This window comes from Rhinatrema bivittatum, chromosome 6 (assembly GCF_901001135.1).
Source record: "Rhinatrema bivittatum chromosome 6, aRhiBiv1.1, whole genome shotgun sequence".
In the NCBI taxonomy this organism is placed as follows: Eukaryota; Metazoa; Chordata; class Amphibia; order Gymnophiona; family Rhinatrematidae; genus Rhinatrema; species Rhinatrema bivittatum.
Window position 1 is genome coordinate 244,586,644 of NC_042620.1, and position 72,089 is coordinate 244,658,732.

At 44.4% G+C, this 72,089-nt stretch overlaps 1 protein-coding gene across 2 annotated transcripts; it reads right to left on the minus strand.

Moving 5' to 3' along the window:
- Nucleotides 1–12,038: 12,038 nt before the first annotated feature.
- LOC115094052 (protein FAM162A-like) lies at nt 12,039–43,951 on the minus strand. 2 transcript variants are annotated; one of them, XM_029606703.1, is made up of 5 exons: nt 43,751–43,951; nt 37,314–37,412; nt 24,715–24,820; nt 15,256–15,364; nt 12,039–13,981 (listed from the first exon to the last, which is right to left on the minus strand). In XM_029606703.1, exons 1-5 carry the CDS (start codon nt 43,881–43,883, stop codon nt 13,874–13,876), a joined length of 555 nt encoding a protein of 184 aa, XP_029462563.1. In that variant the 5' UTR covers nt 43,884–43,951; the 3' UTR covers nt 12,039–13,873. The 2 variants fall into 2 exon arrangements, with proteins under 2 accessions (XP_029462563.1, XP_029462564.1); XM_029606704.1 differs by lacking the exons at nt 37,314–37,412; nt 43,751–43,951 and adding an exon at nt 33,018–33,403.
- Between the last annotated feature and the right edge of the window lie 28,138 nt (nt 43,952–72,089).

The window sequence follows — 72,089 nt, forward strand, 5'->3', positions numbered from 1 at the left end:
ACCTGCTTTAGACATTTCTCTTGCCCTTAGTGTCTTATCTGAAGCACTGCATTGAAGTAGGAACACTCCTTCACAAATAACATATCTGTTTTTTTCCCTACTTTTCATTACTTTGCAGCTTCGGCCCGTATGCCTCCTTTCCTAGGATAGTATGCCAAGGGTAGGGGGACAGAAAAAGGGCTGCTCATCTGCCTCATGTCTCATAGAGGCATCCTCAGGCTTCAGCAGTCATCAAGGCTTATGCACTAAATATTAATGGCACTAGCTCCCTTATATCCTTTACGTTCCTTCAATAATCTCATAACTGGCTGGCTGGGCTCACCTCCGGGCTGTTTTGCCGAGTGTTTTTTTTTTCATAATAGGAAACCTTGAGAGACCCCCTGGGTATCACCTGGGCTCAGGGCAAGAGGAATCCTGAAGCTGGGGGGCCCAGGGTAAGGAGGACCTGCCCCTCTGCAACCTCTTCAGGGACCAGAAGCATGGTGGTGACCTGATTCCAGTTCAGGGTTGTTAGAACCCAGGAGGAAGATTTCTGCTGCCCCTTCCTGCCTGGAGAGGAACATTGAAAGCTGCAGGTTCCTGAGAGGGTCCCTCCCATTGTGGGATTCAGGAAAAGAAAAACAACTAGAGAGAAACTCTGCTAACAGTGAGTAAATTCATCTTGAGCTTGTTTGAGGACCCCCAATTGGAATTTTCGGCCCCCTGGGGAGCGAGGCTTTTTAGCTCTCTGTGCAGAGACTGTGTTTCACCCTTTTCACCAAGTTTGGAGGGGTTTTCCTGCCCACACAAGGAATATCCTGTGCACCTGGGAGCCTCATTACCTCCAAGCCCTGGAACGCGAGGGCCTCTCAGTGCTGATAGTAGAGACCCGTGCACAGACTGTGGAAAACAGACTGTAACCTGAGATTTGCTGTGGTGCTGAGGACTGTGTTAATTGTGCCATTGTTTCAGCTGATTACCCTTCAGTAAAGGATTTATTTTTGGACACTGAACCAAGCCTCCAGTGCTTTTGTTGGCATTTACAGCACCCACAGTGTGAAAGAATGTGTTACCTCTCCCCTGGGAAAGAGAGCACAAAGGTAACCAGTCACTCCGAGCCTTGAGAGGAAATTCCTTCCCCCCCCCCCCCCCCCACCCAACAAAGGACTCAGGCTCTGAGGAAAGAGACAGTAAAGAGCAAGCTTGAGTGATCCAGCCCCAAGAAGAAAAATAACTTTTATGGCCCCATCAGAGATGGGGTTACATCAGTATCCCACGTTAGTAGCCAGTCTTCCCATCTCCCAGCCAGCATTCCCTTTCATCTCCCAGCAATTTTTTTTAGCACCCCCCACCTCACCCCCTCATAGTTTCTCTGTCCCTCTTTCCTTTTTTCCAATACTTCTATCATCAGTCCTCCCCATCTCCACTGCCCCTCAGGGTAGATCAAAAGCAGGAAACCTGTCTGTCCTACACTGTTGCTGCTCTCTAGTCCTCCTACAACCCATTGGTCAGACATTCCACAGCCAGCCAATAGTCTGCAGAGGAAGGCTGGAGCAGTAGCAGCAAGACAGAAACACTTTCTTCCTGCTCTCCCTTCTGGTCCTGCAGCATGAAGCTGTCACCTCCTTATCCACCGAAATGCAGAAGACAATATTGGGGGTGCTCAAGCGCCCACAGACCTTGAACCTGTGGCTCTACAAATAGGGAGGTAACTTTCAAATTGATACACTTTGTAACATTCACATCGATGCATAGCCAGATATGCGGCCAGTTTATAAATTAGGAAGAGAATGGCAAAAAAAAACCAATGGATGTCATTAGAGATGTGCATTTGTTTTTGCCAAATTGGACAATGTCAACGAAATTGTCCAATTTGGCATGTTTCGGGGAGCCCGAAAAACGATCTGAATTTTCCATTTTTTCACGAAAAATTGTTTTTTGGGTTAGCGCGCACTAACAAAAACTAACAAAATCTAACAGGTTTTGTTAGTGCACACTAATGGGAGTTAGCACGCACTAACTCCCGTTAGTGTGCACTAACCCAAAAAATGATTTTTCACGGACATGACATGTAAAGAAAAAGTGGTCAACGCTCAACTGTCAACTTACCTCGAAACCCACAACATACTTGCACCCAGTCAATTCGGATTCCGAAAATTCCTGAGCAGAGAAACCCTACAGCTTTCCCTTACCGATACCTTGCTAAAAGGAAGGGACCATGGCCATTCTTACATCCTAGTCCTACTTGACATCTCTGCTGCCTTTGATACCATCAACCACGACACCCTAATAAGACGCCTTTCTGAAATTGGTATCACTGGCTCAGCCCTCCTTTGGTTTACCTCCTACCTTAAAGATAGGCGCTACGTGGTCAAAATTGAAAACTCCGAATCCACACTCACCCTACTCACCCAAGGGGTCCCTCAAGGCTCCACACTCTCATCCACACTGTTTAACATCTACTTCCTCCCCCTCTGCCAACTACTTACCGACCTAGGGCTCCCATATTTCCTCTATGCGGACGATGTCCAAATTCTCATTCCTGTCCAAGAATCACTAGACAAAGCCATCAAAACATGGGAGAACTGCCTCAGCTCAATAAACCACCTCCTTACCAACCTACACCTTGTTCTGAACACTGCTAAAACAGAACTCATCCTCATTTCGCAGCATAACACCAGCAAGTACTTAACAGACAGGAATCAGCATGCACCCACAATTTCCCTCCAACCACAAGCTCATAGCCTCAGAGTCACCATTGACGCCATGATAAAAGATTCATTCTTCAAACTCCACACCCTTAAGAAACTTAAACCCCTCCTACACCTCAATGATTTTTGCACCGTCCTACAAACTACCATCCTTTTGAAAATTGGCTACTGCAATGCAATCCTCCTAGGACTAAATGCTTCTTACATTAAACCCCTACAAATACTCCAAAATGCTGCAGCCAGAATACTAACTAACACGCATAGAACTGACCACATAACTCCAATCCTTAAAGATCTGCATTGGCTGCCAGTTTCCGCCCGCATCCTCTACAAGAACTTACTTATTATACACAAATCCATTCACACCAACATTAACTGGACTAGCAACCGCATTCATCTATATGCCTCTGAACGCCCCACCAGAGCAATCCACAGAGGCACCCTCCGCATCCCACCTCACAAGACCTATCGTCTAACTTCCACTAAAATGCGTGCCTTCTCTATAGCAGGTGCCACATTCTGGAACTCCAAGCCATCAGACCTTCGACTGGAAACAAGCACGCAAAAATTAAAAAAAAAAGCTTAAGACTTGACTTTTTAGAAAAGCCTTCCCGGATTAACCCCATTTATTCATCCCTCCACCTTTCCCTCCCTGTCCCCCCCCCCCCCCCCCCATGAATCTTATCTGCCCAATCTAATGGTAAATAACTCCAATGTCATGGCTTATTCCTTATTTATGTTATGCAATGTTTTACTCTAACAAAATTTGGTAACTACTCGTTAACTAACTAATTGTAAATACCAACTGCAATGTTATGGCTTTTTCCTGATTTAAGATATGCAATGTTTGACTCTAACAAAGTTGGTTAACTTTCATCTATACACCCTGCCAAGTTCAGCATTCATCCTGTTGTTTAATGTATTTCCCTGCTGTTACACGTTACATGTAAACCGATATGATGTTTCGACGAATACCGGTATAAAAAAACTTTAAATAAATAAATAAATGCACACATCTCTAGATGTCATAATGCCTCTGTATCGCTCCAGGGTGAGACTGCATCTTGAATGCTGTGTGCAATCCTGGTCACTGCATCTAAAAAAAGATATAGTTGCACTGGAGAAAGTGCAGAGAAGGGCATCCAAAATGATACGGGGCATGGAACGGCTCCCTTATGAGGAAAAGACTTGGTTAAAATAAATAGGATATTTACTCTCTCAGATAACAGAAGGACTAAGGCGCACTCAATGAACTTAGCAGGTAGCTCATTTAAAACAAATCAAAGAAAATTAGTTTTCACTCACCGCATAGTTAAGCTCTGGAATTCATTGCCAGAGGATGTGGTTACAGCAGTTATGTAACTGGGTTTTAAAAAGGTTTGGATTAGTTCCTAGAGGAAAAAATCCATAAACTGTTATTAATTAATAAGCAATATTAGCTTGAGATTTATTTAATGTTTGAGTACTTGCCAGGTACTTGCCAGGTACTTGCCAGGTACTTGTGACTTGGATTGGCCACTGTTGGAAACAGGATACTGGGCTTGATGGACCCTTGATTTGACCCGTATGGCATATCTTATGTTCTTATGTTATAAAATAGCTTGGCAGTGCACACATGTGTGCCTAATTTTAAACGGGCACAGAAATCCCGCTCCTACCATGTAAGTTGGGAATTTTAAAAGAGGTGCACCCATACTATTTCCAGTTTCACCAGTTCTTCCACTATTTTGCCCAGTTAAGAGCTAGGCCCTTCAAACCCCCCTACTTTAATAGTCTTCACTCCCTCAGTTAGCCAAGAACCTTAAAACCCCTCAGATATAGCTACCTTTCTTTTTTTTAAACTTAAACCTCCTCCATAGCAGAAGTAAACTTATACAGCCCTAGAACTGGGCGTGCACCCAGGCGCATAAGTATTTGCATGAACATCACTTGGTCCTGTTCCGGAATGCCCATTTCCCACCCAGATTCCACCCAGGCCACGCCTCTTCTTCAGAGTGAAATGTGTGAGCAGCGGGCGATACGTGTGTATTTCGACATTTTAAAATTGGTGCGAGCAAGCCCAATTTCTCTGCACATCCCCTAATTGATGCACTTTTAATGTCATAGATGAATTCTCCTTAAAATGAAGCAGGTTTCTTTAATTGTATAACCATGAATAAAGCAACTGAAACTCATAAAAATAATCAGCATTGATATCAAGAATCCTGTTTTTTATGTGGAGTTGCAAGTGATACATACTAAAGCATCAGTAGAGAAATCACAGTGCACTTTGGCGTTCTCTTGTCTTTTAATCAAGGTAAGCAAGTTCTTTGCCACCCACGGTGGGGAATTTTATGCGGTGTAGTTGACAGTTTGTTGGATTAATTTGCTTGCTGGGCAGGTCCATGCTACATCTAATTTTCCTTTATAGTCATAAATCTGTGTTGCAATATGTTCACCATCAACTTTGTCTTCTACTGAAAATATAATTAGCAATGTGGCAACAGTAAATTACTCTACAAACGTGTGAATGGTACATGAGGACTTTCCTGGTTCAGCACTGTGTGCTTGAATCTAAAATATCTCACCCTGCTTCCACTCTGGTTTTCTAGTTAAAATGCATATTTTATTTTGATGCTCCATGTCTATTCTACTTTTCTGAAAAAAGTCACATCTGATGAAAAACCCGTTGCATAGATTTGAAGAATTATGCAACACCTCTTTATACTGGCGCAATAAAATGCACCGCACGACTTTTTTCACGTACCACCAAAAACAGAAAATAGTTACTTTTGATACTTTTATCAACTGCATTCATCCTGGAGAGAATCAAATTTGTTGAAGTTGTGAAATCTGTTATTGCTTCAGCCTAAGAACTGTGCAAAGATGATATATTTGTATAGGTCCCTCTGAGACCACATATGGTCTCTTTAATAAGGATCTTCCTTGTTCCTACCAGGAAAGAGCAAGCAGCTAGATTTCCATCTGTATTAGCGCAGTTCTGTGTAAGAACATGCTCTGCAATTTTATGCTGCAACTGAACCTTAATTGCTAGTGTTGTACACAACTCTCTTCTACCTGCCTAGTGCCTCTCCAGCTGTCTCTCAGATTCAGCTGCATGGGGCAAACAGGTTTATGAGATAGCTACAGCAGTACCAGACAGAGAAAAGCTTCCGCAGCCCGTCTGATTTTTAAGTCTCCAGTTCGGGAGCATATAACTTTTATATTACAGCTATTATACAACGCTTAAAGTTTAAAGTTCTGACATTAATGTATAAATCGCTACAAAATGATGCTCCCAGGGATCTTTCAGAACATTTTCATTGTCATATCCCAGCTAGATCTTTACGATCTTCGGATTCTAATGTTCTTGAAGTTCTTGTTTTTAAAGTGGCATGCCTACAGCTAATTCGCAAAAGTGCTTTGTCTGTAATTGGTGCTTTACTTTGGAATATACTTCCAGAGGAATTAAGGTTTATGCAGGATTTTAAAGCTTTCAGGAAAAAGTTTAAAAGTGTCCTGTTTTGTAAGGCTTTTTCTATTTAAGATATTGCATTTTATAGTTGTATAACACAGATTTTATGTGTTTTATTTATGTTACTATTTATTAGGGATGTGAATCGTTTTCCATATCGTCTTAACGATAGAAATCGTGTGGCAGGGCAAGAAAATCGTCTTAGGCACGATTTTTTAGTTAAAAAATCGTTAAAAATCGTTTTTTCCGATTAGTGCGCACTAACTGGGAGTTAGTGCGCACTAACTGAAAATGATACAATTTGACACTTTTCAGGTCAGTTAAGGTCAGTTTAGGAATGAATATGTATTCCTATTGGCTGCCCTCTTATTTATTCATGTTACCAAGTTTCCTACTGACAGTATATGGGGGATGGGAAATGGAAACAGTTGGTAGCTTGACAAAACAAGTAATGTGATCAGTCAATGTGACTAGAACTTGTGCCCTAACCCTGATACCAGGGGTATTGTGATCTTCCTGCACACAGTGCCCTATCCCTATTAATACCAGGAGTGTTGTGATCTTCCTGCACACAGTGCCCTATCCCTAATACCAGGGGTGTTGTGATCTTCCTGCACACAGTGCCCTATTCCTGATACTGGGGTTGTTGTGATCTTCCTGCACACAGTGCCCTATTCCTGATACCGGGGGTGTTGTGATCTTCTTGCACACATCCCGATATCAGGGATAGGGCACTGCATGCAGGAAGATCACAACACTCCTGGTATTAATAGGGATAGGGCACTGCATGCAGGAAGATCACAACACTCCTGGTATTAATAGGGATAGGGCACTGCATGCAGGAAGATCACAACACCCCTGGTATCAGGGATAGGGCACTGTGTGCAGGAAGATCACAATACCCCGGAGGAGTGAGGGTCAGGCAGCTCCCCCCTGTCTGTGAAGCCAGCCTCTCACTAGTAATGCAGGGAGGGAGCTGTCTCAGACTTCACCATCCTCCCCCCCCCCTTACCCACACACCATTCACTAGCTGGGACATGGGGGAAGTCAGGAGTGAGGGTCAGGCAGCTCCCCCTGTCTGTGAAGCCAGCCTCTCACTAGTAATGCAGGGAGGGAGCTGTCTCAGACTTCACCATCCACCCCCCCCCCCTCACCCACACACCATTCACTAGCTGGGACATGGGGGAAGTCAGGAGTGAGGGACAGGCAGCTCCCCCCTGTCTGTGAAGCCAGCCTCTCACTAGTAATGCAGGGAGGGAGCTGTCTCAGACTTCACCATCCTCCCCCCCCCCCCCCTCACCCACACACCAATCACTAGCTGGGACATGGGGGAAGTCAGGAGTGAGGGTCAGGCAGCTCCCCCCTGTCTGCGAAGCCAGCCTCTCACTAGTAATGCAGGGAGGGAGCTGTCTCAGACTTCACCATCCTCCCCCCCCCCCTCACCCACACACCATTCACTAGCTGGGACATGGGGGAAGTCAGGAGTGAGGGTCAGGCAGCTCCCCCCTGTCTGTGAAGCCAGCCTCTCACTAGTAATGCAGGGAGGGAGCTGTCTCAGACTTCACCATCCTCCCCCCCCCCCTCACCCACACACCATTCACTAGCTGGGACATGGGGGAAGTCAGGAGTGAGGGTCAGGCAGCTCCCCCCTGTCTGTGAAGCCAGCCTCTCACTAGTAATGCAGGGAGGGAGCTGTCTCAGACTTCACCATCCTCCCCCCCCCCCTCACCCACACACCATTCACTAGCTGGGACATGGGGGAAGTCAGGAGTGAGGGTCAGGCAGCTCCCCCCTGTCTGTGAAGCCAGCCTCTCACTAGTAATGCAGGGAGGGAGCTGTCTCAGACTTCACCATCCTCCCCCCCCCCCTCACCCACACACCATTCACTAGCTGGGACATGGGGGAAGTCAGGAGTGAGGGTCAGGCAGCTCCCCCCTGTCTGTGAAGCCAGCCTCTCACTAGTAATGCAGGGAGGGAGCTGTCTCAGACTTCACCATCCTCCCCCCCCCCTCACCCACACACCATTCACTAGCTGGGACATGGGGGAAGTCAGGAGTGAGGGTCAGGCAGCTCCCCCCTGTCTGTGAAGCCAGCCTCTCACTAGTAATGCAGGGAGGGAGCTGTCTCAGACTTCACCATCCTCCCCCCCCCCCCTCACCCACACACCATTCACCAGCTGGGACATGGGGGAAGTCAGGAGTGAGGGTCAGGCAGCTCCCCCCTGTCTGTGAAGCCAGCCTCTCACTAGTAATGCAGGGAGGGAGCTGTCTCAGACTTCACCATCCACCCCCCCCCCCCCTCACCCACACACCATTCACTAGCTGGGACGTGGGGGAAGTCAGGAGTGAGGGACAGGCAGCTCCCCCCTGTCTGTGAAGCCAGCCTCTCACTAGTAATGCAGGGAGGGAGCTGTCTCAGACTGGTATCAGGGTTAGGGCACTGTGTGCAGGAAGATCACAACACTCCTGGTATTAATAGGGATAGGGCACTGTAAGAGATGACTGTAGTAGATTGAATAAAGATCTGATGTTTCTGCTCTCCTCACACCAAGCAAAAACAACACACAAGCAGAGAAGCCCTTCTTACAAAGCTGAGCTAGTCAGTTAAGTAGGAGGAAAAGTAAACATACTGGTGCCAGTGTGGCTACTTAAAAAATACACTTACCAACAATCAATTACATATATTTGAACTGTGTACAGTTCCAGCCAGGACCACCTTTCTAAAATGCACAGTGATTGGCAAATTCAACATGCACTAGCATTTCAGGTGCCTGCTAACAAAAATAATAAACAAACAAGTTCTAGTCACGTGAGTGCTGATCATTACATTACTTTTTTTGTCAAGCTTCCAACTGTTTCCATTTCACATCCCCCCAACCATATTGGTAACATCAATAGATAAGAGCACAGCCAGCCAATAGGAATACATACATACATATTCATTCCTAAGTGACCTTTACTGACCTGGGAAGTGTGAACACTTTGTTTCATTTTCTGTTGGTGTTCGTTAGTTTCCAGTTCCATTTCCCATCCCCCCAACCATCACCTCAGTGGTAACCTTGGTAATATCAATAGATAAGAGGGCAGCCAGCCAATAGGAACACATATTCATTCCTAACTGACCTTCAGTGACCTGGAAAGTGTTTATTTGTATCATTTTCAGTTAGTGCGCACTAAATCGAGTTAGTGCGCACTAACGGGGAGTTAGTGCGCACTAACTCGAGTTAGTGCGCACTAACACGATTTAACGATTTTTAACGATAAATCGTTAGAATTTCTATTGTATCGTGTTCTATAACGATTTAAGACGATATAAACATTATCGGACGATAATTTTAATCGTTGAAAAACGATTCACATCCCTACTATTTATATTGTTTTACTTTGTTGTACTTTGCCTAGTATGATTGTGTTATTGTAGGTGACCATAAATATTTTTAAAGAAAGAAAGAAAGTGCTTGGAGATCCCCCACAGATTTTACCAGGAACATTGGACCAGGTGCCCAGCCCAGACATAATGCAGTCTGCAAAAATGTTGAAGGGGCATCAGAGATCCAAGCTGTAGGTCTTTTGGAGGATGGGTTCAGAGTCCTTTCCTCTGGCAGACTCTGATGGATTGGCTGCAGCTCCTCTGGAGGAGTGGTTTGTAGGTCTTTCATCTCTATGGACTATGGTGGAAGCTGTGCCATCAGAAGCTAGTGACTGGGGTGTTTCCAGATCCTTGTACTCAGAGGATTAATCAGCCCTTGCTGTCGGCAGTGGCAGTGCTGATTTTGGTGGGAAGGGAGTGCTTGTTTGTTTGAGGAGATTCCTGTGCTGCGGACCCTGTACTCAAGAGATGCTGATATTAATCAACATAAAGTGAGATCCCTCCCTGCTTTCCAAGATGGAGTGACTGGTATGGGGCAACACAGCACCTCAAGACAGCTGAAACAGTGAGATGCCTGGATATTGAGGCTGGGAAGAAATCTGAGAACTTTTTTCTTCCGAGATTCTCAGGATATGCTCAGAAAGCACTTTGGTTAGTGATTGTTAAATTTGAGCAAACAGTAACAGTATGGTTGGATGACCAGAATAATACTAGTAGGAAGGAGCTGGAAACCCAGGTACTATTAATTAATTCTGAAATTAAGGAGGTCATTAACAAGACAGAGATCTGTGAAAACAAATGGTGAGTCATCACGTTTCAACGGATACCTTAATTATGAACAATATTGTTCTGCATAGACAATTGGAAACCCTGAAAAATGGTCTGAAGTTAAAAATATCAGAATGGTAAATGTTCTGAAGCTTCCAAATTATTCAGGATTTAATTGATATAAAGCCCCAGGGCACAGGAGGCTGAACAATCTCAGGCACTGTCTTGAGACTCCTGTCTGCTTGGGAGTGTGGGTTCAGATCCCACCGCTGCCGAGGTCTCTGCTTTTCGCTGGGGATTTGTACTGGGCAGGAAATATGAAACACAGTAGAATCACAGGCCCATACTTCAGAAATAGAAGCAACGTTTATGGCATCCTGCAAAAAACTTTAGATTTAAAAGAAATTCTTAGAAATGTAAAGGAAAACTGCAAGAACAGCATTGAAACAACTTGTTAGTTGTTTTGTAATGATTTACTTTTCTGAAAGCAAGGGTTTGTTTTTTTTACAGCTAGTATAACATAATTTAACAATTTAATGTAGGCTACATGACCAAAAAATGTAAAATTCCAGTTTATATTTTTTTCAGGTTTGGATTGAAAACGTCCATATTCGAAAGCATTTAGCTGGCTAACTCAGAAGTTAGCCGGCTAAATTAATATTTGGACACACATCTGGCTAAATTCTAGCCGGCTAATAAGTTAGGTGACTAGAATTAAGCCAGAGAGGCGTTCTGGATGGCATAACTGTTTATTGCGCATTAGAGCACTAGTGCAGCTTAATGAAACACTCAGTAAGTCTGGTCAGGCTAATTTTAACATGGCTGGTTATATTCAACAGTGCAGCTGCACTTTGAATTTGGTCTTTTAAGCTTATTGTAAAGAACGTTTTGCTTGAATCCAGCACTCTTATACACTACTAGTAACAAATGTCTTTGCAGTACATTTTAGTTATATGCTTTTGACTTCTGACATGGCCAACTCAGTATATTTCAGCTATGACCAAAGTACTGCCCTCAAACATCCTTCGTTTAGCCTATAAAAGGAAAGAGTATACCAGTATGCAGTGGCGATATCACCTCCGCTGGCCCATGGGAGGAGGTGACATCTGCAGGCCAGCAGAACTGATGTCACCACTACAGACCAAGGGCCTCATTTTCCAATATCACAGTGGTAACGCATGAGGGGGCGTGTCCTATGCAAATAAGGCATTTTTCGTGCAGTGGGGAAACATCGCCGCACGCGATGTTTGCGCCATTCGTGGAAACATCGTGCACCGCGATAAAACAACCAATGAATCACCACAGTACATGAAAGTGTCCAGCCAGGAGTATCACGGTCCACGATATTCCCAGACAGCCCGTTTTAGTATGAGAGAGAGAGAGAGAGAGAGAGAGAGAGAGAGAGAGAGAGAGAGAGAGAGAGAGAGAGAGAGAGAGAGAGAGAGGAGAGAGAGAGAGAGAGAGAGAGAGAGAGAGAGAGAGAGAGAGAGAGAGAGAGAGAGAGAGAGAGAGAGAGAGAGAGAGAGCCTTCCTATAATGCCTATGCCCTAGACAGGTATTTGTATCCCTATGGGAGGGCCACCTAGTAACTCGAGGTGGGGATTAGGTATGAGCGTAGGGGGTTGTGGGCCACTTTCACATTCAACATGAGACCTACGGAAAGAACAGTGGTCTCTAGTGAAGATTTGCTGGCCGTCGGAGTGAGGACACTCACTCCAAGAAGAGATTTGGGCAACGTTCTCTCAACCTAGCTTGATGGACACTCTACCTGGGCAACAACAAGCTAGGTTGAGTTACTAGGTGGCCCTCCCATAGGGATACAAATACCTGTCTAGGGCATAGGCATTATAGGAAGTCTCTCTCTCTCTCTCTCTCTGCAATATGCCTGTAGCACACAACGTATTGTGAATGAAAGGGTTGTAGCTATTGGCCGTGCTACCACTGTGGCTGTTTCGCCGCACATGATAATTTTACATAAACTCCACCCCCTGAATACTAAATTAAGAATTTGCATTCGCAAATCGCGTTAACTACTTGGAAAATGAGGCCCCAAGTCTCCCTTCCAATGTATGACTGGAGCTCCTTGGGGGACCTGCCTCACTCACTCTTATACTGTATAGAACACTGGTTCCCAACCTCTTTATGCCTTGGCACACTCAACATTGGGTTTGCTTTATCGAGGTACACCATTACCTTCCCTCCCTCACCTACCCTCTGACATCATCTTCCCTTTCATCCTGCCCTTTGGCATCATTACCATCCCATCCCATCTCACTCCTGGCATCATCATCTTCGCTGCCTCCCTGGCATCACCTTTCCTTCCTTTCTTCTGCCCCAGGCATTAAGTCCTTCCCTTTGTTTGCACCCCTTGGCACCACTGCTATCCCATCCCACTTCCTGGCATCATCATCTTCCCTCCTCCCAGACCCCGGTATCACCTTTCCTTCCCTCCATTTCACCACCATGGCATCACCACCTTCCCTTCCGTCTCCCCACAGCAACACCACCTGGCTTCACACGCTTCTCTTCACCCTAAGGAATCACCTCTATCACTTCCTTCTCTCCCATCTCCTGGCATCACCACTTTCCCTTACCTCCCCCACCCCCTAGCACTTCTTTCTTTCCCCCTTCACCTCCATGGCATCAGCACCTTACCTTCCATCCCCTATCCCTTGACATCACAACCATCACTCCCCTCCCTTCCTTATCCCGCTGGCATCTCCACCATTTTTCCCATCCTTTCCTTCCCCACCCCAGGGCAACATCACTTTTCTTCCCTTTCACCTCCCTGACATTGCCATCTTCCCTTCCTCATGCAGGATCATCTCTGTCTGGCGTGAGGAATTGAGCAAGTGGTGCTCCTCACCTGCTTCTGCTGCTGCCTCCTCCTTTGCTGGCTTCCTGCTGCTATCAAAACCATGCAGGACCCTATAGTCTCATGAGACCTAATTGCTCCACCCCGTTCCAACTTCAAAAGGAAGGCAGCAAAGGAGGCAGCAGCAGCAGGTTTACTTTTTAAGCAGTGCTGCTTGCTGACATCTACCAGCAAGAGGCCATTCTGTAGGGGATGCGGGGGGAGAGAGAGGAAGACTGCTGCCAGCAGCATTGGTTGCTGTGACCCGCTCTTGTCTTCTCTCCTCAGGGGGCTACGTTTTTGCAGCCCCACCACTGAGGTTGATTCTCCAGCCCACTAGTTGTACGGCAGCACTCCAGTTTGGAATCCCTGCATAGAACAACAATAAATCGGACATTGCGCTACTCTCCTGCCTGTTTACAAGGTTCATGCTCACACTTGCAGTGAACATTAAAGAATCCTAATGAACATTTCTCCCTTTCTAAAACATTGTCTCTTTCTCTAACTCAAACTGCTCACACAGCACAGTTTAGAACAGATGTTTGTTTGTCTTAAAATAATCATATGCAAACATCTCTCTAACTGAGCTCTAAAAAGCCTCTAATGCTTAACAGCTTCTCCATCAGAAGACCTACATAAATTCTAATTTTGAAATAAAGAAGAATTTTGAAGAATCTAGATTGGCATGTATAGGTAAATATTCTTCCTAGCTCCTTGTTGCAGCATGAAAGTTCTTCTTTACTGTTGCTTTAGAGCAACTGAGTCATCCTCTTTCCCTGCTTCAGTTTTCCATTTGGCCTTCTTTTCCATATTCATCTTCAGTAAATTGTCATCTCTTCTAGCGGCCTATGAAATGAAATGATAGAAGTAATTTTAGAGCAAAATTTGTAGACACATTGAGACAGATATTCGGTGCTACTTAGCTGGATAAGCAGCAACTTATTTGGCTAAGTGGCAGCCACTGAATATCCAGCTATCTTCAGCTGTTGTCATTTAGCCAGATACGTACTTATCCAAGTAAGTAGATAGCCAGATATCTAATGGGCAGGCAATGAGCATATCGGGAGGAGCTACTTATTCATCTATCAGAGCTGGATAAGTGCAGATATTTTGACTTATCCACCTACGGCTGGCTCAATAGAAGGTCTAAACTTAATTGGATATGAGTTATTTGGCTAAGTGGCGATTTCTATAGGGATATTCAGTAGCATAACTATGCTGATGAATATCCCTTGTAAGTTAGCTGGGTAATTCTTATCCAGCTAATTTACATAGCCGTTCAACTTTGAATATTGAATTCATTTCTTTTTTAATGAGTTTCCTCCTGCTTCTTTGGAATTCCAACTCTTTCAGAACCAACCTATCTTGGCCTATGGTGCCATGAGCCTTCATTCACACCTATCTGGGATTCCCCCCCCCCCCATTTTTATATTCCTCTCCCAACTCAGCCCAACCATCAGAGTGATAGCCAGAAGCCAACAATCGTGTCTCCCTCTGGAACCTGGCTAACATTGACCCGAAGTCTGGAATTTGTCGCCAGAGGATGTGGTTAGTGCAGTTAGTGTAGCAGTGTTTAAAAAAGGATTGGATAAGATCTTGGAGGAGAAGTCCATTACCTGCTATTAATTAAGTTGACTTAGAAAACAGCCATTGCTTTTACTAGCAACAGTATCATGGAACAGACTTAGTTTTTGAGTACTTGCCAGGTTCTTATTACCTGGATTGGCCACTGTTGGAAACAGGATGCTGGGCTTGATGGACCCTTGGTCTGACCCAGTATGGCATGTTCCTATGTTCTTAAGTCCAGCCACTAGGTGCCTTCCTCCTATGAGCTATGAATAGAAACCTGAGGAGCAGAAGACCTGACTCAGAAGTCTTCCACATAGAAGTGCACACAGTACTTGCCACTCAGCCATCAGGCTGGCCCTTTCTACTGAACTCCAATTGATTTTATTGTTATATTTGGGGGAACTACATAATGACAAACTATTTACTTATCTCACTGGATCATCTTCATTAATGACTGCTTTATACTTTTTAATGCTCCTTATTGTTGCCTCTTCTTTCATGCCCTAGCACTTGCACAGTTGTCTTTTTTCCAATAGGTATAAATTACTTACGTTTTTGCCTGCAATCACCATGGCCACACAACCCAGCAAAGTGATTGCTATCATCACATAACAAATCTTTATCCTCACTTTATTTGTGGCTGCATTAATGACCTCAAGTCTATAAAAGAAAAACATTAAAATTGCAGAGATGACAATAAAAAACAAAATTTCAGTTCTAACTTCCCCCATCCTCAAATTTTAAGGAAATAAATGGTTGCATTTGGAGTAGTGTGAGATATCTCCATATCTGTAGGTTCTTACAACTTGTCAGTATCAGTGCCATTGAATAAATACAATTTACAACCCAGTGATAAGGCTGTAGCACTGGGAATAAACTTCTGTTTAGAAGAGGTTGCAATTTGCTTTGACTTAAGAGGGTCTCATACTAGTGTCCCATTTTTTTAAATTAAAGTCATGGTGTGCTGAACAGGCAGGCTGCATGTGCAGATTTACTGCAAAAATCAAGAAGCCAATGTATTAAAGTGCAGCAAAATTCATAGCCAACTTCCCATGCTAAAAGCATGTGTTACAGGATAATGCACGCTATTGTCCCATTTAGCACACATGGACGGTAACTTTCAAAGAGGCACGCAGGCACCCATTGACACGTGTGCATCAGTGTGTGCCCAGAGACATGGCAATTTTATAACATAGGGACACATATGTGCGAATGTGTAAAATTGCCTGTGTGTGTACGTATGTGTGTGTGTAGGTGAGCCCAATTTTGCAAGTGGGCGGGCACAGCCATGTAAAGTTGGGTATGAGCCGTGCAAGAGGGAAAAATTTATAACCGGAGCTCGTCCACACCATGACCAGTTTCACCAGTTCATCCACTACTCTAGCACTAGGTCCTTCAAACCCTCCTTGTTCTTTAGCCTGCAGTCCCACCAGGTTACCCCAGACCCTTTAAACTACTCAGAGATGCCTGTTTTTTTTGTTTTTGTTTTTTTTTAACTTACACCTCCTCCACAGCAGACGGAAAGTTATGCGGCACTGGACTTGGGTGCGCGCCCAGGCGTGTAGGTACTTGTGCACACTTTTCTTGCGCCTGTTCTTGAATGCCCACATCCTGCCTGCACCATGCCCCTTTTTTTTCCAATGCGAGATGCACGTGCATCGGCTCATGAGTATGCATCACCCCACTTTATAAAATCGGGTGGACACACGCACATCCTACATGCGTGTGCATCTCCCAATTTTGGCCTGAGCCCGGCTTTTAAAATTCACCTCAAAGTTGTATTCTTTTCTTTCAAAGAGCTATTTTAGCATGATTAGATTTTCTCTTGCCCATGCAATCGGAATTTATTTTATGAATGCATTTATTTAAAACCATTTCTTACAGCCTACCCAGCCAATGCAGTCTGCCCAGAGCAATATACAACAAAATTGCATATCTAACAATACAAATAAAAAAAATCTCAGGTAAAAAAAAGAAACCTACAAAAAAGTGCTAAGGAGTGACTGTGATGCAAAATTATGCAAAGCAGCTCATTAACTATGAAAGTGGAGAAAAACTAAACATGGTACATGCAATTTTGCAAAAAAAGTTAACTACATCCAATGAGGTATTGTTAAAGTTAAAGTTTATGTGATAAGGTTTGTAGAAGAACTACAAATGGAATTTTGCTACTGGATTCATTAGCATATACTTCCTGATAGCAAAATAGTTTGAGCTAAAAACCAAACAGCATACAATCTTTTCCATGCTTTGGGATATTAGCCTCAAAACTTGTAAACACCCTCAACTCTAAAAAAAGATTTTTGTTGTGTTTTCCAAAGTTAGGAGGTTTGCTTACGCAGCTCCCTTTATCAGGGTACTCCCTGCAGAAAGCAAAGGGCTACTTTCCAGTACTGTAGAGAGAATGAAAACTGGCTGCACCCCAAATCAGGATTATCTAGTGAGGGATATCTAAAGCTCTAAGACCCAAGGAGTTCACTCACACAGTATCTCAAGAAACAAAGCCCAGACAATGAGTATTGTTCCAAAACCAAATTGCTTTTACTGGAGATAAAAATAAATTCTGCATTACAAAAATAGAAGCAGCAGCTTGAAGAGTTAAATCCAGCAATGCAAAGAAACAGCTTCTCATACATTTGGGGTAACTGGATAGAAAGTGGAATCCCTTCTGGTTCTTCACAGGGTTCTTCCGCTCTAAGAATTCCAAATTGAACTGTATTGTTATGTTTTGTATTTTTATGTTGATGTATTTAGTGTTTTAAACTGTTTATGCTTATGCTAACACGTGTTGGGTGTGTGCTTGGCCCACAGAAAGTGTAAATTAACAATATTGCATTGAACTAGAAGGTCCTCTTCTCCCATTCCAGAAGAATAGGTTTCCAAAATAATTTGTTGGTTGCCCTCAGCATCCCAGAGGATCTAACTCTCTCCTTGGATATGGGAGAGTAACTCCTCCAGAACCTGCTTGCCGAGCTCCTCCTGGATCTCACTCCAACCAACCTGAGAAGGCAAACTCCTCTCCCAATGAAAAGGAAGGGCAAATATCCCTTTCCCTCCTGGAGCCAGGAGAACATCAACCATTGCTACCTCACCCTTGCTCCTATCAACATCTCTCCATAGTGACTCATGGAGTCACCTTTAAGGAATTTGGATCCAACCCACCTTGTAGGGAATGGATCCTATCCCTTAAAAATAACTTTTCACTCATGGGACTTTTCACATTTTACTCTATTGTGAAGCCTAGTGGGTTTTACACTTAAAATACTCTTGCCTTGTATCAGTTTTGTAGGCTTGCTTCCTTTCTAGAAATCACTGGGTCAAACTGTATTTTGAAAATTCAAAGAGTGGTTAAATAACAATATAAAAATAAAAGAATTGCTGGATATATGGGGGGTTCCTTCGGCTTTCAGAAAAGTGGGGCGAGAACCCTGGAGTGCCATAAGATCTTCCGAAGTTCACAGATGGTGTCACGCCCCAGACAGAGCAGGGGAACACTGATCTTTCTGAACTGTGGATACATGATCAAGTTGTGCCCTTTCCGGGGATGCTTTCTATTTCCCCACCTCCTCTCCTAACAGACAGCGGTGGGAACCTGCTTTTTTTGTTTTGTGTTTCGAGCACTGCGTCAGGATTAAGATACGCATCTCTTCGGAGTAAGGATCAAACTGCGGAGGGCATACAGAGAAGACGGTATCAGCGGAAGGAGTGACATCCTGACATCTCTTCCCATTTGCCCTTTCATAACAGTAACTCCACACCAGCGGTTGTTTCTTTTTTTTTTTTTAATCTTATTATAAGTAATTCCAATGTTTAGTGGATTGGACACCCTGGACACATTAACAGGATCTCCATGCCTCCTGTAGTTCTAGGAAGTGTTCAGTTTTCATCAAGTTTTGGGGAAGGGATGGAAGGGGAGGGGAGGGGGGAGGAGAGGGAGGAATCAGGGAATTATGGAAGGAGAGGGGGGGGATATGGTTTAATTCCTAGTATCAAACATTTTAAGGAAATCCCACAGTTGGGTGCTGATGGGATCATCCTGTTGTTATTTTCACAGTTGCTGCATTGTTCAATTATATATTTCTGTATAGATGCGGAGGAGAGGAAGGAGGGGAGGCTAGGCTGGGGGCTTCCTCTTCAAGGTTTCCTGAAGTCACTGGTACAGATGTCTCTTTCTCATGTGTGTAAGTGAAAATGACTAACCTAATATCTTGGAATGTTAATGGCCTGGGAACTCCAGTGAAATGGAAAAAAGTTCTAGCCCATCTTAAACGCTTGCATGCTGACAGAGCCTGTATTCAGGAGACTCACCTCACAGCACCAGAAAGCCAAAAACTTCAGAGAGAGTGGGTAGGAAATTGTTTTTATGTGGCGGCAATACACAGGAAGGGAGGGGTAGCGATATTGGTTAATAGAAATACAAACCTACAAATCACCAAAACAATAGCCGATCCTGATGGGCGTTATATCATTTTAATAGGGGTCTGGAACAAACAACAAGTTACCATATGCAATGTTTATGCCCCAAACGAATATAATCACAAATTTTTTGAAACCATTTGTAATTTATTACACATTCATACCCAAGGTACACTTTACGTGGCAGGAGATCTCAATTGTGTCCATGACCACTCTCTTGACAAAAATACCTCTCAGCTGAAGCTCAGCAGATGGAAAACAAAGGGAGTGGCATATCTATGTAAACATCTATCTCTTATAGATGTCTGGAGAACTTTACACCCGACTGAACGAGACTACACCCACATCTCAAGATCGCATAATATGCTATCGTGCCTTGATTATATACTAATCTCTCAACAAGATTTTTTCACAGTGTCGAAGGCATAGATAGAAACTTTAGCTATATCAGACCACACACCGATTTCTATCCAACTAAGGACTATCCCACCCACTCACCAAACGCATCTATGGCGCTTTCCAGCCTTTCTTAAGGATGACGCCCCCTTTAAAGCTTTTCTCAAGGAAACGGTGGAAAGATTATGAAAAGAATAACCATGCACATACAGACACCCCGCACCTTTTCTGGGAGACTGCGAAGGCAGTGATCAGGGGAGATATCATCTCCTACGTCCACTCTTGCAAGCAATCAATAAGGCCATTTTAGACCTTGAAATTTTACTTAACAGAGCGAAACGAATCTTGATTCAAAATAACACAAGTAATAACCATGCTGAGTACTACGGTATACTGGGTAGATTGAACACCCTTCTTGATTCGAGAGCACAATCTTACATTTGGAAAGGACAGCAGTCTTTCTTTAAATTTGGTAATAAAAAGTTCCTCAGAACTAGTGGGCAGTGAGGAAGAAAATGCCTAGTGTGTGAAAATTTGAAATGAGTGTAACATTTGGATTGTATACTGTCTTTTGGTCTTCTGTATGGATTGCACTATTCCGCAAGGTGCACTCTACTGATTTTATTCACATACATCAGTTATTCCAGTAAAAGAATTATGTTTTTGAACCAGACTTTTTGTGGCTTCCAGGACCAGAGTTGCCAGCAATGCTACAGAAACTGAATTATCAGGCCAATGCAATACAGTGCACTCAACCGAGTGCACTGTTTAACACGTGGTTGGACTCAGGTTTTGGACGCACATCTACAACCCCTTATGCTAATAGTGCTCATCACATACAAATGCATACTGGTGAGGCTATTAGCTATTCTCCCCGATTAAAAAAAAATGTGCGCCCGAATATAAGTGACTTGAATTCTCTGCTGCTCCTTTATGGCAACCAGTACATTGCCTGAGAAAAGAAAGTAGTAACCCTTAAGCATCAAGAATTTTTTTTCCATAAAACATGAATCCTATTAAGTAAAGTCATATTTTACCAAGAAACGTATACAGATTCAATAATGCACTTGCAGCTTCAGCTTTCTTTTTAAGATATACAAGTGGAAATTATAAATTTGTATATCTTAGACTTAAATTGATCAACTTTTTTTTCTGTGGCAATGTTCTTATCATCATTTACTAATTATCAAAGGTTTTCACCTCATTTGCAAAAAAATGCCACTCCTCCACCCCACCTCCCTGTTTGTGTACAAAAATCAACAGTTTTGGACTTTTTCATTTGTAAAGTAATAAAGTGTGTTTTGTATACTTTGTGTATGTATTATTGAAAAGATTGATCTTCACACCTATGAAATAAATACCACTTAATTTTTTCTTTATATATGGAAATGCTGGATACTATTTATAAACAGCTACTGCCACTGTCAGCATGTTATAATTTATTACAAGTAAGCACATGCTATACTATCATTTTGTGGTGGAGAGAGTTGTGAATTGTATTAAACTCACATATTCTATATATGAGCCCAGTAGCCATCAACTAAAAACTGTGTTAGCCATTGTAAATGTCTTTTGAAGGATGCATTTGAGGCCAAATGACCTAAGTATTGCCCTTACCCCCTTCATCCACCATACCCAGACACAAAATGAGAGAAATCCTTTAGTGCCTCTGGCCTTTTGGTCTTCTCTGTGGTCTGTAAGAAATGGGAGGAGAATGGTATGACTAGTACTCCTAGCATTCTGCCATTCAGGCCGATACAGTAAAGTGCGCTCAGGCAGAGTGCACTGATAGCCCCTGTTTGGCTGCGCATTTTCAACGTGCTATTTTTACCACTTATACAGTAAGGGGTAATAGCACGTGGAAAAAGCGCAGCCACCCCCCCCCCCCCCCCCCCCCGAAACTAATAGCGCCCGCAACATGCAAATGCATGTTGATGGGCCTATTAGTTATTCCTGCGCGATTCAGAAATGTGCCAGAGGCAGGAGTTAATTTTGTCCGGCACCAGGAAAGTGTACAGAAAAGCAGAAAAAAACTGCTTTTCTGTAACCTTCCGACTTAATATCATAGCGATATTAAGTTGGAGGCTCCAAAGATAAAAAAAACATTTAAAAAATCTTAAAAAAAAAAGAAAATCTGCCCGCGGCCCGCGGGTTGGAAGATGGACGCTCAATTTTGCCGGCGTCGTTTTACAAACCCGTGGCTGTCAGCGGGTTTGACAACAGACACCTGTAAAATTGAGCGTCGGCTTCTGTCAAAATTGAGGTCTGCTTCTGTCAAAAAGGAGGCGCTAGGGACGCGCTAGTGTCCCTAGCGCCTCCTTTTTACCGCGGGCCCTAATTTTCATATTCTTGCTTCCTGAATCGCACGCCCAGGAGAGTGGCCTGGGCACATGTCAGAAGAGCGGGCGCTTGCTGGTTCTCCTGCACAGTTTTCTGTATCGGCCCATAAGTGTGGCCACGGGGACGGGGGAAAGCCGCTTAGTTTGTTTGACAGCCTATCACAGAATCAACATTTCTGAAAGCTTTCACACTTCTTAATTCAATCTTTTGAAGAAAGCTGCACAGGGCCTGCCTGCCTTGAGTCTCTGCTTTTGCTCCAGCAGCTCCCCTCATAAACAGCCTGGAGGGAACCCTCTCCTTCTGTTGTTCCACTCCCCTTCTTTCCTCCTATTCTGACGTAAACAAGAAGGTGGGGGGGTGAAGTTGGAGTGGGCAGAAGAAGCAGTCAGAAGGTTTGATCCCTCTGAGATCTCACAGGGGCTCCTCTGCACCCCAGTCAATCTCTTCACAGCTGGAAAAATCCCTTTTCACTCTCAATGTGTTGTTTAAAAGAAAGACGGTGACTTTTAAACAGCCACACAGGCAAACAGGTATGTGCGTATGCTGGCTCGTGCTAATGGACATTGCTATTTTATAACATATGCGCGCAAGATATAAAATAGGCTGTGTACATGTAAATGTGCATGCAATTTTATATGGATGCGCATGTGCGAGCAAATCATGCCTCTACAGCGTAAGTAGGGGGATTTTGGTACATACGCGTGCTGATGCAATTACCAGTTTCCCCAGTTCACCCAGTTAAAGAATAGGACTTCCTAACCTCCCTAGTTAATAAGCCTCCCTTTTACCCTTTTAGCCCCAGCCCTTAAAACGTTGTTAATTTGCCTCATTTTTATTATTTCATGACTTACACACCATCCATAGCAGAAGTAAAGTTACGCAGCATAAATACTTATGTTCAGATTTCATTGAGAAATCTAGGAACGCCCACACCCCACCCCTTTCTTGCGAAATATTTTTGTGCGTGTATTGGGAAATACACGCATACCTTTTAAAATCTGCTCATTGCGCTCTGGCCCAACTTCTGCGCATATCTCCCAGCTTTGGTGCACGTAGGGCTTTTAAAATTCGCCTTAAACTCTTTACTGCAAAACTTGTGACACAACATAAAATCCAAATCCAGAACACTTAAGCAGTGCACAAGTACTGTAACAAAGTCCAAAAAATGCAAACAAGCCCAAAACACTGTCTCTCTTCATCTCCTCCAACAGAATAGCTCTTCAGGGAAGGTACCCTTCTCTTCCTAGGTCCTCCCAGTCTCTGTTGGGTAGCTGTATCTCCTCTCTTCTACCATGCACTTCTTTTCTCTCGGCTTGGAGTCAGGGACTGATGATATAGGGATCAGGTTTTGACTCTATTGACCTACCAGGGTTCAGCAACTCCCAGGACACACTGATCCACCAACTCTCAATATATTCTTCTTTTACTTTAGGAACACCCAGAGACCTTCACCCTGGAATTTTTCACCTGCACCCCTACTTCTTTAGGACCTTCTCTAGGATCAACAGGTCCTATGGAACCACTCTGGGGGAGATGGCCCAAACATTACAAGAACTCAAGAGCTTAGATCCTACTCTTCTCACAAACCCCAATCCCTTGCTCATGTAGAAACAGGGGTTTTTTATACCTCTACTTTACTCCTCTTCAAACCACTTAACCGTGTTCTGATATCATTGACCACAAGGTCACTGATCATTTAGCTGGCCAAATCTAAATATTGCCACTTATCTGGCTAAGTAGTAGCCACAAGCTGGAATGCCCCTATCACCCACCACTTAGTCAGATAACTATTTATCCAGAAAAATAGAAATCTGGCTAAGTGGAGGCCGGTGAATACTGTCGCGTATTCAAACAGCGCCACATAGCCAAATAAGTGCGAACTTATTCTGCTAAGTGGCACTGAATATCACCCTCTGAGAGATATGACTAACTTGCAAACTGCTGAAGTCTGTTTATTGCTGCTGGAAAGGCATCAAAGCTTCAAAAATCTCAGAATAAAAGCACCACAAAGCGAAACACTGAATAAAACCAGTGCAATCTGCTGGAAACTGGAATTAGAGCACAGCTGATCCCTCTTGAGAGTCTAGAGAGACTGACTGGTGCCAGTTTTATTTTCTTTGTGCATATAAATGTAATTGATGTCTTCTTGATATACAACTTTAGGTTTGAAAATAGAGCACAAGTACATTAGAGATGTGGCTTCCTCTTTGGAACAATACAAATCCCATGTATTTTAGGCCTTTTCCTTTGTGCTTTCTGATGAGTTTTATTTTCAAGCTTTGATACTTTGCTTCTGTGTGGTTTAACAAAAGAACGTTAAACCTCATAAATGCAGCTAATAGGATTAGCTTCTTTCTGTTTTCTTTTTTTCATTCTGGTAGGATTTGCACTGTGGGATTGAGAGAATTGTATAGAACTCAATTGCCTGAAGACTGTAGCTCTTGAATTGATTGCATGCATGGGAAAGGACAGTTTGAAGGTTTGAATATATACATACGATAGCTGAGCAGAGTTTTCCATGCTTTGCAAACATAAGCACCGCACCTATTCCATGGATACTCTGGGTGCTGGAGTGCCACCAATATCAGGTCTGCTTCCTGCATCACCTCTTCAAACTGCAGGACCAGATTTATACCTATTGCATCCATAGGTGGGGACGCCCAAGAGTTTAAGGAGCAGGGGGCTAATCTCCTCTGAAGTGCATGTGTGTCTAGGGGGCCTTTAAACTTCCCGAGACAGCTCTGGGACAGCAGACATCCCAAACATACCCTACTTCGGGAAGTTTTACAACTAATCAAGAGAGATGGGCTTAAGAGCCCACCCAGACTCCCAAACTACCAACATTAGGTTTTACTTACGAAACGAAGGCTGGTATATCCTCCTCCTTTCTGAAGCGCCCAGCCCATAAGAGAATCTTTTTATCCAGTGGTGTCGGTCTTCTTTCATTCCTGAATGGTTTATAGCCTTAAATATGATACGACAGATTACATTATTCTTTTGTCATAATTTAGGGAGAGTAGTTTATTAAAACTAGGGCTTCTGATTTTAGGCTTTAACCAATAAACCCTTATAAGATGCCCCCATAGTAAAACACCACTTCTCTTGGTACTCTTCTTTGCCTACCGTGGATCCTCTGCTTTGTTTTTGTGCCTTTTCCACACTAATGACTCCTCTATTGCACAAATGTATACATTTAATTCAATAGGAAAAGGTACCCAACAATAGTACCTGCGCTGCAAAAACACCAGTAAAAAGCAATTTTTGTTACCCACACGGGACCCCTAATTAGCTAGAACATGAACACCTAAATTTACAATTTATTTATTTATCTATTTATTTATTTATTTACATCTTTTTGCTATACCAACATTCAAGACGAAGATTCTTATCACACAGGTTTAACTTAGAAGCTCTAATTATGATTATATGGGTAAGAATAAATTCTGCATATACTGTTAGGCTGGAGACTTTACTCCATATTTTCAAAGCAAACTTACAGTCTGCACAAAATGCCCTTCATTGCACACAAAAATAACCCACACATGTTACACCTACTCTTCACAGACTAAGTTGTGTGAGTAACTTACATGATCCTTTTGAAATAAAGTATACACTTAAGTCCCAATTCCCCCCTGCCTCCCCCCCAGAACAACTACCTCTAGTACAGCGATTCTCAACCGATGTGTCGCGACACACCAGTGTGTCGCCAAACACCAGCAGGTGTGTCGCGTCTCCCGGTGTCCCACTGCCCTGTTGTACTTTCCTTCTCCCTTTTTTCAGCCCCTGCGGGCCGATTGGAAGCCTCCTTTCTTCCTACCCCTACTGCCCAATGGGAAGCCTCCTTCATTCTGCGTGCCAGTGGGAGTGGGAGGAAGCCTTTGATTGGCCAGTGAGGCAGGCATTGCATAGCCTGGGGGTGGGGTGGGAGGAATGGCAGTGTCGAACCCTGATGAAGCAAGGCCGTCATGGGAGCCCATCCCCATGGCAGTAAAGAGGAAACCCGACCCCGACCAAGGCCACAACGGGAGCCCATCCCCGTGGTGGACAAAAAAGAAGGCCCACCGGAGTAAAGCCATGGCGGAACTGGAGCCCATCCCTGAAGGAAAGAAGAAGACGTTTTTGGTGAGAGCTTGTGTGTTTGGGTGTGAATGGGTGCCTGGGTGAGAGCTTATGTCTGTGGGTATGAATGGATGCATGGGTGAGAGCTTGTGTCTATGGGTGTGAATGGATGCATTGGTGAGAGCTTGTGTCTGTGGGTGTGAATGGGTGAGAGCTGGTGTGAATGGGTGCTTGGGTGAGAGCTTGTGTGTGTGGGGGGGGGGGGGGGCCTGGGTGAGAGCTTGGGTGTAAATGGATGCCTGGGTGAGAGATTATGTGTGTGGGGCCTGGGTGAGAGCTTGGGTGTGAATGGATGCCTGGGTGAGAGCTGGTGTGAATGGGTGCAAGAGCATTTGTGTGTGATTGAGAGCTTGTATATAAGAGAGCATGAGTGTGATTTAGAGAGAGACTGGTCAGGGTGGTGATGTGTTTCTGTGTGAGAGAGAGAGACTGGTCAGGAAGATTTCTGGTGTGAGAGAGACCGAGACTGGTCATGGGGTCTAATTGGGTGTGTTTGTATGTGTTTGAGTGACTGGTTGTGGGCACTAAGGAAGAGGACTGTGAGGACAGAGCTTCAGCAGACACTGCTGCTTCTGGTGAGTGCTATTGGCCTGGAAGGGGAAGGAGTAGGAGAGTTGCTGGAGAGGTTAAGTAAAGGTGGCTTTTTAAATGTATTTTTCTTGATTGACTGCCATTTTAATTATTGGGTATTATGCTATGTCTGCTGTTTTGAAATATTTTATTGATATTTGGACATGTTTTAATAAGTTTTATGAGTTTTTAATTGTTGGGTATTATTCTGTTCAGCAGCTGTTTTGTAACATTTTTAGTATAGCTTTACAATTATTTCTGTGTGGGGCTGTATAGCAGCTTGGCTTATTCTATTTTCCCAATAGGAAATGTATTAGTGTTTAGGGCCTGGTTTAATAGTTGTATCTCTTAGATAGGGTTATTACTGTTTGAGTGTGTTCCATAATACAGGTGTAACTTTGTGCGGATTAGTTTGTGTGCATTATTGCAAATCCTGAGAGACTGTTAGGTGCTATATTTTTTTATATTTATATATTGTAGTGTTTTCTCAATAGGAGATGCATTAGTGGTAAATTACTGTCTTTTCATAATGAAAGCTATTGTGCCTGGTAGTAAAGGGAGTTTGTTTTGCTTTTACTGAGATGTCATCAGAACCAGAATATCTTTTTTGAGTTGTACAGGGTAATGCCCTAGATCTGCTCTGCATTCATTGCTGGGGGTCGAGGGGGTTCCTGTGGATGCAGAGTGCATGTTTTCATTTAGCCCCGTGATGGTCACATGTTCAATGTGTCACGCATGTGAGAACCATCTGTCAAGTGTGCCCCGGCCAAAAAAAATCAAAGTTCAAGTTTCATGCATACTTTTATGTGCACCAAGCCCCGGTCTATTTTATAACAACCATTTCTGTGCATAAACCAGAAATGAACAGAAATGGTTTATGCACAGAAATGGTTGTTATAAAATAGCCCGGGGCTTGGTGCACATAAAAGTATGCATGAAACTTGATTTCATGCATGCGTTTGCATGTACTAGAGCATACCTCTCCTGTCTCACTTTTCCTCTAGAGCAGTGGTTCTCAACCTTTTTTTGGCCGGGGCACACCTGACAGATGGTTCTCACATGTGTGAATGGCTTTGAAAATCAGATCCCAGAGAGTCCATTTTTGAGTACATTTGCAAATGGCTGATACATTATCCATTGCTTGAGGATAAATGGTCAGAGGTGAATGTCAGTTGTCCAGCCTGGGCAGATGAAGCTTTCCCAAGCTCATGAAAACTTCAGTAAATTAGCTGCTGGTGAAAGCACAGTCAGAAAAGATGTTACCTGCTAGAAAAAGCAGCCCAAGAACTGAATTGTCATTTTAAACATTGACAAATTTGTATAATCCCCACACATCTTACAGATAACATTTCTGAAGAGACTTACTAATGTTACAATTAAAATGTCAGCAGAGGTAGCCATTGTTTTGCTTAGAAATGGACCTTATGTATTCCTGTAACATTAGTTATGATACCTTACATATGTGTATTCAGTGTATGTGTAAGGAGAGGGGGAGGGAACCTTACTGTTTGCACAGCTGCATGTTGGACACTTTTCACCGTGATATTATTTGATGGAAATCATTTAATTGTCAAATCAGATCACTCATTTTGCTTGCCTTGGTGAAAATTGCTGAAAGAAGTGGTAATGGGAAATAGTACAGATTTCGTCCAATGTCATTCCTTATCTATGTATTTATTTTGGCCTGGTGCATCCTTCTTTCTCCTTCCTTTCCTCTGGATCAATCGGAACCAGGGCTAGAATCCTGGCAGCGCGAGTCTTCATTCACAATTATCCAGAGATATTTCCCCCCCTATTTTAATAGACCCTTCATCCCAGCGCCCCTATTCTTTTCATTACTGTGACAATCCTGAGGCCAGAAGCCATGTGCCCAAGGCTTCTTTTGCAACCCTGCATCATGGGCTTTAAATCTGACCATCAAGTGCCAGCCTTAATAATGATTACAACTCTCCACCCCCCCCCCCCCCCCCACCACAACCAATGGGCTGTGAACACTGATTTCACGCATTTCCATCCCCAACAGGACTGGAGTACAGAAGACCTAAACCAGGGATTGAATCAGGGACCTTCCACACCGCACTTCCACTGATTCACTGGCCTGGCCCCTATTTTGTCATATTTCGTTTGCTGACCCTGTCCAATGTATTCACTCTTCTCCTCTGCCTGGAGAGTGCAGCACTTTCTTACATAGTAAGTGGTGGACTGGTTTGGGGGTGCATTCCTTTTCTACCTGGAGTAATGTTAATTGGCAAAAACTCGCATGGATTTATGACAGAGATGGCAATATGCTAAATTGCGTCAAAATCAGCTGATAACGTATTAATTAGCTCACGTTAATGGCCCACGTTAAATGGCATGCAAATTAGTTTGGCATTAATATACTTGTGTTAAAAAGTTAGCACATTAACACTGATGCTATTACAAAACTTTAAATATACCTCCCTGAGATGCTGTAAAGTCATTTGCATATTTCAACACGTTATTTTACTAGACACTAATAGGGTAATTAGTTGTTTTGCATCTCATTACTTCATTAGCATTGGATTTTTGTGTTCAAACTCTTGCAAGCTAATTATCATGTGCTAAAAGCTCTGCTAGCCTGCATAAACTGGACTTTTTAATGTATAGAAATGATTGCAAAAGTATTAGCGCACTTTAGCACACGGGCCTCACCTGGCCAGCTATTCACAAATGGTAAAACTATGCTAAGGGAAAGCAAAGAGCGCGGACCAAGACAGCCAGAACTAAGAGAGCCTCCATCTGGAGGAAAAGACAAGAAGTTTGTTTGCAGCCCACTCTGAACTATGGAGGGGTGAGCAATAAATATTTTAAATAAATAAGTTTTAATTTTCTACAATTTGTCCACCAGTTTCAATTTAAACAAACCATAACCTACTTGTTTAAGTTTCAGAAAAAAAGAATGTTACAGTTGGGGTTTCTATATTTACATATTTGCTAATTGTAAATTTAGGGATTTTTTCCCAGCTAATTAGAGGTTCTTTAAAGGTACAAAAATCAGTGTTTATTGGTGTTTTAACAGTGCAGGTCTATTACTGAGTACTTTTCCTATATGAATCAAATGCATGAATTTCATGAGGATGAAAGGGGGTGGACTGAGGAGAAATCTAAGGAATTATTTCTATACAGAAAGGTGGTGGATGCATAGAACAGCCATCCCCATGGTGTTGCGAGCACGGCCTTCGGCTAATGTTGAGAGTATGGAGGCGCGGTCACTAGTGAGCCCCTGAACCACAGCATGACTCAGGGAGGAGCCCCAAGGCACATTGTGGTTGGTGAGAGCATGCAAGCATAGGCAGAGCAAGAACAAGCAGGACTGGAACCAAGGCAAGGAGCTTCAGAGCAGGAACAAGGCAGGATCAGCCCTCCACTGGACTTACACGCACCTGTGTGACCCAGCAACGCAATGCTGGTAACAAGTAGCCCTCCGGCCACTCGGTAGCCCTTTCGGACCCGCCACTTGGGAACGACAAGTGCATGAGGCCACATGGAGGCTGAGGGCAGGAACAAGACAAGACAGGAACTCAGGAACTAGGAAGACTCCGACAAAGACTCAGGTTACTCAGAAGACTCAGACGAAGGATTAGATACCCAGGAGACTCGGACAAGGAATCAGGTTACTCAGAAGGTCTCAGGCAAGGATTCAGGATTCAGACGAAAGTACTGGGTGAGAACTGCATCGCAGCGCGCCCTACACAGCCGCCCATGGCTGGTCGCGGACCATGCTGAACGCGAAGCAGACTCCAGGCGAAGTAGAGGGACTTGAGACTGGAACATGTCGAAGATTCAGTAGAGGCCTGCACCAGAGCACGCCCTACCCAGCCGCCTTTGGCTGGTTGTGGACCGCACTGGAGCAGAGCAAGTTCTAGCAGAGTCTTGGGCATGGACGGTAGCAGGCACAAGGGACTCCACAAACCGGGACAGGATTCAAGACTCAGGATTCTCAGAAGTGAGGCATTAAAAACAGAAGTCTCTTGGTGGCTTGCACTGCAGACGAGAAGAAGGCCTTGTACCACAAAGGGCCCTACACAGCCCCCCTTGGGCTGGTCACGGACCACGACGGTGGCATGCCAGGAAAGGTGGACGCAAGGAATCTGGGAACTGGTTGCAGAGGCGAAGACGAAGACATCAGGACCAGGACATCAGGAACACGGAACATCTGGACATTTGGAACATCAGGACTTTCAGGAACGGAACCACGGAATATCAGGAACAGGAGACAGGCAATGAAAGACAAGACGAGAAACATCAGGACGAGGAGACCAAGAACACGGAACAAAGATCCATCCAGACAAGTGAAGACCACAGAGCATCTTGATCTGGCGAGGAAGAACATGGACGACCATGGGACCCGGATCCGAAGGCCCTGAGGAACAGGAACTGAGCCCTTTTATAGGGTTGAAGCAGGAATTTGAAGAGATACTGGCTTCCGGTGGGGCTGCAGGCTTTTCCCATTGCTGGCCCTTTAAATATCTTGAAGAGGCGCATGCCAGCACCTAGAGGAGGGCCCAGGGAGGAGCAGGACCATGGACAGTGGTGTCCCTGCTGCCCAGACGGAGGAGCAAGCCCCGACAGTGGCACTAGGCCGCGAAGAGAGGCGGATCTGGAGGTGGCTTCCTGACGCATGAGATGCCCCGGCGGCGACACCCACACCACGAGGAAGAAAAAGGCAATGGCGGTGGCTTCAGGGTCCCGGCGGCGGTGCAAGGCTGCAAAAATGAAGGCAGCAGCAGTGGCGGCTCCCTGCTGCTTAGGAGGTCTGGCAGCGGCACTCAATAGCGGCGATGAGTAGTGCAGAGACCTGCGAGCAGGATGGGCTCTGCGAGCAGGATCGTAACAGCTGGAGGTAGTGGAGGCAAGGCCAGTACTGAAATTCAGTAGAACATGGGAAAAGCACAGAGGACGAAGGGACAAAAAAACTGAGCAGGAGATGTGGAAGAGCAGATTGGATCGGCCGGATGGCCTTTATCTGCCGTCATATTCTGTGTGCACGGTCAGTCGGTCACGCAAACGTTTGCTACAGATGCAAAATGAGCACTGCAGCAGACTTTCATATGGGGTTTTGTTTTCTCATTGAGATGGTTTTATCTTTTTGTGCAAAAACCAGCCAGCAAAGAATTTTTAATTTGCTGGTTTTCTACAAATTCAGAATTAATGAGTTGCTTTACATGATATTGCATATACACGGTAAGCCCAGTTGGTAAGTGGTGCTGTTGTGTGCTGACTGAGACTCTCGCCCTTCCAGGATTGTGAGTGCTGCCTCTACAACACTTCCTGCACCTGTTGGCATGAAAAGCAGGAACTGGATCCTGGGAATCAAAACTGAGTCTCCCACATGGAAGTTCTGCTACTAGGCCATTGGACCAGACTAGTTAAAGTGGCGTTTTTTGGGGGTAAAGGAGGGAGAGGTGTGTTTGCAAATACTACAGCTTTAATTTGTACCAGTAACCTTTGGAAATCTGAGTTTTAATTGCTATTATTGATTGGATTATAGTGAAAGGAGTTGATGTGAGCAGGCACAAAATCTATTATTACTCTCGCCAGTTACTAGGGTCAGATTTCTTCCTGACCTCTTTACAGAATAAAATAGTACAAAGCATGCATGTCACAGATACCAGTCTCAGAAAGATAGTGCAGCACGCACTTGGTTCATGTATTGTGTGCAAGTACAGAGTACTCGGCGCTGCAGCTGCTGTCAATAAATAGGAATAAAATGTTCACATACAAAACAGCAGAGGTGCACAAACTGCAAGGGGGAGCAATGAGCAGCGGGCTAGAAATAGGAAGAGCCCGAATGGACTGGGAGATAAACGGTTCAGTAGACGCAGAAGCGCCCTGTGCAGGTCCAGAGATCAGTGACACATCAGTAGAATTGGGAGACTGAGGGAAGAGAGAGAGAGAGCCTGACGGGGATGAGGAGTGAGGGAAAAGAGACCGATGGGGGATACTGGCCCTGAGTCACAGCACCCCCCCCACAGAGGGGAACCTGTAACAGACTGAACTCTCAAATCCCAAAGCACATCAAGGAAGACAAATTTAACTGCAGATCTTCTGTGGGTTTCAGCTAATAAGAAAATAGTATTGGGCAGATGTACACTGCTATTTCTTTCTTTCTTTTTTTTTTTGTTTTTACGTTGGAAAACAAGTAATAAAATAGTATTGAGTGCAATGAGTCTGAGTGCATTAAATTGTGAGGGTGAAGATGGGGGAGTGCAGCCCAGAACGTTTGCTCACTGCTGTACTCCAGTATTTCAGTTTAACGGTCCCATTTAATAAGCAATTTTTTTTCCCATAGACGCAGAATGGGAGAAAAACCTCAGTACATCAGGACCTAAATCTGAATGCTAGAAATAATTGCTATGGTATTTGCTTTGCCAACTGAAAATTTAGTATTCAAAATGCTACCTTTCTAATGCATATAAATGAAGTAGATCAGTAAAACATATTTACCCACCTGAAAAGGCTGTTTGGGAAGCAACTTCTTTGTCTTTTATCCCATTTGATTTACTGCAAAATATTCTTCTAGTCCGCAGCATGTTCAGAGGGCCTGTGCTTTCCTGCCATGCCTGTGAAGTTGCTCCCTTCAAAATTCTTGAGGCTAGAGTCCTGCATTTGAGTGAACTTCCCAGCATTTTATGTATGAACAGAACCTAGGTTCACTTTGTCGTTCTTACCATACTAGCACTGGAGGACACCTGGTCATCTGTTTCCGTGGTTTTGGCAGGCTGGTAGATGCACAGAAATCTGAAGGAAAAGTCTTCCGGGTCCTCAGGGGTAATTTGTCAGGACACAGTTGGACGTGGCTGAGTTGTGTGCTCACGTCTATAGCAGTTTCAGATTTGCCTGAGTCATACTGACTAGACTGACTTCTCCCACTTCCTGAGTTTGCTGAGAGATGCCTGCGCCTGTGCAATTGCACAGCTGCAATCAGGAACACCTCTGCTACTTGTGCACGGCTAGCTAGACAGCAAGATGGAGCTGCCAGTAACTGCTGAGGTTTTAAAAGATTTGGCCATTCATACTTTACCTGAGCAAAAAGTTGACAGGCTATGTATTCTTGTGAGACTTGAAAAGCCTTAGGGAAGGTAATTTTCAAAGGAACTTCTGTAGGTAAAGTGGTGCTTTACCTGCAGAAATGGCCCTTTAGAAAACTGCGCACCTGTGACGCGTGTAAAATTACTTGCGCACACACACACACACACACACACAAACACACACACACACACACACACACACACATACTATATGCTCGCACTTTAACACACACAAATGAGAGGCATTCCAGGAAATGGAGTCTGACTGGGAAAAGACTTTCATCATACTTTTTTTTATTTAAAAAATTATGTGGCAGATTTTCAAGGATTTACGTGTGTATGGGGGGTTACACACGCCGGGCCTATTTTCGAAAATAGGCCCGACGGCGCACTTAAAGCCCCGGGACGCGTGTAAGTCCCGGGGCTTGAAAAAAGGGGCAGGGGCATGGGTGGGGTGTGGGCAGGGCGGGGCAGTCCAGGGGTGGGACCAGAGCCTCCAGGCATAGTGGTCATTTGCTGCTGTGCCTAGGATCGCGGGCTGGCCATTGGCCCGCGCGCGCAACCTATTCCTGCCCGGAGGCAGGCGCAACTTATAAAATAAAGGTTATAAGTTGCGATTTCAGAGCGGCCTTGGAGGGAATGGGGAAAGCCAGCAGGGCTCCCCAAGGGCTTGGCGCGCGCAAGGTGCACAAGTGTGCACCCCCTTGCGCACGCCGACCCTGGATTTTATAACATGTGTGCGGCTGCATGCGAGAACGTTTTCCCGAAAAACTCTGCATGCATGAGCATAAGTGTTCACGCACGTACGCAAATGCTGAACCTGCCCAGACTCTGCCATGAGGAACGCCCTCCACTCTCTCTGTGCATAAGAATGGATGTGTCCTGGCACTTCGCGTACACTTTTACCTGCAGTTTGGGTGCGCAGTTTTCAAAGATGCCCATTTCTATACTTAAACCATTCTTTAATGAATGGAAATGGCTTTGAAAATTTCCCTTCCCTGGTGTAACTTATGTTACATATTTGCCAACTAACGTATGCATTATCTGATGGATTTTAAAAGTGCCACCCACAACAAAACCAGGAGATATGCGTGTTGCTTGGCCCGGTGTGTGCCACGCGGATTTTAATCAACGCGTGAGCATGTGAGTATCTCCTGGTACATGCACAAAATAAAAATTCAAAAGAGGGGCAGGGCATAGGCAGGTTGAGACTGTGCCATGAAGTCTGCGCGCAAGTATTTATGTACACAGGCACGCGTCACGGTCCCCTACTGCGTAACATTAATTCTTCTATGGGTGGCATGTAAGCAATAAAATAAAACTAGGCTAGTCAGTGGGATTTTAAGGGTTGGGGCTTCTAGGGTAAAAGGGAGGCAAGTTAAGCTAGGGGGCTTAGGAAGTCCTCTCCTTTACTGGGGCAAACTGGGAATGAACTGGGGAAACATGTAATTGCGTTGGCACGTGTATCTACCAAACTTTCCCCCACTTCCGTGCTCGAGTCGGCATTTGCGCGCACGTCAATATAAAGTTGTGCGCACATGTACAAGTATATAGCAGATATAATAACACACATAGATATACACGCATATGTTATAAAATTGCCACATCCATGTGTTCGCGTCGGCAAACATGCGCACATGTGCGCCCACGTGGGTCTTAAAATTTACTTCAGTGTTACAAAATTACTCCCAGAACTACTCCCAATGCAATAGCCTGAAGAGCCCTTTATTTGATCAGAAGATACAGTTTGGCATTAAAAAATCATTTTAAAATGTCTTTTTTTAAATTAAGGACCATGGATTTTACTGGAAACCTAGGGGCAGATATTCCCAAAAGGCCAAGCTCCAAAATGTATGCCTCTAAATTAGTTCCTAAGTTTTCAGCTGAAAATTCACATAAATTTAAGGTTCTAAAAATTAGGAACCTAAATTTAGGGCTGCTATATATTTGCCTAGATTTAGGCCCTAAATTAGGTGCCTACATCTGAAAATCAGTGCTGAGCAATTAATTTTGTTTCTCCACCCTAATTCTGCCCCTGTAGCCACTCACTTTTTAGGACTCTAAATTCAGGATCCTAATGAAACTAGGAGCTTAAATTTAGAAATTTGGCACTAGTAAACTTCAAAAGGGCTAATTTACGGGCCGATTCAGTAAAGTCTGCGGGAGAGCGGACGAACGCCCACTCTCCCAGTGCACGCACAGGCCACTCGCCTGTGCGCGTGATTCTGTATTTAAATTAGGTGGTGCGATAGAAACGGAGCGGTGGCCGTCAGCTGGTTTGACAGCAGATGCTCAATTTTGCTGGCGTCGGTTCTCGAGCCCGCTGACAGCCACGGGCTCGGAAACCGGATGCTGGCAAAATTGAGTGTCCGGTTTTCGGCCCATTTAAAAAAAATTTTCTTTTTTTTTCACTTTTTTTACTCTTCGGGACCTCCGAATTAATATCGCCATGATATTAAGTCGGAGGGTGCACAGAAAAGCAGTTTTTACTGCTTTTCTGTGCACTTTCCCGGTGCCGGCAGAAACTAGCACCTACCTTTGGGTAGGCGCTAATTTCTTAGAGTAAAATGTGCGGCTTGGCTGCACATTTTACTTACTGTATCCCGCGGGCATACCTAATAGGGCCATCAACATGCATTTGCATGTTGAGGGCGCTATTAGGTGCCGTGGTTGGACACGCGTTTTCCTCCCCTTACTGAATAAGGGGTAAGGGAAAACGTGCGTCCAAGGGCGGGTTAACAGTGTGCTCCGTCGAAGCGCACTGTACTGTATCGGCCTGTAAGGGAGCTAACTCCAAAGGTTAGGAGCCTAAACTCTTTGAAAATTGGCCCCAGAATATTTTCCTTGCACCATTCATTTCGTGAAACTTGATATGTAAGACACATGTAAGTTGAGGGAAGCAAGGTAGAAATGTTTTTTAGATAAACAAAAATGTTTAAGGTCCTTTCCATTCTACCAACGCTTAATATCCCTTCCCCTCTGCTAGGTCCCAATGAATGTAAACGTAGAAAAAATTCATTAACAAAAATATACGGTAGTGACCTCAGCAAGGGGGCCTTTCCTATTTCCAATGACCTTAGGGAGGGTCATTTTATCATTCTGTGGATACAGATAAAGCCTGCAGGTAACTTAAATGTTTCCATGCAGACTTTACCCTGAATTTCTGAAGCAAACGTTTGCGTATAAGTTTGCTTTGAAAATTCCCACTGAAGTTCCCCGGCGTACGCACAAACTCACCCCCACAAAGTTACACCTGCTCTATTGAGGGTGTGAACTTATCCACAGACTTTTTAAAATTAATTCCACACTAACTGCCCTCTCCCCACTCCCTGAAACACCTCTCCCCAATGCATGTAAAACGTTTGCACAAAATCAGGTTATGCAGATACTTTCCCATGCAGCGGGCCACAAGCTATCTTATAACAGTCATTTAAGCACATAAAACCATTTTATTATGTATGCAAATGGCTTTGCAAATACACCCCCAAATGGTCCATAGTTTAAATTGCTGTGTTTGTTTTTGTGCAATGTGTATTATGTTTTTATTGCTGTTTTCAATTGCGCACTTCCTTGCTATGGCTTGGCCAGGAAGAATATTCTAGAAATGATTCAATTAAGTTACAATGAAGAATCAGTAATATGCAGTGGACAGGCATGCCAACAGTTATGCAGCTGAGGATGCACCGTATGTTTTAGTAATTGTTTTCACAGTTTACCTGGGGTAGGAGCAGCCCCTGAATTTGCTTCAAGATCTGTAACAAGGATGAGGCATCTAGGTTCAGGATCAGTAGTGTCAATACCAGCAGCACCAAAAGCTGTGGAAAGAAGGCATAGTGGAAGATCAGGGTAGTGTTTATCCAGCATACGGTGACGCGTCTCTCCGAGGGCCTGATTTACTAAGGAATTTGTTTGCCCCATTTTGTGACTTTGGGGGAAAAAGCTTATTTAATCGGCCTAATACAACCCCTTTATCATGCCTAGCTGCATTCTCTCCTTTTCTTTCTTTTTTTGTTTGTTTGCTATACTTCTAGGAAACTCCAGTACCCAATTTTTCTCTAGATTTAAACTCCTCACTCTCGTTCATGCACGTTTCGGTGCTCTGTGGATGGATGCTGATGTCCTCCTCTCACAGCAGCTGGGTGCAGATGGACAATAATAATCTTCATGTGACATTATTCCTGGGGAAGTCTGGGTCTGCTTTCTCTTTTAATGAGTTAAAAACCAACATTAAAAATTGTTACCTACCGTATACTATTCCTATCATTAAGTTATATGCACAAGGTCAGGTTTTAAGTTGGTGTGGGGAGCATTATCTCAGATTAGTGAAAGCCAATTTCAAAGATCATTAGTTACTTTCAAATGTATGCTGGGACATCTTTGGGCATTTACCCTTAACTATGAATCTATCTTCTAGCTGTTCCAGGGTGGATGCAGGCCATTCTGTAATCAGTATTTCAGAAGTTAATGGCATCAAAATGAAAGCTTTGATTCATTTGGATTAGCTTAATGGGAAGCAGAGTGCTTGTCATTTGTATGTGTTTTGGGATTTGAGAGCACTGTCTGTTACAGTTGCTATTACACAAGACCAGTATCTCCCAGGCAGCTCCCCTGGTGAGATCCACTACTCCAGATACAAGACCAGTATCCTGCAGGCTTCCTTCCTGTTGTAACCCTCCTCTGAGGTAGTTTAATTTACCTAGGGAGGGGCAGTTAAACTATAGAAGAAAGGTTATGATAAACTCTTGCAGGTCTGCTTTCCTAGAAAAGGATAAAACAGTGTCCCAAAAGCTCTGCAAATAGCACACACCTTGATCTCCCCACACATATTCACTGAGCAGCAATGAGTCCCCCTTGCTTCAAGATCTAAATATACTGATACCAGGCTTAAGAGTTTTAACTTTTACTGGAAGCAAATCAAAATATAACACTTGAAATAACACAATGAAGTGGACACCCACAAGTACAATAAGAGGGGACAAGAGGGAACACAATTCTGAGAAAACAGTCAAATATGCAGCAGTGACATGCGGTCAGGGCCTTCAAGGGATTCAGTGAATCCCCAGCTCATAGGAGTCGTTTCAGGGTGACAAGTGCCACTCTAAATTTATACATCTGATCAGGCAGAAATAAACCAAAACCCTGCTGGATCTGATCAATTGCATCACATCTAATTACACTTCATCCCCCCACCCCCAGTTGGCAGCAGGAGTCGGTTCATCCAAACTTCATCTCCTGCTGCCATGGGGCCAGTCTCGCAGCTTTTACCACGAGACCAGCCCCGCAGCAGCAGGAGATGACGTTTGGATAAACGCAACTCCTGCTGCTGCCCACCCCATGACTCAGCAGGCTGCTGCAGAGCCTGTCTCGTGACGGCCACCAGTGATTGTCATCACCACTGGCGGCCAAAGAGAGGAGAAGGATGCAGTGGCCGCCAATGGACCCCATCCTGCTGGCAGCTAAAGAGAAAAGAAAGATGCAGTGGCCGCCAATGGACCCCACCCTGCTGGCAGCTAAAGAGAAAAGAAAGATGCAGTGGCCGCCAATGGACCCCATCCTGCTGGCAGCTAAAGAGAAAAGAAAGATGCAGTGGCCGCCAACGGACCCCATCCTGCTGGACGCTGCTAAGAAAGAAGGGCGCCGTGACTGCCAGCGGACCTCATCCCACTGGCAGCCAAAGAGAGAAGGAGGACACGATGGAATTCAACAGACTCCATTCAGCGGGCAGCTGAAGAAGAGATCCAATTCCTATGTGTGTGTGTGTGTGTGTGTGTGTGGCAGGTTGACTACTTCTTGGTTGACTGCTTCTTTGTGTGTATGTGGATGACTGCTTGTGTGTGTGTGTGTGTGTGTGTGTGTGTGTGTGTGTGTGTGTAGGGGTGACAGCCTGTGTGGGTGGATGTCAGTTGGTGGGTGAGTGTGGCTGGGTGAGAGCCTGTGGGGGTGAGGGTAATTGTGTGACTGCCTATGTATGTGGATGACTACCTAGGTGGATGGGTGTGAGCCTCACTGTGTGTTTGTGGTAGGGATGTGAATCGTTTTAGGACGATTAAAATTATCGTCCGATAATTTTAATATCGTCTTAAACCGTTATGGAACACAATACAATACAGATTCTAACGATTTATCGTTATAAATCGTTAGAATCGTGAGCCGGCACACTAAAACCCCCTAAAACCCACCCCCGACCCTTTAAATTAAATCCCCCACCCTCCCGAACCCCCCCCCAAATAACTTAAATAACCTGCGGGTCCAGCGGCGGTCCGGAACGGCAGCGGTCCGGAACGGGCTCCTGCTCTGAATCTTGTCGTCTTCAGCCGGCGCCATTTTCCAAAATGGCGCCGAAAAATGGCGGCGGCCATAGACGAAAAAGATTGGACGGCAGGAGGTCCTTCCGGACCCCCGCTGGACTTTTGGCAAGTCTCGTGGGGGTCAGGAGGCCCCCCACAAGCTGGCCAAAAGTTCCTGGAGGTCCAGCGGGGGTCAGGGAGCGATTTCCCGCCGCGAATCGTTTTCATACGGAAAATGGCGCCGGCAGGAGATCGACTGCAGGAGGTCGTTCAGCGAGGGTTCCGGCGCCTCGCTGAACGACCTCCTGCAGTCGATCTCCTGCCGGCGCCATTTTCCGTACGAAAACGATTCGCGGCGGGAAATCGCTCCCTGACCCCCGCTGGACCTCCAGGAACTTTTGGCCAGCTTGTGGGGGGCCTCCTGACCCCCACGAGACTTGCCAAAAGTCCAGCGGGGGTCCGGAAGGACCTCCTGCCGTCCAATCTTTTTCGTCTATGGCCGCCGCCATTTTTCGGCGCCATTTTGGAAAATGGCGCCGGCTGAAGACGACAAGATTCAGAGCAGGAGCCCGTTCCGGACCGCTGCCGTTCCGGACCGCCGCTGGACCCGCAGGTTATTTAAGTTATTTGGGGGGGGGTTCGGGAGGGTGGGGGATTTAATTTAAAGGGTCGGGGGTGGGTTTTAGGGGGTTTTAATGTGCCGGTTTTTCGATTTTTCGATTTTTAACGATTTTTAACAATTTTTCACGATATTTTACCCCCCCAAACGGCAACAATACGATTCCCTCCCCCTCCCAGCCGAAATCGATCGTTAAGACGATCGAGGACACGATTCACATCCCTAGTTTGTGGGTAGGTAAGATCTTTGTATGTGTGGGTTGTGTGTATGAGAGAGGCTGTCTGTAAGTAGGGGTGGTTAGGTGACTGTGTGGGTGACTGCTTTAGTATGGGTGGGGGATGAGAGCCTGGGTGGGTGAGAGGCTGTGTGTGTGTATCTGGGTGACAGCCAGTGTGTGTATGTATGACTGTGTGGTTATGAGTGCATGACTGCCTATGTGTGTGTGTGGATGACTACCTGGGTGGATGGGTGATAGCCTGGGTGCATGCTTGAGGGTGAGTGGCTGTGTGTGTTTGTGTGTGGGAGATTGAGAACCAGTGTGTGTGTGTGTGGAGGGGGTGATAGCATGTGTGGGTATGTGGGTGGGTAAGAGCCTGTGCGTGTGTGTGTGTGTGAGAGAAAGAGCCCGTGCATGTGTGTGTGTATGGGGGTGAGAGCCAGTGTGGGTGGGTAGAAGCCCAAATCTGTGACCCAACCCGGAGGCTGGGTCCCAATGCAAGGCTGATGCCACGAGCCACCTGGAGGCTTGGTCCTGATGTTGGGACCTCGACCAGGAAGCCGGGTCCAAATGCCTGGGCCTCGGCCCAGGATCAGGCCCAGGCCTTGGGGCCTAATTCTGGGAGCTTTTCTTCATGAGTTTTCTTCTTTCTTCACTCGCAAGCACAATGAATGTGTCCACTAGGGTTGCGCCAGAATTAATTAACTCCGGCGCATTCACCCAGCAGACGGCGGAATTTTGTTATACAGCAATTGTACGGCAATTTCCATACATCAAAATGGTGCCTTCCACTGGGGTGAATGTGCCGGAGTTAATTAACTCTGTGATGACCCCAGTGGATGCCATCATTGTGCTTACAACTGAAAAAAGAAGAGGACGTGTGCAGAGAATCTCTCAGGACTGTGCTCCAAGGCCTGGGCCTCACCTTGGGCCCCGACCTCCTGGCTGAGGCCCCAAAGTCCGGCCTGGGTTCGGGTCATAGCGTCAGGCCTGGGTCCAGGCCCTGGCCTAGGCTGAGGCCCCAGCGTCAGGACCCAGCCTTCAACAAATACCTGCTGGATCAGGTAAGGGTTTTATTTTTATTTTTCAGGTGGTCTCAGACGAGGCCCTGGCTTCAGGTCTCCATCAAGACCCAGGCATTATGCTTGGGCATATGCTGTGGTCCTTGCTTTGGGCTTCGGCCTATGCCCAAGCATGACGCCGGCGCCTCAGCCTGAAGCTGAAGCCTTGCCTAGGGCATAAGCCACAACTCCTGCTTTGAGCCTCAGCCTATGCCATAGGCAAGGCCCCAGCTTTGGCTTAGACCTAGACCCAATGCATTTGTTTAAAAAAAAATGAATGAATAAGGTTTGTTTTATTTGAGGGGCCTCTGATTCGGTTCGGGGCCCCCAAATGAAACGAATTAGCCTTATTTGTCACGTTTTGCATTTTCATTTTAAATGAATGCACATCCCTATACATAATATTCAGTCACTGTTGGGACCTGTACTGAAGTGGCTTAGTGGCAAGCTGGGGTTTTATTTTTCCTTGTCTTTGGAGACAATTCCCAACTTCTTCACAGGTCTTTCAGGCAAGTCCTTGGACAGCACCATCCCACCTTAGCAATGTAGTAGAGTCAGAATGTCTGTGAGCCCAGGCAGAGCTAGTGGAGTTATTTTCCTGTCTACCAGAGCTGTCTCTCTACTCAAGTAGGCAGATAAGGCACAAAACTACCTTGTAGCATTTATAGCCCTCTATTGAAATTCTGATCATTTAGCTGTTGTTTTCCTATTTGGCAGGGTGTAGCATTCAGATACTCTGTCAGTCCAAATGTGAGGGTAGGTGTATATAGTCCCCTATGGTCTCTGGATTTGTTTGGAACAGCTGGTGAGTGGCTCCTACTGGCAGAAAAATGGACTTTCCTGGTCCTTCATAGCAGGTTTTGTCTTCTTTCTCTGCCCTTAGCTGCCGGGAATTCAAACTGCAAAATTGCTTCTTTGCTTGCCATTTCTCATTGGTGCTGATAATCTGCAGCTCTTATAGGTTCCTTAGGGGGTCAGCTGACTCCTTGTTTCTCCATGTAGCTTCCCTTCACCCTTCCAGCTAGTTTATTTTGCTTGTTAACCGTTTAGGGGTGGGATTGGTAGACAGTAGCTTAGTGGTTAGCGCAGTGGGATAACAGCAAGTAGAGCTCAGGGTTCAAATCCTGCTTCGTCCACTAATGCTTCTTGTGACTCTGGACAAGTTGCTTCACACACTTTTGATCAAGTAGATGTGAATCGGTTATTTACACTTTTGGATAATAGAAGGACTAGGGGGTATTCCATGAAGTTAGCAAGTAGCACATTTAAGACTAATCGGAGAAAATTATTTTTCACTCAACACACAATTAAGCTCTGGAATTTGTTGCCAGAGGATGTGTTTAGTGCAGTTAGTGTAGCTGGGTTCAAAAAAGGTTTGCATAAGTTCTTGGAGAAGTCCATTAACTGCTATTAGGGAATAGCCACTGCTATTAATTGCATCAGTAGCATGGGATCGTCTTGGTGTTTGGGTAATTGCCAGGTTCTTGTGGCCTGGTTTGGCCTCTGTTGGAAACAGGATGCTGGGCTTGATGGACCCTTGGTCTGACCCAGCATGGCAATTTGTTATGTTCTTATGTTATAAAAGCAATTGTTTTAGCTCCAGTTGTTTTTTGTTTTTCTCTCTGCCCAGGCAGGTTTCAGGCAGTATGCTGCATAACCTTCAGCTTTTGCCATAACCCCTTAATTCTTTCTTTTCATGGTGCTAGGACAATTAGAGACCCCAGGCTAAGTAAAACAAGTGTGAAATACCCTCTAAGAAGGAGAAACCCAGTTTTAATTCCTGTCCCATTTCCTTGTCCTGGTATGGTATAAGGAGAGCAGCAGAAGGGGACAGCAGAGGCACCTTTTGGGAAATGGGTAACACTAATTTAATATTAATGCTAGGTTTACACTCCACAAAGCAAGACAGCAAAGATAATATACAGATATAGCAATAGTTGCAATAAGGTAATACAAATACTTTTCTTACGATTATTAGGAGGGCAGCTGAAGTTTCGGGATTCTCTTTCTCTATCTCTCGCTCTGCCTCCTCTCCTTCCCTTGCCTCTGTTAATTATACCCTTTTCATTTGCACATCTGAAACTGTGTTTTGAGAAATGCATTAACCCAGAGTGCAAAACAGCTTGCTTTCTCTAGTGATTTTAGCTCCCTGACCATATCTGTTGTTGACTTCTCCAGTTCTCACAGTTTTTATACAGTCACGTAATATGAGGTCAGTGGGAGAAGGCTGAGTCCAGTGAGGTCTAGCTTCTAAATATATCCTAAGCCAAGCTTATCAGACCTAGGTCCTTGAGCTATGCTCGTGTATTGTCAACTGGAAAAATTTGTATTTGCTTCTTGCAGTTAGACCTATGCATAAATGATCCTGCAACTATAGCACATAGGCATAAAAGCATTGTATGTTAACAAAATGTACCTTTTCATGTATTTGTAAATATGACCACTCAAAAATGACTCATTACCCATATCTTGGCAACTCATTCTTTTTTTACTTAGCAGCAACAGGGTTTTTATTACTTGGAAGTCACAGACAGCACTATGCCATTAACCTGCACTATGCCATTAACCTGCAATAACAGCCAATTTTAATGTAGGCAGTAGTGTCCTGTTTAACACCCGATATTCCATAGGGCACAAAGCCTTTAGAACCTCAGGTGTTAGCCTTTTTACTGCATCTGGCAATGTGTGTGCATTACCAGTAGCAGCCTTGATGTTCCAGCTCCAACCTCTCCATGTCACCGTGTGTACAAAGGGCTCACAGTGGCTTGATAACCCTCTTTCAGTGAATCAAAAGGCCTTATTCCTCTATCTGGTGGACCCCCACCTCCACCCCGAGAGCTTCCAAAGACACTCCAAACTCCAGCACTCTCATACTCTCCATCCCCTCCCTCTGCCAGGTCTCTCTTCTGCACTTTTCCCATCTGATGGTCACTAAAGATCAATGGGAACTGGTGAGGTCACTACTACCTCCTGTTTTGCTCGCTCCAAAGCTGAAAATGGTGCTGTCTGACTCGCGACTCTCCTTTGAATTGTATATGCATTGTTTTGCTCCACATAGGGAAATATAATCCCAACTACCCAGGAAAAGGACCTTGGAGTCCTTATGAAAAATATATTGAAATCCTCAGCTCAGTGCATGGAGGTGGTCAAAAAAGCAAGTAGAATGTTAGGAATAATTTGAAAAGAAATGGAAAATAAAACAGAAAATATCATATTGCCTCTGTATCAGCTCTGTGTGCTATTGCAGTCAAAAAAGCAAATAAGAATTTATTTATTTTATTTATTTTCAAAATGTACAGCCCACTCTATCCAAGAGTACATATAGTTAATTAGAACAAATAATTGTACTACTAATAAAAAATAAAAAAAACAATAAACATGTTAACAGATAATACAACAAAGTAGACTTAGTAAAATACAAAAAAACTGAACAAAAAACTAAAATAAAAAATTACATATCTACATTAAAAGCTTGCTTAAAAAAGAAAGCCTTAACATGCTTTCTAAAAATCAGATAGCACTCGATATTCTTGATTTCATTCGGATGCTATTCTATAAATATGTACCAACTACATTAAAAAAAAGACCCCTCTCTCATTTCATTGAGTTTGTCTTGTCTTGCTGAAGGTATCTTATTCTCTAATAGAGTCTGTGCTGATGACCTGAGTGTACATGGTAGCTTATACAATTTTACACTCAATGAACTATTGTAACAATTTTAAATTGTATGCTGCATTTTATGGGTAACCAATGGAAAGAGCACAAGGCTGGGGTGATATGATTATATAATTGAGTGCCTGTCAATAATCTGGCTGCTGTAGTTTGCAAGACTTGTAAACAACAGCGCAGCATATATGCTGGGGCACCAATGTATAAAGCATTGAAATAGCCCAATTTAGAAATGACTAAATACTAGACTATATTATGAAAATCATTTAAATTTAAAAAAGGTTTCAAACTCCTTAGTGCTTTTCACTTAATATAAGCACTAGTTACCACTTGTCTGATGTTCCCCTTTATTGATAGATCAGATACTAATTTCACCCCTAAATTTCTCACAACATGAGAGATGTTAATGTTCAAATTGTTAAAATGAAAGAAATTTGGATGGTCATCTAATGTAAATCTACCTAGTATTATACTTTTAGTTTTGTCAAAATGAAGACAAAGTTTGTTTTCAAACATCCAGTTGTTAATTGTGTTCAAACATTGTTACATTTGATCGAATGCTTTGGATGTTATTTGACATCTCTGGAACAAAAAAAAACCGAATGTCATCAGCATACAGCTTGTAATCTTATGCTACAGACGGGATGCAGATAAACATTAAATAAAAAAGCCGAGAAGGCTAAACCTTGAGGCACACCAGCAACTATGTAATGCCATACTGAGGTTTGATCATACACTTTGACTTGAAATTTATGGTTTTTCAGAAAAGATTCAATCCATTGCAGTACTTTCCAATTAATCTTATATCCCTGAAGTGCTGCAGTAAAATATGATGGTTAATACTATAGTATCAAATGCGGCCGAGATGTCCAAGAGTACCAAATGCTTGGAATGATCAGAAAAGAAATAGAGAATAAAAGGGAAAACATCCACTTTGACGGCGAGGGGACAGGGATTGGATTCAAAAGACATCCAGTGCCGGGCCCCGATTTATATAGTCTGGGGTACTGATAAGCTGCCATGAGGGATTGTTTCCATGGCTAAGTCCAAAAGCAAAGCACATTCAAGCAGAATTATCAGGATTGCTACTTGCCCTATAAAAATGGTGCTAGCAGTAATTTTGTTATAGGTTTGACAGTTGCTTGGTTTTGATTGCAGCTATTACTACCCTTAACATAAGGCTTGGGAGTAACTGCATGGAACGGCAGTTACTCCCATAAGAACCTGGGCAGACTGAATGGACCATGTGGTCTTTTTCTGCCGACAATACTATGTTAATATATTACGTCTGTCTCGCGTCATGATGCAACCACATCTTGAGTACTGTGTGTATTCCAGTCTCCCCATCTCAAGAAAGATACAGCAGAACTGGAAAAGGTGCAGAAGAGGATGACAAAAAAGATAAAAGGGATGGAACATCTCTCCTATGATGAGAGGCTCTTCAGCTTAGAAAAGAGACAGCTGAGAGGGGACATGATAGAAGTTTATAAAATCATGAGTGCACTGGAATGGTTAAATAAAGGATGGTTATTTACCCTTTCAAATAATCCTAAAACAAGGGACACTATGAAACAGACAATCAGCAGATTCAAAACAAATAGTTGAAAGCACTTTTTCACTCGCTGCACTGTCAAGCTGCGGAATCTGTTTTCAGAGGACATGATCAAGGTGATTAGCATAATGGGGTTTAAAAGAGCTTTGGATAAGTTCCTGGAGGAAACACATTATTAGCCAGGTAGACTAAAGAAAGCTATTGTTATCTCTGGGAGTGAGTAACAGGATTTAGATCTACTTTATGGGATTGCCAGATACTTGCAAACTGGATTGATTACTGTCAGAGACAGGATGCTGGGCTTGATGGACCTTGGTCTGTCCCAGAATGGAAATTCTTATGTTTTTATGTTCATTGCCCGTAGTGACCATTAGGTAGGGCAGGCAGAGTTGGGGAAGATTTAGCATGGAAGTGGGAACATTGCAGCTTATAGCCCCTTTGAAAGCTTTTTGTGAGCATACAAGCTAAGGGGATAGAGGGGACATTCAGGTCACAAAGGGTCCTTTAGTCATATGTAGGTGCAATGGGCATTTTATTCAGGCTAGCAAGAAGGGCAGAAGCCTGGACAGTTGCAGGTGCATTATACTACGATGTTTAACTAAACCTCTTAAGTGTAGACTGTGAGTTATTCCCTGTGAGTTATCAGGTGATCATCTGGGATCCAGTGATCACAGAATGGTGGGGTTCAGTATTAGAATGCGGACTGTGAAGGTTCATTCAAAGGAAAACATCCTAGACTTTGTTAAAATGGGGGACTACCATAAGACGTCATTAGTGGATAGGAAAATCTAGGGGAAGTGGAGCAGTGAGCAAAATGAACCTTATTGTTAGGAAAGCAAATAAAGGTAAGAGGAAACAGAGACAGTTCTGTTTTATTTTATTTTTTTATAGAACCAGCTGAAAAGGTAAGGAAAAAAAAGTTATCAGTCATAAACTATAAGAGATCACAGAAAGAGGAAGACAGGTGACAATATCTGCAAAAACTAAGAGAATCTGGGAAAGTTAGTCAGGAAAGTGAAAATACAAATGGAAGTGACAGTCCCAGATGAAAGCTGCAGGAACCAAACCTCAAACACTGTGGGCCAGATTTTCAAAGGGTTACGCGCGCCGGGCCTATTTTCAAAAGGCCCGACGATGCGTGTAAGTCCCAGGAATTTACTAAAGGGGGCGGGGTGGGGTCAGAGGCTCCCGGCATAGCGGCCATTTGCCGCTGTGCGGGGATCATGCACTGGCAGTCGGATGGCACGTGCAATTTACTTCAGCTGAAGTAAGTTTTCAAACAAGAAAAAAAAAAAAAAAGGCAGGGGGGGAAAGGGCAGGGGAGGTAGGGGAGGTAGGGGAAGGGAAGGTGAGGTGGGGGTAATAAAGTTCCCTTCGAAGCCGCTCTGATTTCGGAGCAGCCTCGGAAGGAACGGGGGAAGGCGCATGCAAGGTGCACAATTGTGCACCCCCTTGCACGTGCCGACCCCTGATTTTGTAACTTGTGCGCGCCTGCATGCGCAAGTTATAAAATTGTGCATACATGTGTGCGCGCCGGGTAGCGTGGGCACATATACGCCCGTGCGCACCTTTTAAAATATACTCCATGTCTCTTAGATAATATTAACAACTTGGGAAAATGGAATTTAAGTGTCCATAATTCCCTGAGTGGGGGGAGGAATTCTATTCTAGGCCCTGTATAAATCCCAAGTTAAAGTCAAGTGTAAACAGCATTGATAATTACAGCAGCAATAAGCATGCTGGAAGCATTGGATGGTTTCCAACATTACTTTAACTGATAAAAGATGAAATTGGTGAAAATTCTTTACAGCTTTAGTTGTTTCAGTATGTGATGGTACAAATTTAATTTCTTTAAGTAGATTTGTGATCTTTCTTCTTTTTAATAAATTTAGTTGAATGGTTCAAGTTAATTCCAAATGAAAAGTCCAATTTCTCTTCCTTTCCAGTCAATGTTAGGGTGGTTTTTAAGCTCCTTCCCAATTGATAGGGGACAGTACTTTGTGTTCAATTTAGTCAATGTCCACACAGAAAAATCCCAATCACTCCTACCTCTCCTGCAGTTTTTCGTCCTTCTCTTTACTCATGGTACTTGATTAGCAGCTTCATATACCTCTTCTCCTTGAATCTCCTTGAGATGAGAGTGAACCTACTACTCCTTCACTCCTTCATCCAGGAATGGATGAGAACCCACTCCTCTTAGCTCACCTGAGACAAACCAATCCTTTAATGTGCATGCACTGAGCCTTTGATTGAGTACTCATGCATGTTGAAAAACCCTCAAAAAGACTCAAAAACATGAGACGAGGAGGGTGGGAAAAACTCTTATCTCAAAAATACAAGATTTTCCAGGTTTCCATACATGATCTGCACTGTTTCAACACAGTCCTTCAAAGAGTGAAAGCTCTCTGTCTCCTTTTTTGAACCAAGGTCTCAATTCAGAGACCCCAAAGGCCTTCCTCCTTAAAAATAAACAAAACCAGGGAACAGCCATAGACATGCTGTCCCTGGAAGGGTCAACCAAAAATTCAACACCTTAAGATGGTGGCAAGGGTTTATATACTCTTCTTAGGAGAACACTAGCCTAAGCTCCACATGGGTGAGCTACACTCCCACATAAACTACTTCTGCAGTTCCTCATCATACTAATCTGGTTCTGGTAGAGATCTGAGAGGATCTCTATACTCTTCCCTCAGGTTTTTAATTTGGTACAAAAATCACTAATTTACCTTACAATAATCATAATACATCACAATATACAGAATTCAAACAAACAAGGAGAGCAAAATGTGTAAACCCATTTCTATTGTGACTGAGTTCTATAGTCAGAATAGGCTCTTCACCTTGTATAGGCACTCACTGATGCCAATACAAGGTCTATCCTAAGAAAATAAGATGAATAATAAGCCTACAAGACAGAGAAAATAACTTTGAAACAACTGCACACAGTGGCATATATGCATGTCTGTTGCTGTACGTATATTTGCTATAGTATTTTATAATTAGAGCATATGATATGTGCGCATTTTATGAAATACATGTAGTTCTACCACACAATGTAGGTTATGCACGAATACATGCAATGCATTGAAACCACGTATTTCAGTGCATTGAATGTGCATACTTTACCCACCTATTTTAAAAATATACTCGTGTATATTTTATGAGTAAAAGTAAACTGCGACTTTACTTGTGTAAGTTCCAATTTGCACGTGCAAGTCGACCACATCTGAGCACATCAGGGAAATTAACCAGTGTACCAATTAGTCCATCAGTTCACTCATTCCAGGTAATTCTGGTTCTTCAGCTGAACTCCCCCAGTCCACTACACCATAACCACATTTAATATCACTTACCCCAGATAATGAGCAGTTGTAAAAGTTTGCAAAGTAAGTTGGAAAATGTGCAGCTGTAAGTATCTTTTAAAATAGCAACTTACTCATATAACTGTTAACCCTGTCTTGGGAACACCCCCTGACTACATCTTCTTTACACACACATATGTGCATGCATATATTTTTATTTTTATAAAATATGAAATACATGAGCAGAGGCGTAACTTTTCCAAGGTTCTGTTTGATGTAAACCGGTGTGATAAGAATCTTCGTCTTGAACGTCGGCGTAAATTAATTAATTAAATAAATAAATACATTTATACATGCTACATTTTACATATGTATCATTAGGAAAATTCACTTTTATATGCACAGGAGTCACTTGATACAATACGGAATCTTCAAACTCCATTTCAGTTGAGAACTGCCAAATATTTGGGCAAGACTCCGATCGTCAATTCGGTAAGGGTTTACTGTTATTGGCATCTGGTGCCAAGTACAAACCTCAAAACCTCCTGTGTCATCCACTCCTCAAGTAGGACATCAAATAAAATGGTAAATGAAGCAGAAAAACAATTCTATCATTCCTTCCTCTTAGCCCTGTAGGTGGAATGTTCCAGAAAATGCTCATCTATAATATTTTGCCTTTTATAGTGTGCTGCCACTACACTACACTATTATGGGAAAACTATCTCATAGCTGATTATGTAAAAATGTCTCATAATTTTTTAAATAAAAATAGATAACATGATGGGACCAGTGGGATAAATCTGAGGGTATAGGAACTGAAAGAACTCCTGGCTGACATTTTCAATGCTTTTTTAGAGTTGGGAGTAGTTCTAAAGGTTCCTCATCACAAAAGTAACAGTAAGGAGGAGTCTGGTAACTACAGGCTGGTCTGACCTTTGTGGTAAGTAAATTAACAGAATCACTGCTAAAATAGAAGATAGTGCAGTTTCTGGAATCCAATGGATTACAAGCGCTGTGGCAGCATGGTTTTACCAGAGACAGGCCCTGTCAGATGAATCTGATCAATTTCACTGAATGGGTGACCTGAAAGTTGACTCAGGGGAGAGGGTTAGATGTAGTGGATTTCACTAAGGCCTTTGATACAGTTCCACATAGGCAACTTATAAATAAACTGATCACCCTTGGAATGGGCCTAAAAAATGACTGACTGGGTTAGAAATTGGTTGAGTGAAAAGTGACAAAGGGTAGTTTAGTCCAACAAGAAGAGTCCTATTAGTGGTGCGCCACTGGGATCCGTCATTGGACTGATTCTTTTCAATATTTTTGTAAACAATATTGCAGAACGGCTATAAGGAAAGATTTGAGTTTTACAGATGATACCAACATCTGCAACAGAGCAAACTGCCAAGAAGGAGTGGAAACCATAAAGAGGGATCTAGTGAAACTTGAAGAATGTTCTAGAGTCTGGCAGCTAACATTTATTAATGCTCAAAATTGTAGAGTCATGCATTTGGGCTGAAAAAATCCCACGTGAGTGATACAGTATAGGAAATGAAATTCTGGAAGTGATTGTATCTGATGATGTAAAGGTGGCCATACAGGTTGATAAGTGTTGCGTTCGTGCCTGTTCTTGGCCTCGCTCCACCCTCTCTCTACCTTAGAGGCAACTCCCTTCAGGTCTGACGGACAGATGCTGCCGCGGCTTCTCCTCGCCGTACTTCCTGGAATCCCCAGACTGGCCTGACGCTGCGGATCCACCATGTTCCTGATGATGTAAAGGCGCGTGCGCGCATGCTCCAGAGTTTGTACCAGCAAGGGCGCGAACCTCGGGGGCGTCCCCCCGTAGTGATGTCATCCGCTTCCACTTTAAAAGGTCTTTGCTTGCAACTATGAATTGAGTTAGCAAGGGGAATTCTTTCTCCGCTCCTCTGCCTCCACCACCTTACCAGGGGTACCTGCTCCTCAGGTGCCCCGCTCTCTCTCTTCTTGATTTCAGATTACTAAGACGGGATCAGGTACTCGCTCCTCGTGGGCCTACGTTCCCAAATGCTCAGAAGACTCCTGACTACCTGGAAGCGATCACAGACGTGAACACAGTGAGTTCTATTAAAGATAGGAACCGGTACTCGCTCCACGAGGGCCCATGTTCCTAATCTCCAAGACTCCCTTCTGTCTAAGATGTTATCGCAGGAACGGAGATCGTGAGTCATTATTGTGGATTGCAGATAGGAACCGGTACTCGCTCCACGAGGGCCTATGTTCCTAAAACCCTCCAAAGACTCTCTCCTATTCCATAAGCTATCTCATACACGGATATTGTGAGTTCTCATTTCAGACTGCTTATAGGATCCAGCACTCGCCTACAGCTCCTGTTCCTGAATATACTGAAGACTCTGTTGCAGAGAAACCATTACAGATTTGTACAATTGTGAGTGTATCATCTACTACAAGTTATGTATCCAGCATACCCTGTCTACTCATTACCTATAGCCTCTCTCTACAGCTCAGCAACCCAGAGACCGCAATTCCAGTATCTGAGGGACTTCAGCCCTGCCGGGCACATCAGCTCACTACTTCCACTTCTGGTGGGTCTACTTCCTGTCTAAATAAAGAACTATCTGTGTTTGTCTCCATACTCCAGCCTAGCCAGTGGTCCCTCTCAGGATATCCTCCTGGGGGCACTGTCATCTGCCATCGGCCCAGGGATTCACCAACTTACTCAAGTTTTCATTCATTACACTACTAGAGCGGTATTATACGACTGCCACTCTGTGGGAAGCCAACCCACCACAGATCATTAACTCCGCCTACAGAGTATTACAATTGTTAGCTCTTCCCTTGACAGAGTGATCCATAACCGATTGCTAACTCCCTGGCGGACTTATAACAGATTGCTACCCATAGCAGCAGGGACTGATAACAGATTGTTACTCCTCTCTCTCCAGGCGAAGATCCATATCAGACTGCTAACTCCTCCCTCTAAAGGAGGAACTCGATAATAGATAGCTAACTCCGAGCAGCAGAATTATAATAGATGGCTGACTCCTCCCCTCTTGAGGAGTAGATCTACAGTAGATTACTAACTCTGCAGTCTAGTCCACAACAGAGTGCTAACTCCTCCCTTCTTGAGGAGTCAAGCCTAACAATAAGGTGATGACCAAAGCCAGAAAGATGCTTGGGGGCATAGGGAAAAGATATCATTTAGAATACTGTACACAGTTCTGGATATCACACCTTCAAAAGCATATACCCTGTACACAATAAGGTGATGTAACAATAAGGTGATGACCAAAGCCAGAAAGATGCTTGGGGGCATAGGGAAAAGATATCATTTAGAATACTGTACACAGTTCTGGATATCACACCTTCAAAAGCATATACCCTGTACACAGTTCTGGATATCACACCTTCAAAAGCATATACCCTGTACATATCTTTTCCCTATGTTTTCCATTTTCACCCCTACCCCTCCCCCCTCCTTTTGTCTCGTATATCCCTACCCTTCCCTCCCCTACTTATTTATCTAGTTAATTGCCATGTTACTGCATTTATGTTACAAACTGTTCCTTGTAAAGGCTTTGCCTATATATTATTTGTTATAAGTTATCTGTAAACCGGCACGATGTGCAAACGGCTGTCGGTATATAAAATCAAATAAATAAATAAATAAATAAAATAAATATAAACTGGATGATGTCGCTCCAGAGGGTGGCTACTAAAATGGTCAATGATCTTCATTCTCAAGTATATAGGGACAGACTTAAAGAGCTAAACATTATCTCCTAGAGCAAAGATGGTATAGGGGAGATATGATAACGACATTTAAATACCTCCAAGGTATTAATGTACATGAGGAAGGCCTCTTTCAAACAGAAAAAAATGTGAAATGATGTACACTCAGTAGTAATCTAAGGAAATATTTATTTACAGAGAGGGTGGTGGATGCAAGGAACAGCCTCTCAGTGGAGGCAGTATGGGATAAGCACAGGGGATCTATAAGAGAATGGTAGGAATTGTAGAGCTGGGTAGTTGATGTGAATGGCAGACTAGATAGGTTATATAGTATTTTTCTGCTGTCACACTTCTATGTTTTTTTCAACATGATTTACCCTAACCTATTTTAATAATAATGAGGAGGTCGATATTCAAAAGCTATTTAGACGGATAACTGAAAAGTTACCCAGCTTTATTAAGAGCTGTATGCGAGTTATGCAGCTAGAATGTAGCTGCATAAGTTGGGGGTATTCCTGGGGCAAGCGGGAAGCATTCCAGGTGTTCCAGGATATTCGGAGTTAGCCAGTTAACCTGTGAGGCTACTGTGATTGGGCCATAAGGCTGTCCTAAAGTTACCTGGTTAGAGATAAAAGGCTAACTTTAAGATAGCTGGGTATGCTCGGTGCTGCCACCACACTGCTGAATATACCCTGCTAGTTATCTGGCTAACTAGCCGAACCAAACAGTGGCTGAAAATGGATCTCGAGATGTTGTAAATGCTTTTGTATGCAGTGCAGCTGCTAACATTTTTTTGTATTGGTCTTCATTAATTCTACATTAACATGGATTATTGTGCTGCACCTTAACAGGTATTTTATGTACATGTTTAATGCTCTTCAGTACATTGGCTCCCATATTTGTTTGAATTTGTTCATTTTGGTACAAGCATTGTTAACTGTTAGGGCTGGCTGCTAGAAGATCTTGAAACAGGGTCCTGGCTGGCTGGAGATCCAGTGTTCTGCCCTCTGAGCCCCAAAGTACAGAAGCTAACAGAAAGGTGAAAATCTTGTACTGGCTCTGCTGTCACTGAGGAACTGGCTTGGTTCTTGTAACTAGAAAAGATATTACTGGGAACAGTGAAGATGTTTCCAAGCAACTTGAGGGCTACTGAGATGCACTACCAGATTGGGAGAGTGAGCTCCATGCTACTTGATGTGAAGTATTGGATATGTGAAAGAATATGTGAATACTGAGAGGATTGGAATTGAAGCTGCTTTTGATGACCTGGATTTGATGAATCTGTTGTATTTGCTTGTTGATGTAAATTACCTAAAAATAGAACTGAAGATACCTGAAACTGTCAATGAATATGTTTGTGTTATAAGTCAGGTTCATGGAGAGCTTGTATTTCCATTGTTAATTAATGTATTTTAAAAATGTATATATGCCGCATCATCTAAAATTCTGAGTGGCTTACAAAGATAACATACACAAATGGCCCTGTGGTGAAGTGAAGGTGTACACTTGAGTTGTTATCCCTGTGTTTAAATAAAGTTAAGCTTATGTACCGAAGGAGACTGGTATTTCATTATATTCAGGTAGAGAACATGACATTATGGAACATTAATTATGATTTTACACACTCAGAGAGGAAATTCTTGTAAATAAAGAGATTTTGACAGGGGAAATGTCAAAGGATCATTCAATATTAGTGCTTCTTGCTACTGGAGTCAATACTTTCTAAAATAATCAAAATGAAAAATAAAAATGGAGGTAGGGGGTGGGTGAAAAAGAATTCAGATTAGGAAGTAGGACAAGATGTTCTATCAATTAATAGATGGCAGACAGACAGAAGCTGCTGAATCTCTGCAGACACTCCATGCTTTTCCCAGGGAAACCAGGACCTATCTGACTATAATTATCTTTTATGGGGTTTTTTTAGAATATGAGGTTGATGACATTGAATTAAATTGGAAATAGTCTCTTTGATTTTCTTTCCTCCCACAGAAACACCCATAATGAAAGAAAACACGCTGCACAGGTTCAGTCTAATTTACCAGTAATTCAATTAAAAGAAAAAAAAAAGAAAAGCAAGCTGTTTCAAGATTAGGACCCGCAGAGGGCAGCTATAAGAAGTGCAATGCATGCAAGGCAGGTCAGACTTTCTGCTGGTGGCTTGAATAACACACTCCATCAGGAAACAAGCTGTATTCTCTCAATTAAAGGTAGATTTTAAAAGCCTTGCACATAAGTGGCCTGAGCAGGAGCTACATGAATTTTAAATAGCCTGGTAGGTGCAGGAGTCTGGTGAACATCAGGGGAGGGGGAGAGGGGGAGAGAGGGAGAGAGAGAAACTCTTTATAGGGCTCAGCCTGACACTTAGGGGTAGATTTACAAAAAATGCGCGTTCGCGTACTTTTGTTGGCGCACCAGTCGCAAACAAAAGTACGCTGGATTTTAGTAGATACGCGCGGCTACGCGCGTATCTACTAAAATCCAGGATCAGCGCGCGCAAGGCTGCCGATTTTGTGCAGCCGGCGCGCGCCGAGCCGCACAGCCTGCCTCCGTTCCCTCAAAGGCCGCTCCGAAATCGGAGCGGCCTCGGAGGAAACTCGCTTTCGCCCTCCCCTCACCTTCCCCTCCCTTCCTCTATCTAACCCACCCCCCCGGCCCTATCTAAACCCCCCCCCCCTACCTTTGTCCGGGGATTTACGCCTCCCGGAGGGAGAAGTAAATCCCCGCGCGCCAGCGGCCCGCTAGCGCGCCAAGACGCAACCCGGGGGCGGTTCCGGAGGGCGCGGCCACGCCCCCGGACCGCCCCGGGCCGAAACCACGCCCCCGGGCCCGCCCCCGAAACGCCGCGTCCTGCCCCCGACTGAAAACCCCGGGACTTATGCGAGTCCCGGGGATCTGTGCGTGCCGGCGGCCTATCAAAAATAGGCGCGCCGGCGCGCAAGGCCCTGCTCGCATAAATCCGGGCGGATTTACGCGAGCAGGGCTTTTAAAATCCGCCCCTTAATGTAGGCACCATTGTAAGGGGCACTTTGATTCGGGGTGAGTTTTCGGGAGGTGGGTTGGGGTTTGGGGGGTGGTGTTACAGAAACACGCAGGGGAATTCATTGTAAAATTAACATCATTAAAGAATTTTAGACCTTTTAAGTGATGAAAAGGAATTGATTTGTACAATGCAGCTAGCAAAGACTGTGGTGTACAAATCAACTCTTTTTAGAATTTTCATCACTTTAAGGATAGATTGGATAGTTACTGAACTGCGGCTAGCCTGTCTTTCTAAGGGAAAGTTATAGAGCATGTAACCTGTATTCAACTACTGGATTTTATTTGATACAAAAATCTTCTCATTCCTTTTCAGTCTGGCATCAAACCTTATCATAGTATAGAAACCACTTTCTAGGGAATACATAATTCAATATTTTATGGCGATAGCTCAACAAAGCTCAATGTTCTATATTAAATTTACTATTTACATGGCAGGTTTTGACACCTTTGATCATGGGATATTATTGGATCATTTATTTTATTTATTTAAATTCTTTTACTATACCGATACTCAAGATGCGGTCTTATCGTACCGGTTTACAATAGAACAGGGGAAACCAATTAACAACTATATAGAAGGTAAAAAGTTACATCAAACAGGGAGCGAAAAACATGGGAGCTGGAGGACAGGAAAGATATTTTAAAACGATATCAACTGAAGAGTGCTAAAATAGTCATTGAAAACAATGAAAACAAAAGACAGCGATACAAAATCAGCTAGATTAAGCTCGGCTGTGGGTTAATCTTAGGTAATTATTCACAATTATTCATAAATCTTGTGGACGGGGGAAGCATGGAGGGGTAAGCAGGGGGGGAGGTGGGAGGGCAGGGATGGGGGGGGGAGTAGGGAGGCGGTCAAGGGTGAGAGACAATGTGTTTGATAAAATGTTCCTTCAACCGTAAGCTTGAGTGTACAGCCAGGTTTTCAGTTTCTTTCTGAAGGAGAGATGGCATTGTTCCTGGCGTATATCCGGGGGAAGCGAATTCCAATGGAGCGGACCCGCTGTCGAAAGTGTTCGCTTATGAATGGAGTTGTGGACCGAGGATTTGTTAGGGGATCATCTGGTCAAACATGGCATTGGTCTGAGTCTTTTCTTACAGAGAGGGAGCAGTTAGCATGAAAAATTGTATCTCTGTCTTGTGGCCAGGAAAGTGTCATGTGCCACAGGATTCAGTACTATCTCCAATCCTATTTAACATTTATACTCATTATTTATTTATTTATCAACTCTCTTTGCTCTTCCAGGTCCTTAATGTGTGCTACTTCATATATGCTGATGTCCAACTGGTAGTTCCATTGGGTGTCAATCGGCAGTAATCAATTGATAATGAATATGGGTCTTACTAAAATCTTAGGGTCTGATTCACTAAAGCATTTCTCTCATTGTGTGTCTGTGGGAAAATGCCTTGATGAATCAGGCCCTTGGATTGCTCCTGTCATAATAAATTCAGGTTCAATTCTTAAAAAATGTAAGTGCTTTGGGTTTCTAAGCCTTTGATTTGAGTTGGCTGTCCTCTGCTTATGAATAGTGTGCCACTGCAGATTAGCTGAAAAGTGAAGAATCTGGGCATGAAGCATCATATTAGATTCAGCATTAGGTCTGGAAAATTTGATTTCTATAGGGGTTAAAGGAATGTTTTTGTAGCTACGAAATATTTGACAACTGTGTCCCTATTTACCACTTAATTACAGTAGTCTGCACTTTTGTTTTTTCTTGCTTATACTAGTGTAGCTCTCTGTTGCGGAAGTGGACCCTTAGACCAAGATGGAGTTGGTGCCACATACAGGGAAGAGCCTGCAGTTCCTCATTGTCAGCATGTGGAGCTGGCTGGAGCAGAGGCCCAACAGGAACTTTCACCATACCAGCCCTCGTTCCCCATAGGTTTGAGACCTCGGGTGCCAGGGCCAGCTGGATTTAGGCGCGGACCTCTGTAATGAGCTGAATTCATTGTAGAAGGTATCATTGGCCAACAGGAATTGAACAAAGTCAGTCCAAGCAGTGGTCAGGGCAGGCAGCAGACAGCAGAGACGAGGGCAGGCAGAGGTCAGGGTCAGGCAGAGTTCAACAAGACGAGAAACAAGCAGTGATCACAAAGCAGGCAGAAGTCAAAGATCATCGAGGAACAATCCAAAGTCAAGCCGGGAATCCTAACGAAGACAAAGCCAGGGATCCGAACCAAGGTCAAGCTGAGAAGTCAATCCAGGGGGAATAAGGCAAGGCAGAACAGCAGGAAGGCACTGAAAATGGACGAGGAACCCAAGACAGGAATGCAGGAACTCCGAAGACACAGGAAGGAGCCAGTAACACGAAGACAAGGCACTGGAACAGGAACAGGAGCAGGAACTTGAACCAGGAACGAAAAGGCAATCAGCTACTCCGCGGAGTTCGATCTATTGCCAAAGCGTCTAAAGCAGGACAGAGCAGGCCTTATTTATTTATTTATTTATTATATACCGACGTTCATGTACACAAGTCATATTGGTTTACAATTAGAAACAAAATATAAAATTAAAAACGGCCTTATATAGGGGAAGGCCTGTGATGTCATCCAGGGGAGCTGCGGTGGATTTTCTGCCATCGGTCCTTTAAATGTGCCTGAGCCCTGCACGCGTGCACCTAGAGACGCCCTGCTCAGCTGAGCAGCATTCCTAGCGCGACATGTTGGGCCTGTGCGGCGGCCGGCCGTGTTTTGCCTGGGGCCCAGCCATGGCATCGGTGGGTCCCCTTCGGCCTGGGGCTGGAGGTAAGAGTGGCTGGTCAAAAGATGAACCCACGACTAGCCAAACACAATACTCTCTTATGTCAATTTGCCTAAGAAACTTCTGTTTAAGCTCCAATTGGTGGGCTGTGTGTAGCTAAATCCAGTTGGTGGCATTTTTTTGAGTGTTTGATATGGTTCAAGATGGGCAAGAGGAAAGGGAACACAGGTGTTTACCCTGTAGTAACTTCAAATCAACACCCTACTGGTCCTATTGAATCCTTTGTCCAAACACTGGAACAAGAGGCTTCATCACTGGGTTCCAGAGGTGCATCGCTGGGAGCATTGGGAGGGATGTACCTCGCTACGGGTATCTTTGATGCTGAGATTTCTTTGTGCCTGGAATATCCTGAGCAGTTGAGTTATACGCAGTTGGAGATGTTCCCTGAATTGGTATGGGTTGATGACATCACCCAGGGTGAGGAAAAGGCAGAGAACCCCCAAATGTAGGGTCAAGTTAATTCAGGAGAGAGGATTGTAGCCACCGTCCAAGGTGTAGCTGGAGGTCCTGAGGGTTTGTTATTATTTATTTGATTTATATTCCTCCTTTCAGACACTTCAAAATGGACTACATTCAGATACTGTAAACATTTGATTCAATCTTATATGCCTATGATTCCTGGTAAAATTGTTTCTCAAGCAAGTTTGGTGAGAAAACATATTCTACAACCAGTAATTAAACCTCTAACTTTTTGACCTGAAATCATAAGTTTAGACGGAATGTGGGAGGAAATTACATCATTATCAGTACAAATGGCTCAGTTTTTGCCCCAAGTTATAGCCACTGATGTTCAAAATGATATTTATGTTGTTAAACAAAAGGTAGAAAAACTTGAACTGGGACTGTCAAACATTGAGGATTTCGAATCTTCTTTAGCTAAAGGTCATTCTTTTTTGCAAAACAGGGTGGAAGCATTAGAAAATGATATACATCACAAGAGCCTTAGTCTTATGAATTTTCTTAAGCAGAAATTGGTTTATCCAGTGGATATGTTTAAAAAGCATTTCATCAAGGTTCTTAAAGTACAAGAGAAATTAATGCCTACCATATCTAGAGCTTATACGTGTATACAGCTCTTTAAAAAGAAATAGGAAGACAATATGCATGCCCAGCTATGATTAGATATTTCAAATTTGACTGTTTTGGAGAAATCCGGAAATGAAGAGATTACCTTCTCTACTCTAATTGTTAATTTTCTACTGATTCATATAGAAATTGCTTGTTGAGATATTATTTGTAGAAAAGAGATGTATTGTTTTTCAATTTAAACATTTCTCTGTTTTCAGATGTGGCTAAGTCCACCCAGAATAATAAAATAAGATTTTTGTTGATGAGTCCTAGGTTTCTACAGCTGGGGGGACTATTTTGGTTGAATTTTCTGTGTAAATGCATAGTTAAGTTAGTGGAGGTTAAATATGTATTTTATGATCCTACCTAACTTGCTCAGTGATTGGTTCAAACTCAGTTCTTAAGGTCTTCCTTGCCAATGGCTGCCCCATCTTCTGTAATCTAAGTCACGTGAGAAGCTTGTCACTATCATAACATTTTTTTTGTTGATGATGATAAAGTTTCCTCATATTTTCTGATTAGATCTCTTTCATTATTGTGGACTTAAGAGATGCAATAGGTGCTATATGCATGTTTGGGTACTTTTTGCCATTGTATTAATTCTAAATAAGCTTGTCTTAGTTGTATAGGTTGAAAATTCAAGTAAATAAAACAAAACAAAGTTTGGATTCGTAAGAATTCAGTTCCTCATCTTATTTCATGCTGTGGTTTAAAACCCATACCTATCTTGATGGGTTTGCACTGGCTTGCTGTCCATTGTAGAATTAAGTTTAAGCTGTTTTCTATTACTCTTGAAAGAGTTGTGGCCAAAGTTCCTAGCAGGTATACCTAGCAGGACTCTTTGTTCTGCTAACAATCACTATTGCAGCAGATCCCTTCACCAAAAAGAAGTGAAATTGGTCAGCTGTATAAAAAGACTGTGTTCACATGCTGCAGGTGTTCAGCGGAATCTATTGAACTTCCCAAAGAATTCACTTAATGTCTAATTTGGCAGGCTTCATGAAGTTACTGAAATGTTAGTTATTCTCTTCAGCATATGGCCAATTGCTAGACAGTATCTGTGTTATGCCCGTCAGTTGCAGATGGCTGCGATTGTGCTTACTTACATCCTGCACCATTCTTCAGCCCTCCCCGGGTCTGCTCGCGGCACAGGCCAATCTGTACCACCGCATTCCCCATTGCTCTTCGTGGCAGCTGAGACGCCACCATCATCTGCGTCGTCTCTGAGCCTTCCTAGGCGCGTGCGCGTGGCACCGGACCCTCCTTTGATGCCTCTTTGGCGGGAACCTTGGGGGCGACCCTGTTTGATGATGTCATCGGATCAAGGTACTTAAGCTCCTTGCCTCCTGGCCTCCCCCACTCCTTGGGCTGGACCTGCACTTCCTGAAGTCCTACTCTGCCCCTGGAACACCTTTACCACTCAGGAGTTTACTCTACTGCTTCCCCACTCCTCGGGGTTGTGCCTACATGCTGTGTTGTACTATCAGCACTTCCCCGCTCCTCAGGGCTGCGCCTTCATACCTTACAAAAGACTCTCAGCACTGCCCTGCTCCTCGGGGCAGTGTCCTTGTGCTTCACTGCAACTGTCCGTGCCTCCTCACTCCTCAGGGTCGCACTTTCATGCTACTAGACTGCCAGCACTTCCCCGCTCCTCGGGGCTGTGCTTCTCTATCATACAGAAACTGTCTGTGCTCCCCGCTCCCCGCTCCTCGGGTTTCTACCTACGTCATTATCGGAGACCTGACTCGGGCTTCCCTACTCCGCGGGTTGGCCTACATCACTACAGCTGCACCTCCCCTGCTCCACAGCTCTGCTCCTCGGGGGTGTCTCTCCGGTATACCTCCTGCACGCCAGTCTCAAGCCTTCCTACTTTGCAGCCTGCCTGGCGCCTTCCCCCTTGGGGGTCTCCCTCCAGGTATTATCTTCAGCCTGCTTGTCTACTGGTGAATTCCTCCTGACTCCTCGGGACCTCTCCACAGCCTCACCCAGAGCTCCCTGCCATGCCTGACCTCGCCTCCCGATGGTGTGGGCCTGTGGGGCTCCTCCCCACAGCTGGTAACAACTCATACCTCTGGCTAAGGGTCCACATACCCACAAACCATAACAGATTGCCAAGTCCATGGACCGAGCAGAGGTCTCGGTCCTCCAGGCCATTCCTGGCCTGGCACAAAGGATCAGCGAACAACAGAAATTCTTGGAGTTTCTGGCAGATGCCATAGACAACCTGAGTTCTCGTCTAGATGCTACTGTGGCAGCTACTACGATGTCTATCAAGCTCAATACCTCCACCTCTGCACCGACTCCTCGGTTGACTGTGCCCTTGCCGCCGGCGCCTCCACGCTCTCCTGTGCTGGGGTTTCTTGAATCAGTGCAATATGCACTTCTGTCTGCAACCAGCTTACTTCCCAGATGTGATCACTATGTCAACATATATCCTGGCCCTTTTGGATGGTAAGGCCTTGGCCTGGGCGTCACCTCTCTGGGCGTGAGCAGACCCAGTCCTCCGCGACCTTCCAGGGTTCCTGGCCGTTTCAGTCTGTTTTTGAAGACCCGGACCAATGAGCCATTTCTGGGTCATCTCTTCTTCATCTCCAACAAGGCTCTCGCCCTCTAACGGACTATGTTATTGAATTCCGAACCCTTGCCTCAGAATTATACTGGGACTCCGACTGCGTTCAATCTTTCTCGAAGGTTTGAGTCCTCAGATTAAAGACGAGTTGGTGGCTCACAAATTGCCCTCGTCTTTGGACTCCTTGATTGACCTCACTGGGCATATCGACTGTCGACTACAAGAATGCTCTCTTGAATCCAGAGCAGCCCAGAAGTCTACACCAGGCCTGTCCCAAGCCCGGTGTTCTTCTTCTCCGTGAGTAAGCATACCACAGAATCCAGCAGAGGAGGAACCCATGCAGATGGGTAGGAGTAGACTTTCTCCTAAGGAATGACACCGTTGACAGCAATCCAGCCTCTGTCTGTACTGTGGCCAGCCCGTACCTACCATTGCCTCATGCCCAGTCTGTCTGAGAAACTCCTGGGCCTAAGCTCTGCTGGAGGACTCCTCCTAAGCCTGACTTCACCCTCTCCTCCACTGACTGTACCCCTGTTCATCAAGATGGACAACCAGGAATTTCACACCTTGGTACTGGTGGACTCCGGGGCTGGTGGGAACTTCATATTAAAGCAACTCACTGAACACCTACGGATCCCCACCATCCTGCCTGTGCCCACCATCCTCCAGTACCCTTACTACTTTCGTCTATTCATGGGGAACCTCTTCCTGGTGAGTTTACCCACACCACAGCTCCCATCCAGCTATGCACCAGGACTTTGCATGTGGAAACCATCTCATTCCATATATTGGACAAGGCCATCCATCCTGTAGTAATGGGATTGCCCTGGCTCCAGCAGCACACTCTACAGTTCAATTGGACCATTCTAAAGCTCTCTCTTTGGGGCACTGCATGCCATAAGAATTGTTTGGAACCAGTCTCTCCACTGCCTTGTCTGACTACAGTGCCCTCTCTACCGGGCCTTCCACCACAATATGCATCCTTCTCCGATGTGTTCTCAAAGAAGGCTGCAGACACATTACCTCCTCATCGCTCCTATGACTGCACAATAAATTTACTGCCCAACACGGAGCCTCCTCGGGGTAGGATCTACCCTCTTTCGTAGATTGAGACCCAAGCCATGCCAGAATACATTCGAGAGAACTTGGCCAAAGGGTTCATCCGGCCCTCCAAGCACCCTGCAGGGGCAGGGTTTTTCTTCATAGGAAAAAAAGATGGCTCCATCCATCCCTGCATCGACTACCGTGGCCTAAACGAAATTGCTCTCAAGGATCGCTACCCACTGCCACTCATCTCCGAGCTTTTCAACAGGCTTCAAGGAACTAAGATCTTTTCAAAATTAGACCTTCGTGGAGCCTATAATTTAGTCCGGATCCACGAGGGCGACGAGTGGAAAACCGCCTAACACATGTGACGGTCACTTTGAATACCTTGTGATGCCATTCAAGCTTTGCAACGCGCCTGTGGTATTTCAAAACCTGATGAACGAGGTTTTCAGAGATATGCTTTACCAGTACATAGTTGTATACCTCAGCAATATTCTCGTCTTCTCTCAAGACCTGCCTAGCCATCGCCAGGACGTCTCTCGTGTCCTCCAGCGGCTGCGAGATAATCAACTTTTCGCCCAGCTTGAAAAGTGCTCTTTTGAACAAGAGACCGTTCCTTTCATGGGTTACATAGTGTCTAGTCAGGGGTTTCGAATGGATCCACAAAAAATTAAAGAGCATCCGCGATTGGCCTCAACCCACAGGCCTCAAGGATCTCCAGAAATTCCTTGGTTTCGCCAATTACTATCACTCTTTTATCCATCATTATTCCATGCTGACCGCACCACTCATGGCCATGACTTGCAAGGGGGACAACCCATCCCAGTGGTCGCCCCAAGCTATGACCGCCTTTCAGGCCCTCAAGTCTGCCTTCCTGAAGTAACCTTGTCTCCGCCATCTGGATCCTACATGCCCATTGTGGTTGAGGTCAATGCCTCCGACGTTGGAGTAGGAGCCATACTGAGTCAATACTCCACTACTCACACTGTGCATCCCTGTTCTTTTTTTTCCAATGCTTCTCACCGGCAGAACGTAATTACACCATTGGGGATAAAGAATTGTTGGACATGAAGCTGGCCTTTGAGGAATGGTGACCCTGGCTCGAAGGTGCACAACACCAGATTACTGTATACATGGATCATAAAAATCTCGAGTAACTACATCAAGGTCAACATTTAAACCATCACCAGGCCCGCTGGTCCCTCTTCTTCACTCGATTCAATTTCATACTGCGTTATCGCCCAGGCAACAAGTATGGTTGTGCCGACACCCTCTCCAGGTCATTCGTCGCTGAGTATGTTCCTGATACCCCTCGGCATATAATAGACCCTGCTAAGGTCATTTTGTCTGCCACCTTCCCAGTACCACCGGGGAAGATGGTGGTCCCTCGCCCGCTAAGACGAAAGGTTTTGCAATGGGATCACAACTCTTTGACATCCAGACATCTGGGTCAGTCCAGAACTATCTCCACTCTGCAGCGGTACTACTGGTGGCCTACAGTTCGTAAGGATACCCAAGCTTATGTCGAATCCTGCCCTACGTGAGCCCGTCATAAGCCTCGAGCAGGAAGACCAATGGGACTCTTACAGCCACTTCCCATTCCGAGTGAACCCCGGATCCATATCGCTACAGACTTTATTGTGGATTTACCCATCTCCAAAGGGAATAACACCATATGGGTCACTGTCGATCACTTCTCTAAGATGGCGCACTTTGTGGCTCTACCCAGCCTTCCTACGGCACCCCAGCTAGCCAAATTGTTCTTTCGGCATGTGTTCCAGCTCCACGGTCTTCCCAAGCTTATTCTGGAAATCTCTTTGCAAAAAGTTTAATATTTCCTTAGAATTCAACTCGGCTTACAACCCTCAAGCCAATGGCCAAACAGAGTGGACCAATAGGACTCTAAAGCAATTCTTTCGAGCCTTCGTGAGTTTGCGGCAGGACGACTGGGCCGACCTCCTTCCTTGGGTGGAGTTCGCATTAAATTCCCATCTATCCACTTCCACTGGTTCGTCGCCCTTCCAGGTGGTCTATGGCACCAACCTTTGCCTCCACTCCCGCTCCCGCTCTCAGTGGCTTCCCCAGTAGTGCAAGTTACTGCTCAAGAATTGCATCAACTGTGGCAAAATACCCAACAGCTGCTTAAGCAAGCCGCTCAGAGATCGAAGAAAGCCTTTGATGCCCATCATTGCGCAGCACCCCAGTTCCAGCCTGGGGATAAGTTATGGCTCAGTACCAAATTTATTTGGCAAGCTGCCTTCTACCTGCTTTGCTCCTAGGTACATTGGCCCCTTTCTGGTGCTCCAACATCTGGGTCCCTTTATCTGTCGACTACATCTGCCTTCCTCGCTCAAGATTCACAATGCCTTTCACGTTTCTCTACTCAAGCCTCTGATTCTCTAAGGATTTTCTATGAAACCACCGGATCCCTAACCATTATCTTCAGAAGCAGATGTCACCTCTCGGGTCCGAGCTGTCCTAGGCATTAGGAAACATGGAAGAAAATGAGAATACCTCCTCTCATGGGAGGGCTTTGGGCCTGAGGAGAACAGCTGGGAACCCATGGCCAATGTCCTGGACAAGGATCTCCTTCAGTAGTTTCATGCTAAGCATCCTCGCAAACCCAAACCCCCAGGGAGGGGCCTTAAGAGGGGGGTACTGTTATGCCCATCAGTCGCAGATAGCTGCGACTGCACTTACTTATATCCTGCACCATTCTCCAGCCCTCCCCAGGTCTGCTCGCGGCAAGGGCCAATCTCTACCACCGTGTTCCTCATGGCTCATCGTGGCAGCTGAGACGCCGCCATCCATGTCATCTCTGGCCCTTCCTAGGTGTGCGCGCCACTGGGCCCTCCTTTGAAGCCTCTTCGGTGGGATGTCATCGGATCAAGGTTCTTAAGCTCCACCTTCGCCCTCAGCTAACTGACTTGGCAACAAGTTCCGTACGTCTCTACTAGCTCCTGCTCCGTGTTCCTGTGGTTACGCTGTTGGACTCCGTTGGACTTTGGACTCTGTCTGGTACCTGCTCCTTGGGGGCCAGTGGGTGCTCTCTATGGGGACCTTATCTCCTGGCCTCCTCCGCTCCTTGGGCTGGCCCTGCGCTTCCTGAAGTCCTGCTCTGCAAGGCTCCCCGCTCCTCGGGGCTGCCTCTGGAACACCTTTACCACTCAGGACTTTACTCTAGTGCTTCCCCGCTCCTCGGGGTTGTGCCTACATGCTGTGTTGGACTGTCAGCGCTTCCCTGCTCCTCGGGGCTGCACCCTCATACCTTACAAAAGACTCTCAGCATCGCTCTGCTCCTCAGGGCGGTATCCTTGTGCTTCACTGCGACTGCCTGTGCCTCCCCACTCCTCGGTGTCGCGCTTTCGTGCTACTAGACTGCCAGCATTTCTCCACTCCTCGGGGCTGTGCTTCTCTATCATACAGAAACTGTCTGTGCTCCCCGTTCCTCAGGTTTCTACCTACATCATTATCGGAGATCTGACTCGGGCTTCCCTACTCCGCGGGTTGGCCTACGTCACTACAGCTGCACCTCCCCAGCTCCACCCCTTGGGAGTGTCTCTCTGGTATACCTCCTGCACGCCAGTCTCAAGCCTTTACACTCTGCGGCCTGCCTGGCACCTTCCCCCTCGGGACCTCTCCACAGCCTCACCCAGGGCTCCCTGCTGTGCCTGACCTCACCTCCCGATGGTGTAGGTCTGTGGGGCTCCTCCTCACAGATGGTAACAACTCTTACCTCGGGCCAAGGGTCCACATACCCACAAACCATAACAGTCTGGAAGCCTTGCTATACTGTTCCCTGCTTGCTATGGTTGTTCGAGTTTATGTTGATGGAGTATATTTTAAAATTGTGGGTTTGTGTTTTATATTTGTTTTATATGTGCTTGTCTTACTGTATTCGCCTCTGGGTTCAAATGTGCGGATATGCGAACAGAATGAACAAATCCGTTGGCTTCTGGATATTAATTTTGCTAGAAAAATTATGAGTACTTACTATTTCTGTTCTTTAGTGACAAAAAAAAGACCCACCTTTCAACACAGTGTCACTGTTCTGGGCAGGATTTAGAGCACAAAAAAAGAACATGCAGGATGAAATTGGAGGAAATTGGAGGAAGTTTTACGGTCTTTTTTTTTTTTCCTCTTTCAGTTCACTGAATTGCATTTTATTCCAGCATTTTCTCATGATTTTGTAGAAATTAGGGTCAAACAAACAAGTTGAAGGTGATACCTTTTTATCTGACTAACTCAACTCAATACATCTGTGACTAGCTTGCAAGGGCTAGGCTCCGTGCACCGGTTCAGTGATGATTCAAAGCTCATCGTCTAAGGGATCTTCAGCAATTCTATGCCCAGTGAAGAGCTGTGTTTATAACTTCAAGGAAATTCTTACCTAGACCAAAGACATTCTTTTGGTATTTCTTGCCAGCATATCTGCAGGAATTTCCAACCAATCTCTGCCAGCAGAGAATGACTCACTCATTTAAAGATTCGGAAATTTCCTCTGTGCAGTTCACATTCACTCATTGGGTTAGGGCAAGATTTTGTTTAACCAGCTTTACTGTAAACCAATTATAGCCTCGGAACTGTACATCAAAAGCAAAATATCATTTAGGAATCCAAAAATGTATTCTTTCAAGGCATACAATTAGTGATTCCTAATTTCATGAACATAGAGGAAAACCACAAAGATGGATTAAATGTATATAGGGAGGGGAAACTACCATAGATGTTCAGGGGGAAATTTATTTCAGTTTCTTTTCATTTTGTTTCGCGGGGATGGAGGTGGGTATCATGATTTGTTTTGTTTAATGTTTATTTTAGTTTGGTTCATTTGCTAAACCAAATTAAATATTAAATTAAAAAAAACAAACAAACAAAAAGAAAAATGAAAATGTTCCCATTGAAGGCATCAAAGGAGAAAGGGGCAGGAGTGATCTCCAGCTCTTCCTGGTCTACAGACTGCTATTTAAAAATGGAGGCTATCCAGTACCAAGTTATTTTAGGGCTATAAAAAGAACTCCAAGATTCGACAGGAGGAATAAGGAGATAACATGGGATGCAACACATGCTCTCGTCTGCTATCCCCACCCCCCAAACAGAAGACACAACACTTGAATGGCATTTAAATTGGCCGCAGTTTATTTGCATACATGACCCGAGCCCTCACAATGATAACTGACCAACTGACCCCTTCCACTCCCCCCCTTTCCATTGATTCCCCAGCCCTCCCCTATCTCCACCACCTTCTCACCCCAATGGTGGAGCCACCCCTCCCCCTTTTTCTCGCCTGCTCCGTCACGTGCCTGCGAGAGCTGGTTCGCTGAGAACCTGCTCTCGCAGGCACCTGAGTGTCCATGAAAAAATGCTGTAAAAAATGCAAAAATATAAAAACTGAACAGAGAGGCAAGATGGCGTCCTGAAGGGTGCACGGAACAGAGCCGCTCCAGCTTTACTCGAAAAATTAAACAAATGCCGCCGAAGAGAAAAGGCAGGGTGAGGGTGTTCCCCTCTATACCTACCCAGCTATCGGAGCAGGCCTTAATAACATCGTTCCTTGCCCAGGGAGCAGTACATCTCGAGGGGGTGAATCCCATTGCGAAAGCGCCGGGAGGAGAGGCGCTCTCACCAGGGACGGAGGTTTCCCTCAGCCCCCCCGAAGTACGCCCGCCGGCAGCCAGAGGAGCCTCGGCCCCGGAAGCACAGCAACCAGCGCGGACCGATGAGGTCACAGCGACGGGGTTGCTGGGAGAAGCGACGGGTGGCTTAGAGGAAGAAGGCAGTGGAGAGGATTCACCGCGGGAAGGGTTACCGAACCTCGCTGAACCCGTAATTCCATCAGACTCCACTGAAGTGCCCCTCTCGACATCGGGTGAACATCCTGAACCTCTGGTAAGGCCTGCGGTCGTCACCCTTGAATCTCTATGGGAACTCTCTGCGGGGCTAACGCTTGCTGTTCGAGATTGCAACCTAAAATTAGACTCTTTTGCCTCCCAAGTCAATAATAAAATTCAAGCTCAGAATGATACTCTTTCCCAACTCCAAACATCAGTTGTGAAGGCCGAATCTGAAATAAATCACCTTAAAGATTTTAATTTGGCTACTTTACAAGACAGAGCTGCTCTTTCTAGAAGACTTGAATTATTGGAAAACTGGAACCGCCGTTTGAATCTAAGGCTAATCAAGTTTCCTAGAATAATGGGAGAGATGCCTATTACAACACTAAAAAGATATTTTGCCGAAGTTCTTTTACTGCCTGAATCGCAATTTCCATTGATAAATAAAGTTTATTTTCTTTTGGGTCAGAATCGTTCAAACGAACAGGCAGTTCCTGCTATGGATTTTCAAAATTTGACAAACTTTTTAGAATCTTCGGCTATTGAGATAATTGATTATTCCACATTGCATGTATCACTAATAGTTGAACAAGATGTTAGTAGGCTTATGGTAGTGTATTTCAAAAATTTAAACACGCTGTTCCATGGTAGTAAGGTTCGTATGTTCCCTGATGTTTCTAAAATAACTCAGGAAAGACGGAAAGGCTTTCTGAGCATGAGACAAAATGTGATTTCTCTTGGTGCAACTTTTGTCCTTAGATACCCGTGTAAGTGCGTTATCAAAAAGGATGCAGATACGTTTATATTTTTTTCCCCAGAGCAATTAAAGCTCTATATAGATACTCATAGCTCCCCAGAGCATACCGTATTTTCAGGGGAATAAAGTAATTATTCTGCTTTTTAATTTCAGGTAAATGCCTTGATTTAATATTAATTTCCTATAATCTCCTTTAAAGTTTGTCTCTTACTGGTTTATTATTTGAGAATTGGTTGCTACTTAGGTAAAATATTCTATTGTATTAGAAAGCTTTACTTAATATTGTTGTTTCCTAAAGTATGCAACATGTTTCCTGTTCACTTTATGATACAAATTGTATTAGAAAAGTCATAAATAAAGAATTAAAAAAAAAAAAAAAAAAAAAAACTGAACAAAAAATATAAGAATTCAATGGTAAAGAAATATGATAAACATCAATTTTGACCATAAATGATAAGAAGTCCGGACGGCTCCCTTTAAACAAATAAGGGTGTGCGTCGCCAGGCTTGCCGATACGGTCAATTTATTAACATCTATTTTTAAAACATTTCAGAATATTTCTTCAACAAATTTTGTGGTGGTAGCACATGAAAATTATACTTGGTTTTTCCTTTTGCTTTTTTGATTAGAAATTATATAACCCAGGAATGGGAGACTGGACTGCTCAAAAAGGCATTTTTCAAGTTTGGCATAGAGGTGGTGGTCTCTGAGTCACTGAAGAACGGTATGGGCATAAGAACAATGGTAGTCCAGGTCCTTGGAAAAGATCAAGATGTCATCCAAATAGACTACGACGAAGGAGTACAGGAGGTCTCGAAAGATCTCATTCATCATCCTCTGGAAGATACCAGGGGTGCTGCATAGCCCAAATGGCATTACTATATACTCATAGTGTCCATCTCGCGTATTACACACAGTTTTCCATATATCCTTGGGTTGTATGCGGACCAAGTTATAGGCCCCACGTAGATCCAACTT

Coding starts and splice junctions, on each gene's coding strand:
- LOC115094052 (XM_029606703.1), bottom strand. CDS start 43,883: ATGCATTTCTCAAAACACAGTTTCAGATGTGCAAATGAAAAGGGTATA. Junction 24,821..37,313: donor AGGGGCTGCTCCTACCCCAG/GTAAACTGTGAA, acceptor ATCATATTTAAG/GCTATAAACCATTCAGGAAT. Junction 13,982..15,255: donor TGGTGATTGCAGGCAAAAAC/GTAAGTAATTTA, acceptor TTCATTTCATAG/GCCGCTAGAAGAGATGACAA.